Source organism: Panthera onca, chromosome B1 (assembly GCF_046562875.1).
Source record: "Panthera onca isolate mPanOnc1 chromosome B1, mPanOnc1 haplotype 2, whole genome shotgun sequence".
Classification (NCBI taxonomy): Eukaryota; Metazoa; Chordata; class Mammalia; order Carnivora; family Felidae; genus Panthera; species Panthera onca.
In genome coordinates this window covers 82465508-82537596 of record NC_138342.1, presented here as the reverse complement: position 1 = coordinate 82537596, position 72089 = coordinate 82465508, and the positions used below count along the sequence as shown (strand labels likewise).

General features: G+C 36.4%; 1 protein-coding gene across 3 annotated transcripts; it reads left to right on the top strand.

The window, feature by feature from the left end:
- The first annotated feature begins 14814 nt into the window (after positions 1–14814).
- Positions 14815–60526, top strand: EIF4E (eukaryotic translation initiation factor 4E). Of its 3 annotated transcripts, XM_060654583.3 has the most exons (8): positions 14815–14833; positions 16572–16618; positions 40468–40574; positions 51244–51339; positions 54517–54580; positions 55279–55392; positions 56733–56872; positions 59429–60526. In XM_060654583.3, the coding sequence occupies exons 2-8, from the start codon at positions 16601–16603 to the stop codon at positions 59541–59543; spliced, it is 654 nt and encodes a 217-aa protein (XP_060510566.1). In that variant the 5' UTR covers positions 14815–14833; positions 16572–16600; the 3' UTR covers positions 59544–60526. The 3 variants fall into 3 exon arrangements, with proteins under 3 accessions (XP_060510566.1, XP_060510567.1, XP_060510565.1); XM_060654584.3 differs by lacking the exon at positions 14815–14833 and having other exon boundaries at positions 15712–16618; XM_060654582.3 differs by lacking the exons at positions 14815–14833; positions 16572–16618 and adding an exon at positions 17235–17306.
- Positions 60527–72089: the final 11563 nt, after the last annotated feature.

The window sequence follows — 72089 nt, the reverse complement described above, 5'->3', positions numbered from 1 at the left end:
AGTTGGTGGAGCATGCAACTCTTGATCTTGGGGTTGTAAGTACAAGCCCCACGTTGGGTGTAGAGACTGCTTAAAAATAAAATCTTTAAAAAAGAAAAAAGAAGGGCACCTGAGTGGCTCAGTCAGTTAAGCGTCTGACTCGATTTCGGCTCAGGTTGTGATCTCACAGTTTGTCAGTTCAAGTCCCGCATGGGGCTCTGCACTGACAGTGTGGAGCCTGCTTGGGATCCTCTCTTTCTCTCTCTCTCTCTCTCTCTCTCTCTCTCTCTCTGTCTCTTCCCCTCTCCTCTCTTTCTCTCTTTCTCAAAATAAATAAAATAAGCATTAAAAATTTTTTTTAAAAAGAAAAAAAATCACCAAGACTGATTTAAGTAAGAGCCATGCAAAGATAGTCCCTCATCTTATACAACCGTAACGTTCATAGTTTAAAGCACATTTTTTATCAATATTATTCACAATCTCTTGATAAATTACTCGTTTATTAATTACTAGTATTAAAGCTAGAAATTCCATTTGGCGGGTTCTGACAAAGTTCCTTAACATTAATTTCTTGAAAATTTTCTTGAAGCTGGCAAACAGCCATCATTTTAAATCAGAAAAGATTACTAACCGTTATTACTTACATATGACCAACAATATATAAAAGGATTTTTAGAGGTTCAGTCTTTAGGAATGATGCTCAAGGACTGTGGGGGAGGGTTGGAGAGAAGTGTGATCTAGGAGGAATACAAAAGGGGTTGTAACAATATCTACAACACTTAAAAGTTTTTTTTATTAAGCAATCTCTATGCCCAATGTAGGGCTTGAACTCACGACCTCAAGACCAAGAGTCACACGCTCTACTAACTGAGCCACCAGGTGCCCCTATGACACTTTATTTTAAAAATAAAACATCTGGTTAATGTTGGAAGATGCTGGTTATTAAGAACCCAACTCGAAGTTGGTGAGTCCCAGATATTATTTTTAGCTATTCAAATATCACGGTGCTTGTTAATTTTATGTGTCAACTTGACTGGCCTGAGGGATGCCCCAATAACTGGTAAGTCATTTTTTTCTGTGTGTATCTGTGAGGCTGTTTCTGGAAGAGACTAGTGGTTGACTGGTTGACTGAGTAAGATTGCCCTCGCCAGTGTGGTTGGGCATCATCCAATCCACTGAGGATCTGAATAGAACAAAAAGATGGAGGAAGGGTGATTTTTTTCTCTACTTTCTCTATCTTCTGTCCTTGGACCTCAGTGTTCCTGGCTCTCCAGCCTTTGTACTTGCACTAGGGCTTACACCATTGGCTCTCCTGGTTCTCAGACCTTAAGACTCAGAGTAATCATACCACTGGCTTTCCTGATTCTCCAGCCTGCAGACAATAGATTGTGAGTCTTCCTGGCCTCCATAATTGCATAAGCCAATTTCTTTTCCTATAAGTCTTGTATATAGGATATGTATACATACACATATACATATCCCATAGTAGGATATTATTCTGTTTTGTTTTGTTTCTCTGGAGAACCCTAATATAGTCATGTAAGGTCACTTAGTGGGAAGGTCTTGTCCTAGCAGCCAGAGCTAGGATTGAGTCATGGGGTTTGGAGACTATGGGGTCAGTTTGTTTAAATGATGAATTTTTATCTAGTCTCAATCCAAAAAAATAGCAGCAACATTATAAGTAATATAAAGTATAATTTCAGGATTTTAGCATTTCCAAATATAGAAATGAGTAAGCCACCTGTATAAGTATAATAAGAAGACACATTATTATCCTAAAAAGCAATAATAATCCTGTGGTTCAGGAGATATGAATTCTTTATATAGCGATTTAGAAAAAAAATGTGGTCACAGTTTAAGTTGCCAGATATATCACATTGTAATCTAATATTTTTCACCCTTTGATTTACATATTTAGCTTAATACATTTCCTCAGGGTTTTATGACAAATTATGCCATTATATATTTTCCAATTTATTCATTAATTATGATTCAATCATGAACTTCTCCAGGCCTATTCAAATGCTGGTACGTATTTGAAAAAAAAAAAAATATATTTCATTTAAAATGTACTAAATATAGGTGTTCTACTTATATGTCAAATTACACCTGCTCAAAATTTTAAATTATTATCTATGTATATAGATTGTTGCTTGTTGTACATTCTGGGCAGCACATTCTGACACAGAGCTAGGGGCAATGAGCCGTTCATTAAAGGCAAATCTTGGTGGGTCACCATTGTATTGACAGTAGTTTATCCCCTGTGCTGCTCAGATCCACTACTTTTTCTTTTAAGCAACTTTTTTTCTAATTGAAATGTAGTTGACACACAACATTACATTCATTTCAGGTGTACAGACCCACTTCTTCACATATGTTTTGGAACACCTTCTCCCAGATCCCAGTGGTCCTGTTTTCCAAGGGAAATTTGGAAGTAGAAGGTAAGTGGAAGGAATCACAGATACCACCACAGCAGCTGACGTCAGGGCTGTAGCTAAGCCTCACTGTCTCCCTTCCTCACTATCCACTTAAGATTCACCTCACCCTCAGAGAGCACCTGTGGTGGTCTCAGTAGTTTGCCCTATGGCTTGGCCCAGGTCCTTATCCAAGGGGTCTGATTCCCAGGGTACCATGCCCTTCTTTGTCCACATGCCTTCAAAATTAGTCAAGACAGCACTAGGAGGCACCCATGTGGATCTCCTGGGCACCAAGCATCTCCTCCCTGCCTCCACTGCTTAATAGCAGTTCTGCCTCTTCCTGATTGGCAGGGTCAATGACTTCTGACAGAATGATGAGTCCTCTTTTTGTCTGCCAAGTTGCAGCTTGATGGTGGCAGGAGCTAGAGCAGCCTCGGTGAGTAAATTCATCTTTTGGTGGCCGTGTACAGCCTCCATTCACTGTCACCTGGGTATTCTGTTCATGCACCCATTGTGCAAGCACTGAGGTGCTGATGACGGAGGCTGGCTAACATCAAGTGGCCAAGCCATTTTGTTTTCTTGGTTGTTTAGAGTCTCTTCCATGGTGGATGCTCTTTGGGGGACATTAACATGTGACACAGGGACCCTAATACTTGTATTCACAAATGCTTATGTACATGTTCCCCAGATCTACTTGGCTCTAATCTTCTGATATTTCTTTTTTCAGGCCCCTATCTATCAGGCTGAGCCATTGACCACTGACATGGGTTTTTAGACATTCTAACCCTGGGCCACTTATCTTTCCACACAAAGTGGAGGATCCAGTACCAATGTGCTCATTGGAGGAATTTCATTCACCAGTGACTTTTATTTTTAAATTTTTATTTTATAGTTCTTTTAATATTTATTTTTGAGAGAGAGAGGGAATGCTCGAGTAGGGGAGGGGCTGAGAGAGAGGGAGACAGAGGATCTGAAGCTGGCTCTGTGCTAACACCAGAGAGTCTGATGTGAGGCTCAAACTCAGAATCAGTGAGATCATGACCTGAGCCAAAGTGGAATGCTTCATCGATGGACACTTGGGCTGCTTCCATATCTTAGCTATCGTAAATAATGCTGCTGTAAACATGGGGATGCATGTATCCCTTTAAACTGGTGTTTTTGTATTCTTTCTTTTCTTTTTTCTTTTTTTTTAAGTGGGCTCCACGCCCAACATGGTGCTTGAACTCACAACCCTGAGATCAAGAGCTATATGCTCTACCAACTGAACCGGTGTTTTTGTACTCTTTAGGTAAATATTCCAGGAGTGTGATTGCTGGATCATAGGATAATTCTATTTTTAACTTTTTTAGTAACCTACATACTGTCTTCCACAGTGGCTGCACCAGTTTGCATTCCCACCAACAGTGCAAGAGGGTTCCTCTTTTTCCACATCCTCACCAACATCTGTTGTTTCCTGTGTTTTTCTATTTTAGCCATTCCAACAGGTGTGAGGTAATATCTCACTGTAATTTTGATGTGCATTTACCTGGTGATAGGTAATGATGAGCATCTTTTCATGTGTCTATTGGCCATCTGTATGTCTTTGGAGAAATGTTTATTCATGTCTTCTTCCCATTGTTTAATTGGATTATTTGTTTTTTAGGTGTTGAATTGTACCAGTTTTTTATATATTTTGGATATTAACCCTTTATCGAATATGTCATTTGCAAATATCTTCTCCCATTCCATAGGTTGCCTTTTAGTTTTGTGGATGGTTTTCCCTGCTGTGCAGAAGCTTTTTATTCTGATGTCGTCCCAAAAGTTTATTTTTGCTTTTGTTCCCCTTGCTTTTGGGGGACCTATTTGGGAAAAAAGTTGCTACAGCTGATGTCAGAGAAATTACTGCCTGTGCTCTCTTCTAGAATTTTTATGGATTCAGGTCTCACATTTAGGCCTTTAATCCATTTTGAATTTATTTTTGTGTTTGGTGTAAGGAAGTAGTACAGTTTCATTCTTTTGCCTGTTGCTGTCCAGTTTTCCCAACATCATTTGTTGAAGAAACTGTCTTTTGCCCATTAGATATTCTCTCCAGCTTTGTTGAAGATTACTTGACCATATAATTGTGGGTTCATTTTTGGATTTTCTATTCTGTTCTATTGACCTATGTGTGTCTATTTTTGTGCCAGTACCCAACTGTTTTGATTACTATAGTTTTATAATACGACTCGAAGTCAGGAATTGTGATACCTCCAGTTTTGTTTTTTCCTCAAGATTGCTTTGTCTATTTAGTTCTTTTGTGGTTCCATACAAATTATAGCATTGTTTATTCTAGTTCTGTGAAAAATGCTGTCAGTATTTTTATTGCATTAAATGTGTAGATTGTTTCGGGTAGGATAGACATTTTAACAGTATTTGTTCTTCCAATCTATGAGCATGGAATGTCTTTTCATTTCTTTGTGTCATCTTCAATTTCTTCCATCAGTGTTTTATAGTTTCCAGAGTACAGGTCTTTCACCTGTTTGGTTAGGTTTATTCCTAGGTATCTTACTATTTTTGGCATTCACCAGTGTTTTCTAAGGCCACACCCATGTGGGGCTGCAGTGAACTTCTATTTTCAGCTTGCACCCACTTATTGAGTGGACCCAGCCATGATTCAAATTTGAGCTTTCCTCCTCCATCAGGTGATCTTGAGTAATTCTCCATATAGCCACAGTGTAAGGTGAAGGAGATGTGCTAATGCAAACTACTTGGGCCCTCTGGTTCTATGTATGCTAGATCCCAGGTGTACAACTTTCATCTCATTATGAATCATTGCTAGGCTACCTAACCTTGTGACTTGGTGGAATAGATCTGACAGAACTCAGCTCATCATGGGTAGTTGCAGCCATATGGTCACTTGATGTCCCATGGGCAAGTACTCCCCTTGTATCAGGGATTAATCATGCCAGAAATTGTTTTTCAAAAGGAGTAAAATTCTCTGCTGCAAAAGTCGTGGCCTTTCTCTGAAACCCCAGAAGCTTACATTGTGATTATCCTACTGCAGCTTGCCAAAAATTCCACATGGCATCTTTTACCACCATTGATACCTCTAACATCATAGTTCTTCTGGTTCAGTGGCCCAAAGAGTGGGGCTGTTTGCACCATAATCTGGTCCTGCTCTAGAACTCTCTCCTCTGGGCTCTACTTAAAGGTAGCAGCCTTTATCGCTTCATCCCAGGAGTAGAATATGTTGCTTTCAGAATCTGAAGAAGCATGTATCTGATGTTATGCTTCCTTTTTCATTGGAGATAGTGTGAGATGCAATAATTAGTCCTTTAGTTTGGATGAGATATCCTGGCGTGACTCTGACCATTAGACCCCTAAAAATTATGTTGATGTGTCAGGCTCCTGAATCTTAGTAGAGTTTATCTTCTACCATCTGGTGCATATATGTCCTATCAAAATCTCCAATGTGCTAACCCATTTGCTCATGCAGTTTGATTAGAATGATGTCACTGATACAGCAGGTAAACGTGAGGTTCTGCAGGATGTCCATTGAAGCTTCATGGAACTACATTATGTCAGAGGCATATAATATACTGTATAATAACATAGCCTGAGGGCAAAATTATAAACATATATGTCCTGTCCATGTAAATGCAGTCTTTCTAATCCACATTTTGGATAAGGATGGAAAAGGAATTTCACCAAATTAGTGGATATATATGATGTGCCGTGGCCATATTAATCTGCTATAACAAAGATATTATGTTTGGTACAGCAGCAGCAATTGGGGCTTCCACTTAGTTGAGTTTCAAAGGTCTAATGTGATTTTGGGGGGAACTATCTAGCTTTTATATGAGCAAGACTTGCAGATTAAATCAAGATATAGTGGGGGGGTCACCATCCATGCATCTTTTTGAGTTTTAGGAGTGGTATTATCATTGTTCCCAGAAATATACTGCTTTTGGTTTATTATCTTAACTGGAGTCAGTGGGGAAAGAGGAGCAGTTTCAGAGGTCTTCACTTGGCCTTTACCATTATGAAATCTTTTCTCCCAAGGGCCAAAATTCCAACTACCAAGTATGACTATTCCAGTTACACATTCAGAGAATGGTAAAATAACTACCAGGTGGCTTTCTTGATACAGTGGATTTACTGTGAGCTAGACCCTAACCAGGATTCCACTTATTACTTGAATTCCATATGCTCTGATTCTAAGAAAGGAGCCAAGATGATTTTTCAGGGCTCTGGATATCAATGCAAAGTCAGACATGAGTCTAACAACATTAGAAATATTTAGGTATTACCTTTTCCAAGGTGTACAATTACCCAAGTGGCCATAGATCCATTTGAGGAAGGACTGGGAAAATCATTTCCCCATTACTGGCCATCGTTCCTTTCTCTTGGGCATCCACCTTCTTCAGTCAATGGATTTGGCGTCTGAAAACTGGCACAGGCCCAGGAATTGGGCAAAAGATTGAGATGAGTATATTTATCTTGGTAAGCACTGAGAAATGTACAGAATTGTTAAATCATATTGTACAACTGAAACTAATATAATACTGTATGTTAATCATAATTGGATTAAAAAATTGTGATGTTTTATTGATACAACTGCCTTTGGCTTTCCTTTTATCCATCATAATTTTTTGACTGTACAAATCAAATAGTGCCCTTGTTGCCTGCCCATCAGTTTTACACCTAGACACTTCATGTCTTATTAACGGTTTCCATAATTCTGAGGGACAGGCCCCATTGGCTGCTATACACTTTTTTTTAAAGAAATTAGGTCTTTTTTTTTTTTTTTTTTGGTTTATTTATTTTGACAGAGACAGAGAGAGAGACAGAGAGACAGAGAGAGCACAAGCAGAGGAGGGGCAGAGAGAAGGGGAGTCAGAATCTCAAGCAGGGTCCACACCATCAGTGCACAGCCCAATGTGGGGCTTGAACTCACAAACCACCAGACCATGACCTGAGTTGAGATCAAGAGTCGGACGCTTAACCGACTGTGCCACCCAGGCACCCCCACACACTCTTCAATTATCACAAATATTCTTGTCAATCCTATTGATTCAAAGATCATCTAGATGAAGAACTTACAGTTGTTTATTACACTGTTTCAACATTTTGTAGATTTAAAGATTTTCTCCCTCTCTGTACCCCTCCCCCACTCGTACTCTCTATCTCTCAAAAAATAAAATAAACATTAAAAAAAATTTAAAGAGTTTCTAAAATAAAAGGTAGGGTAGAAACCAGTGATAAAAATTATTAACAATATATTCTCTTAATTCTTTTTAGCACTCATTGCTGATGAGTTTGTGTGACCTGTCATGTCAACCTAACACTTTTGGAGAGCAATGTGAATTCCAATATGTATAAAGAGTGAACATTTTCTTTATCTTATATAAATTGTTTAATTCCATTGCTGAAAATTCATCCTGAAAGAATCATCTAAAATATGAAAAAAAATTCTCATGAATGTATGTATTATTCATAATAGTATTATTCATAATAGGAGGAAAGTGGAAATAACCTGAAATATAACTGTGGGGAATTGGGCAAGAGAATTGTAATATACCTACTCAGTGGAATATTCTGAAGCCACTAATGTTACCAGTGTTGTGATGCACTAGGGATGACACAGTATTACTTATGCAGTATTTCTTCCAGAAATGCACAAACCCAAAAATGTTGTATCCACATAACAATAACCTTATCAGCACCGAGTGTCAAACTGTGGTAAGAAAACAATCCAATAAACCAAGGTAAGGGATATTGTTCAAAACTACTGTCCTTTATTCCTCACAGTGTCAATATCTCAAAAGGCAAAGAAAAACTGAGACATTGTTCCAAATTAAAGAAAACTGAAAGGACATCACAACTCATGTGATGCATGATCCTGGACTGGGAAAAAAAACAAAAACAAAAACAAAACCCAGTTCTATGAAAGTAATTATTGGAACAACTGGCAAAATTCAATATTGATTATATGTTTTAGATAAAAGTATTGAATCAGTATTATATATCTTGATTACATTAATTATATGGCTCTGTAAGAACATGTATGCTGAACTATTTAGAGGTCATTATGTCTGCAACTTGCTCTTGAATGGCTCAGGAATAATGAAAGATTGAGAAACAGAGCAACGTATTAATTACTGGTGAAGTTAGAAAGATTTGTGGGAGTTTACTGTTGCAACGATTCTGTAAATTTGATAATTTTTCAAAATAAAATGTTTAAAAATGTTCTCCAGTCTGTAACCAATGTTCAATTTGCAATGTTTGCAATAAAATATCATGTGAAAAAATGCCCAATTCAAAATTGTATGTGCCCTATAATTGTCAAAGCATAAAATGTTGGCATGTTGGATATACTGGAGTAGTAGAAGAGATTTTCTTAAATTTTTTTTCTTTTATATTGTTTGTTATATTGTACTTAAAATGAAACCACTATGTAAGATTAAATGCATTTCAAAAATCACCAAGGGGAAAAACAATAATAAATAATAAGAATAACAAAATAATTTTTAAAAAGTTCCACTTCTGCTCCAGGGTTCCTTAACTATTTTGAAAAACAGAAGTTTAGTTTATAGATTAAAAGTAATTTAAGCTGTTGTTCCAATCCCAAAGTGAATTTAAAGTCCAGTTCTAAATTAAAAAACAAACAAATAATAATAAAACAAATTTAGCTTTGGTGTGGGTGTGATTTTTTTTTTTTTTAAATGAGCTAAGCACCAGCCTTTTAAATAATGTTATCTTCTATCAGGTATCTGATTTAATCTCCCAAAACAGCAACATAATTCCAAGTTTCTTTGTCAACACTTTAAATACCTTTAGCCCCTAGGCAGGTTCAGAAAATAGCATGAATTTCCTATATTAAACATTCTCTTTTGAGCTTAAAAAACAAAACAAAGAGCTTTATTGTGGTATAGTTGACTTAGAATGTAACATTGCTTCTTAAGATAAAAAAATAAACAAAAGTAATAAGCTAAAATATTTTAAAACTTTCACTCAAATATTTTCAGTCAAGTACTGTTGATTGCTCTGCCTTTCAAGTATTACATTTAGCCATTTCTTTTTGTAATTAACAAAACACAATAATTTCCCCTTGACTTTTTATTTATTTATTTACATTTTTTATTTATTTTTGAGAGAGACAAAGCACAAGTGGGGGAGGGGCAGAGAGAGAGAGAGACAGAGACAGAGACAGAGACAGAGACAGAGACAGAATCCAAAGCAGGCTCCAGGCTCTGAGCTGCTAGCACAGAGCTCCATGCGGGGCTCAAACTCACAAACCGTGAGATCATGACCTGAGCCAAAGTTGGATGCTCAACCGACTAAGCCACCCAGGTGCACCCCGCCCCCCTTGGCTTTTTAATTTTAATAATGGCTATTGACATTTTCCTATATATTTCCAAAAATCTCTTTCAGAATGTAAAAATTAAGCTCTATTAGGATATTAAGACGGTGTTTACCCATCTTGCCATCTTACTTTATTATAAAATGAAATAGTTACCACATTTAACTTTCATCTGAATAAATTCTCTCTACTTATCAGGGGTGGGTAGGAGGAAGCATATAAGCATATAAAGATATAAGAAAGAATATTTAAACAAAGTCAGATTATTTTTTAAGGTGCCATTTCCATAAATTGTCTGGCAATTAAATTAACAGTTTATTTCATAAGTCTGCTCAGAAATGGTATTTTGTCATTTCCCAGAAGTCAGTTTTTACAAGGTAAATATATCCAGTCTGCTAACATGCATATCTGGATTAAATCCTTCCCCCCTTCTTAAAACCTGATAATCTCAGGTACTGGTATGATAAAGTACAGACTCTTGTTTCCTAATTTTTCATTTAAGAGCTCTGAATGCTGTTGGTTAATTTGTACTAAATGCATCCATAGAGCTGGTAAAAGTTCTTCCCAAATAGCATGTCCTTAATAGTAATTTCTCATTTTTTCCAGAGACTAATGGCTCCCTGAGTATTATTAGCATTATATTATAATTTATATTAATAAAACAATAATCATGGTTTTCCATTAGCTACTTGAAACACACAGGATCATATCAGAATTTTTAGTACATCTCATGTTTTTAAGCAACATCCTGAGAACTGGTATCTCTCAAACTTTGAAATTAAAGAGTTTAGATGTAGGTAAATCAAAAATTCCTAATTCGTAGCTGTCTAAAGATGCAGTTGGAATAGAAAGGCACATGGCAAGTCCTGAAGAAGGGTAATTAGCCATCCATACAATTCCTACAGATTGACATTTCCTCAGAGAATCATTACAGTCCAAAGACACAGAGAAAATCCAGCTCACAGGGGTAGTTTTCCACTTGCCAAGCTCAGAGAGCATAAGTATAAAAAACTAAAAAACTAAGTACTGTTTAAAAAAAAAAAAAAAAGGGACTGTGGGATGCCTGGCTGGCCCCGTTGGTACAGCAAGTGATTCTTGATCTTGGGGTCATGGGTTCAAGTCCCATGTTGGATTTAGAGCTTACTTTAAAAATATTTTTTAAAAACTGGACTCTGAGCTGGAGCACCTGGGTGGCTCAGTCAGTTAAGATTCCAACTCTTATTTCAGCTCAGGTCACGATCTCACAGTTCATGAGTTTGGTTCGGAAGTTCAAGCCCTGAGTTGGGCTCTGCACCGACAGCATGGAGCCTACTTGGGATTCTCTCTCTCTCTCTCTCTCTCTCTCTCTCTTTCTCTTCCCCCTTCCCTGACTCTCTCTCTCTCTCAAAAATAAACATTTTTTTTTAAATGGACTCTGAGTGATATAGCTATTATGGATCATGTTTCCATATCAGTCCTGCATACATACAAATCAATATGGGAACATATGTTTCATAGGACTATGAACCTGGAATCAAAGCAAGATGAATTTGTTGTATGGTTGGTGTCCTCAAGAAACCATTTCCAATGAGGAACAATGGACCAGAGATCCATGTTTTTGCACCAGAGCACCAGTCCACAGAACAATGCTAGGGACAGATCACCAAATATAGTCATTTTAGATTTCTCTTTTACAGATGGCAAGCAGGCCATCTGCCACCCATTAATACATTTCTGTCTTTAGACAAATTCAGTGCAGGCATTTATTCACAATGAAAATTCAGTCATGCCTCCCTGGGAGTTCCACTTAAATCTCTGAATTTTGAGTGTTTACAATCCTGTAGGTTATTTCTAAATACTATGGATCTTATCCCATATGTTTAATTTTTTCCCCAATTTGTTTTAAAAGGTAAAGTAAATTCATTTGGGAACTACCTTATTTTTGCCCAACATACTGCTTACATGAATTTTTCACATACTCTTTGCAGATGATTTCTTTCTCATTGTTTCAGAAAATGATTTTACTTACTAGGTGGTCCAATCACAATCTAGTCAATATTACACAGTGTTAAGAGTCCTGGAGACCAAACTGTGTTCTTGGAAAAGTTATTTAACCTTAGTTTATCTATCTCAGAACATTGTTTTGAAGATATGAGGTTATTATCATGGCAAGTAAACTGCATAATGTGGTGCTTGGCATGTCATAATTTTTCTATTACATTATTAGTTTTCAGGCTAGAATTTTATGTAGTTTTAAAAATTAGATTTGAATTTTCCCAAATATTTGTTAGCAATCTACCTACAAATCACAAGAAGCTACTCTTTTACCAGTGGAGACAACCTGCAATTAATTAAATAACGTTTAACATGATACTGGGTTTAGAGCTAGGGTAATGACGTAGTCTGAAGAAAAAGAAAGAAAGGTAAGGAGATAAAGAGTAATGAGTATGCTAACTTAGGGTGGTCAAGGAAGTGTTTTGTCAGGAAATGGCTTTAAAACATAGACCTGAGTGAAATGAGGGAAGGAACTAGGTGATGGGCTCAATTCATTAGATGAATGAGTGCTTGTTATGATGCTTGTTAGCTGCATCCTTTTGGTTCTTAGTCACGCTTCTTTATACGGGTACTGAACTATTTATATTTCTATGACTTAGCAGGCCACGCAGATTTTACAGTCCAGGAAGGAAGTGCCTGGGCTTCCCATGTGCTTTAAATATCTGCCAGTGATTACACATTTCCCATGACTGACTTAGTACTTCTTGAGTGGTTTGTCAGTTCTGTAAACGAACTTAGTATCAGAAGTCCTTTGAAGAGGAGCAAGCATTTGGAAGAACCTACCAGAGGAGAGCAGCTATGGTATGGAGGAAAGAATCTTGAGTCAAGAGAATTGGGTTTGAATGCCAGCTCACCACTGACTGTGTGGACTTGTATATGTCCCCTAAATTTACTGCATTTGTTTCTTTATCTCTAAAATGGGGTTGATAACATTTAATTCACCTAATTGTTGTAAAGGTCAAATGAAATAATTGATACGAAAAATACTTGGTTATGCAATAGGAAATCAGTAAATGTTACTTGACTTTGAAAACTCGGAGTATCCTTAAAGATAATGGGCTGTGGTTGTTTCTCTGCATAAAATAATTCTTAAGCATATTACACTAAACTAAAAAGTAGAAATAAGAAATTTATGTAACTATAAAATTGTAGTTAACATTGAATTCTTACCATGTTCTAAGAACTATTCTAAGCATGTTACATGGGTTAATTCAATTATTTCTCACACTGATCAAACAAGATAAGTACTATTATTCTGCACATTTAACTCATGACAAAAATAAGGCACAAAGATGGGGATCCTGGCTAATTCAGTTGGTAGAGCATGCAACTCTCAATCTCAGGTCATGAGTTCAAGCCCCACATTGGGTGTGGAGCCCACTTAAAAAATGAGGCACAAAGAGACTAAATAATCTGCATACTGTCATACAGTAAGTGGTGGAATTGGGATAATAAATTAATAAATGCGATAATTAAAAGATTACTTATCCTGTCCCAAGCCATCACCTAGGTCTTTCCTTTTTAAAAAAAATAAACTTTTTTTATTTTTTAAAGTTTATTTATCTTGAGAGACAGAGAGAGGGAGGGAGAGAGACAGGGGGCGTGCAGAGGGAGAGAGAGAATCCCCATGCTAATGGTGCAGAGCCTAAACCCAGGAACTGGGAGATCATGCCCTGAGCCCAAATACAGGAATTGCGAGATCATGACCTGAGTTGAAATCAAGAGTCAGACGCTTAACCAACTGAACCACCCAGGCATCCCACCTAGGTCTTTCCTAAAGGAACATACCTGTAGAAAGTGACAGTAACAAAAAAAATAGAACTTAAGGCACGATCAAGTTTAAAGAGGGTGAATAAGGTTAAAAAAAAAAAACACCTCACTGTTAATGTTAATTAAAGGTTGCTTTAGATTATATCTAAAGCTAATAAATAGCCAACCCTGTAATATTAAGGATCATTTATTATGCAATTTCATATCTTCTTTCATCTTCTGAAGATCTACTCATTTTAAGAAAAACGGTTGCTTAATATTGATCAGAGACTAAGAAAGACTAAAAAAGGTACCTAATAAGAACAGATTATCTAAAATTCCAAGGCTTTTAGAAAAAAATCCTAGAGAGTGCAGCAATAATATTTTTGAGGGATTGATTGTAACAGATGTGATCAGTTTGAACCATAGTTGAACAATGCCCAGCAAAACAATGACTCTTGTTATCTAGAAACTGAAAATTACAATGACAAAGAGGTAAATAAATGATAAAAACAACCTATGTATTCTATCAAATTATTTAAAATCTTTTACCATGAGTTAAATCTATAAAGGCTAGTAGTAATATGCCAGCTTGAGAAATATATTATGTAGGGAAAAGATCATGACTATACATGCTAAATGATAACCAATCATCCCAGGCTTACAAATAATAATTACCATGATATTATACTGAACCATTATATATTAACTTATTAACTAACTAAATGAAGTAGAATATATTTCAATACCATATCCCATTTCATATATCTTTTTATTGCCCTTTTCCTTAAGAATAAGCATGAATATGGCAGTAAGATGACAAATGGAATTTTCTGTAGATTAACAGAAAAATAAAGTATAACATTTCTTCTCTGCATATTTCAAGCTGGAAAAAACAAAACCACATAAACACATGGATAAAAACTTAACCACCAAATCAGAATCTAATGGAGATGTATTAGGTGGAGACCCATCAATGTGCCATAAAAACACATGCAACAAAGTGTATACAAAAAGGAGAGAAATTAAGCTACAAAGAATAGAAGCATATACAAGTATTATAGAAGTATTAGGTTGACTGACAAAAGTGGGTAGTTTTTTAATCAAGGGAAAAGTTAATAAAACAGAAGCTATCATTAAAAAAAGTTTTAAGAACATCACTGGATTTCAGTCCCATATGGGGACTGAAATTTCCTTAATTCTTTGCTGTTTTCTAGCAGCACTGTGAAAATACATCTATGTTATCTCCTCAAAGAAGATAACCAGACACTACAAGAAGATACCCTGAGATCAACTGTAATTACTTTGGATAGTTTAACAGTAGATCGTCTTTGTAAGTAGAAATTCATTTACCCTGTTTTTGTTTTGTTTTGTTTGTTTTAGAATTCCATCTACTTTTAAGCCTACTAGAACTAAGCTGACTGGAAAAAAGCTTTCATTAATCACCTCTGACATCCAGGGAAACCAAAACATATGAACAGGCAATGGTTTTGAGTTCTTATACAGTCTCAATTATGTGTTAGTCAACTCAAGCAACCATTATGTACTCAATAATAGGTATGACACAGGTCTGGACATCAGCAACACAATAAGCGGGCAGGCACAGGCAGCCTACTTATACTGATCTTTTAGTATTAACATTCTTAAGAAGTATGGAAGATAGTAATGATATGTCTTCCTAACTAGAACTTTATAGTAGTGCTCTACTAGGTTTATCTCTATTTTATTAACATCAAGACTGCAGAATAACACCGTCTTAAGAAATAACAGCGTAGTGTCACAGAGGGAAAGGAAATGTAGGATGCCAATGTGGGGATAAATTTCTAATTGCCAATGATTGTTGTGAATATAGTGATATTTTCCTGAACATTAAAGCTTCTGTTGTAGGTAGCTACAGTAATAAAGAAAAAAGTTGTCTTGAAACTTTAAAATGTCATTGTACACGATAATACGACAAAGTAAACAAAAGAAAAATTTTAAATATTGTTTTAAAAAACATTAAGGGAGAGGCACGAGGTTGCTTATTATTAAGTGCTTACAGAGTCGGATGCATTTTCAAAGCTGGTTACAATCATTACCACAGCACACCCTTGTGAGGTAAGTGTATTATCATCTGTGGTTCATAAATGAAAATGCCAGGCACTGAATCACTTGCCTAAGGAGAATGAGTCAACGTCAAGAGTCATAGTTGACCGACCTAACTTCTGACGGTCAGTCCAGGGCTTAGTCAGCGGGGCCCGGAGTGGCTTCCCTGGCTGGCACCTGGACTTAGGCTATTTCCGTTCACGTTAAAGCAGAATAGTGGAACTGAGAAGACAGAACTTTCCAATAATTTTTTACTTCTACTCAAGATTTAGCCCTGTGCTCTTAATCTCAGGATTTAGGGCAGGAAAAGCTGTCGGGTGCACTCCCCCTCCCCCAACCTGTGGCAACTGGGAACTGTGGACGGTTCTGCCACCCCCTTTCGCAGTGATGGCAATGAGTGACCACCAGCGTTAGCAGAGCCGGGGGACGGGGGAGGGTGGATTGCTTTAAACAACGACTCTCCATCGCCGCCTCTTTCGGAAAGCAAGAGAAAATGGTGGGAAGTCAAACAAAATTTAAATAAACAGACAACTTGTCCTAGGACCTCAACTAAGCAGATGAAACCTCATTGTGCGCGCTGAGCCTGCAGTTCCCAACTTTCGGGGGAAAATGGGAGGACAGGGCAACAAAGGACACGGCATCAGTGTCTGGCAGTAAACGCTACAGCACCTATCCAGGCGGAAGAGCACAGGACTAAAAACCACGCACCGACTCGCTAGGGTCCGCAGCCGAGAACCGCGCACCCAGCTCACCAACCACGTGACAAGTCCTTTTTTTTTTTTTTTTTTTTAAACTTCTTTTCCCTTAAAAAAAAGAGAGGGAGAGTGAGTGAGCGAGAGACTCCACTTCCCAGAAGCCTCTTGTTACCCACGCAGCCGCAGTCTTGCGCAGGCGCCGCCAGGGCCAAACGGACACGTCGGTCACGTGAACACTAGCCGGCCAATCCGGTTTGAATCTCATTTTTTTCTTCTCACCCCCCCCTTCAGGAGCGGTTGTGCGATCAGATCGATCTAAGATGGCGACTGTGGAACCGGTGAGTATTGCCTTTGGCCCCCACCCCCACCGGTCCCCGCGCTCCGTCTCCCTTCGGACTAGGGGACCCCGCGGGACGGCGTTCCCGGCGCGCACGCTGCCTCTTGCTGCCCCCTCCCCCTCTTCTTGGGTCTGACCTCTCCGCGGGCAACTGGGGGCGCCCCGGCGGCTGGCCGCGGCGGCGTGTAGCGCACACGTTCTGGTGGGGGCCCAAGAGCTGGGGGAGAGAGGTGGGGGAGGGGCGGCACGGCGCCTCCTGTGAAGCCGCGAGGTGGTCTACAAGGGTGGAGGGTGATCGGGGCCCTGGGCTAGGTGTGTGGGGCTTGTGTCTTCGGGATAGAAGGGTGCAGGACTCGCTCCGAGCGGGCGCCGGGATCCGCAGGGAGGGTGGGCGGCAAGACGGCCTGGAATGAGATGGAGGAGGGAGCCCCGGAGTAGAATTTCCCTCCCTCTTTCCCTCCCGAGCTCCAGCCTGGGGGTTCGGGTGCCAGACGTGCGCGGGTCTTCCTTAGACCGGTGGGCCAGGGAGCCGGTGGGCGCGCGTTGCCGAAGGGTGGGTTGGGCGGGAGTGGTGCCGCCGCACGCGCGGAGAAGCTTCGACCTCGCCGAGGGGAGCCGAGAGGGGCAAGCGCATGTTACTCCAGCGCGCTCAAGAGTTGCCGGGGTTGGCGGCTGGGGAGGCGAGAAAGGTTTGGGGCGGGAAGGAGAACCTCGTGTAGCGCGGTAAAGCTCTCAGAGTAGGATGAAGGGAGGTGGTGGTGAGAAACGGGGATCACATTGTCCTCTCCCCTCCATGCTTGATACTGGGCTGTCATGGAGGAGGGAAGGGGGAGGAGCGAGGCCTACTGATCGCTGCTGCTGGTCTAGTTGCCGGCCGGACCTGCTGCGTTTCACACGCGCCTGTCTTCCATTCATTCATCCTTTTCGCTCTGCGCACGTCTCCAAGAATGCGGATGGGTCTTGATCCGTCTGTCCTAACGAGCCTTTGTCGTCTGAAAGATTTCTAAGGCACAGTTTATTGGAAATAGGAACTTAACTTTAAAAATTGGTTTTCCATACTTTTTTTTTAACCCGTTCTACCGGCTTTCCTTTCAGCTTAGGCACCATCTTAAACTTAGTTGAAGCAAGCCGATCCCAGTACTTTGGTAGTTACCGCCCAAAGAAGAGAGGATATCTTTGTCGTAGTTTGGTTTGCCGGCACTGGCTCATTTACAGGCCTGGGTTGCTGTTTTAGGAATGTCACATCTAAGTGAAATTGTTTTAGAGGCATAATATGGAGTATTTTAACAACTAGAAGACCTGTGACACTCGAACCAGTTCTAGACCTTGGTTGCCAGATATTTGTGTGTATCTTTAATGGTAGTTTGTGATTTTTGATAATGACTTACCAGTTTGCTTTGACTTTTTACAGACTTTCATAGCTAGGTCAAAAATTAGCCATGGAAAGGCTTATAGAATACAAAAAGACTTATTTTTCATTACATTGATGTAAACTATCCTTAGCTTGTTGTCAGAATTTAAGGCAGTTCTTCTGTTTGGTTACTTGTTTTTTATTGGTACCAGTTTTCATTTATGTTTCTGAAAATTAGGTTGGCTGCAAAACTGTGTCTTAATTTTCTGATACAGTTAACTGACTTTGGAACATTCATGTTCCAAATAAAGGTATAGGATGAATATGAAAATACTCCCTTTTAACAAGTTTCCATATTCGCTTTTTACTGGATCTGCTTTCCTACCTACGGTAGTAGCATCATTAAAAAACATTACAGCTGATAATAGGAACAAGGCTAACATATCTGAGCTGTTAAATAATGTATTCTATGAAGTTTATCAGTAACATTTAAGTCTTTTGGATTTTGCAGAGCTATGCAGTTTTGTTTCAACAGCACAGAACAGAACTACAGAGTGTTGAAGGACTATTTTGAGTCAGTAAATATTTATAGCCTCTGTTATGTTTAGGAGGTTATACCAAATGTTCTTTAGGATACAGAGTTATACAAAATGTGATTCTATACCTTGTTCAGTGTAAACTCTTAAGGAACTTAATTCCCAGTGATGTGGTCAATGATAACAGTATAGTATTCATTCTGGTGCTGACCCAGGGAAATTTAGATACTGCATTTAAATTTGGGGAGTAGGGAACCTAAAAACCTAAAGTGTGTGAAAAGTGGAGAAAGCCAGTAGTAGTTTGAGGATGTTTGTAAAGTAGACTGATATATTCATTTTTAGTGAGAATGGCAAATTTTTAGTACTTTATTTTTTGTTAAAAATTTTTTTTAATGTTTATTTTTGAGAAAGAGACCATGGGGCGAGGGGGAGAGGGGCAGAGAGAGGGAGACACAGAATCTGAAGTAGGCTCCAGGCTCTGAGCTGTCAGAACAGAGACCAACGCAGAGCTTGAACCCACAAACCGCGAGATCATGACCTGAGTTGAAGTCAGTTGCTTAACCGACTGAGCTACCCAGGCACCCCAAATTTTTAGTACTTCTAATGCACCCTTTTCACAGGTTAGTCTCTTAGAATTCTTTGACAATTTTGAATAGTGGGTGGTTTTTTTTTTTTTAAAGCAGCCTATTAGTATCGATTACGATTGAGGTATTCCTGCTGAAGCCTCCAGAAACCGTATTTGTTCACTGCTACTTTAACTAGCTTGTGAGTTTCGTTATTGCTTTTCATTTGGGCATAATCATAAGCACTTAAAGAGCTATGGGCTTTTCTTGGTTGTCCCACCTTTCATAGGCATTTGGGGAATTTTTATCTGTGGAAATTAACACAAAATATCAGTCATTTTCAGTTTGCTATTACTTGATTTTAATCAAGTGTGTGTAAGAGATCTTTTACATTAAGATGTAGCTTACAAATATTAAATTTGTTGAGAAGGTTGATAGGGCAAATTAATGGAAGCATTTTACCTCTTTACAGGTAATATGGCAAAATTTTGAACATTGGGATCAATAGTGCATTCCTCTTATTCTGTTGGCACTTGAATTGTGACTAGGTCAAAATTAGACTCAATATTAGTCATGAACATGGCAAGCAATTTCCCCGGGCCATTTTGCTTCCAGTGGGTCATGTTTCTTTGTAGCTTTATCTTCATTCTGCATTCTTAATTATTGGGCTGTTTTTTGACTTGTTCTTTTTAAGGTAAGAGGTTGTTTTGTTTTTGTTTTAGTTGAAAGGGTATATAGTTTTACATGGTTTTTACATTTTTTAGATTTTTAAAACTACATTAATTTCATTAGTGGAATTAGCTTGAACAGCTAATCCAATGTTTCCATTTTATCCTTCAGAAACATGTATTGTACTGCGAAGAGTTTATTAAAAGTAAATAAGGCTTACACATGTATTGACAAATATGTTGTATATAATTCAGTGTTTTTGGTTAATCAGAGACTGATTGACAAGCAGACCTTGCAAATTAATATACTTTTAAAAAATGTTCATTTTTGAGAGAGTGCTTGATTGTGAGGGAGAGGCCGAGAGAAGAGACAGAAGCAGGTTCCAGGCCCTCAGTGCAGACAGAGCCCCATGTGGGGCTTGAGCTCATGAATTATGACCTCAGCCAAAGTTGGTCACTTAACCAACTGAGCTGCCCAGGTACCCCCCATACATATTTTTGCCTTAATCAAAAAACCCACTACATGTATCAAAGTTCATTCATGAACCAAATAAATTTGGTTCTGTTCATGTTTCAAATTTCACTTTATTTTATACTTTGAATTAATACTGTGCATAATTATTTGACTTAGAGAAATCCAATTTAGAAGGCAGACATAGTCTATATACTGAAGTTGCAGAGAATACAATGTTAAATGAATTAGGTAAGCCTAATCCAATTTGGACAGCAAATTCTAGGCAAAATTTAAAAATACGTAGTTTAACTAAGGTAAAGAATGTACAAGTACCTGGATGTAACAAGGACCTTGTGAAGTGGTTATTCTAGCAATGGTAATTTCTACTTTTCGTTCTCTGCTACTACTACTGGAAATTTCCTAGCCCTTCTGGTACCTGTGAGTTTTTCCATCTTTGTAATAGAGGCTTTCTGGAGAAATGGAAATGAGCATGGGTTATAGTCTAATTTTAATATCTGTGTGACCTTGACTGGGATTTCTAAGTCTAGTTGAAAGAATGGGAATACGAAGATATCTTCCAATGATTTTGATTTTCAAGTGCAGTATTCAGAGGTTATGAAGTTATGTCAAGTTCATAATGTCAGTTATGAAGAACTGGATAAAGTTAATATTCCATGAATGTGTTGCATGCAAGTGTATCCATGCATAATGTATATACTCACCTTTTTCTTTGTGTGCTAAGAAATTCACATAGCTCCCTTTTGATTAGCAATCCTTGGCCAATAGCAAGAGATGCAAAGCTTATGATCTACAACCCTCAGATACTCTTCCTACTCCTATCTCTATCGTAAAAATCACTAGTGTTCCTTCAAAAGTTCTATTTGTCTGGAGAAAAAAGAAAGGATCACTTTTGACTTTCAGGTATGTGGGAATGTGGTTGGAAAATAAGTTTTTTTTCCCAGTTGGAACGTTTGATACATTATTCCATAGAAACAGTGGGAAGCTGTAATTTAGTCACATTGTTCAGTAAATTTCTGTGGAATTAGGACAAACGTGACTAACGTTGAATTTCCAGGGATACGGATTTAGAGTTCTAAGCAACTGACCATAAAAATGACCTATAAACACAACCTATTTGTGTGATTTTTAATGCAGGCAGATTTTTATTTCTTAATAATAGCTAACATACAGCACTAATATATATCAGGCACCACACTATGTGCTTTGCATATATTAATTCATTTAATCCTACAGCAACCCTATGAGCTAGATATTATTCTTAATTCAGATGAGGAAACCAAGGCACAAAGACATTGGGTAACTTTGTGTGACTAACTTGGTGAAGATCACACAGCTAATAAATGGTGGGGTGGAGTTCAAACTAAAGCAGCCGGATTCCAGAGTATGCATTCTTAACCATGACACTGTCTCTCCGTGTTATGTCTTTTCCTTATTTGACCTGGGAAAATTAATTTGAGAAACTTACTAGATATTTTGCTGCAGCTGTAAAAGAAGATGTGCGGATATTTTAGGCCCTTTCCTGCAGTGTTTGGTAACTGATGACCGAAGTACAGAATCATAAGGAAATAGCACTGTGGTTTCTGAATGCAAGGACTAAACAAGTAGTTATACATAAGGTTATATTTTAGTAACTGGTCCAGAACATTTTGGATAGATTTCTGAAGAAAGCAAATGGACATTTCCCTCCTCCCCCTTTTCATTTGATTTCTGGATCTTGTCAATTCAAATGATTTGCCAGTTAAAATATTTTGCTAGTGAAAACAGTATTAGTAAGTTTTTAAAAATTTGTGAATATGGAATTTACTCTTCTTTTGTACTGTTAGTAATTTTGGTGAATGGTCTGGCCAAGAGTTAAGCGGTTGTTATGAAAAACTTTGAGTGTATGTTGCTAGTCTTAAAAGCTAAATTGTTTGAGGAAGGTAGTAGGAAGACCATAAGATTTCTCTGAAACTCACGGCTTTGCAGTAATTGTTAAAGACTTCATTTTATTAAAAAGTTTTTTTTTTAATTTTTTTTTTAACGTTTATTTTTGAGACAGAGAGAGACAGAGCATGAACAGGGGAGGGTCAGAGAGAGGGAGACACAGAATCTGAAACAGGCTCCAGGCTCTGAGCTGTCAGCACAGAGCCCAACGCGGGGCTCGAACTCACGGACCGCGAGATCATGACCTGAGCCGAAGTCGGCCGCTTACCGACTGAGCCACCCAGGCGCCCCAAAAAACTTTTTTTTTTTAAATGTTTATTCATTTTTGAGAGAGCATGAATGGGGGGAGGGACAAAGAGAGGGAGACAGAATCCAAAGCAGGCTCCAGGCTCTGAGCTATCAGCGCAGAGCCCGATGTGGGGCTCAAACTCACGGACTGAGAGATCATGATCCAAGCCCAAGTCCGATGCTTAACCTACTGAGCCACCCAGGTGCCCCTATTTTAATTTTTTTTTTAAAGAGAGCAGGGGAGGTATGGGGGGGGGGGGGGAGAATCTCAAACAGGCTCCACACTGAATGTGGACTGGGGACTTTATCTCACAACCTTGAGATCAGGACCTGAGCCAAAATCCAGAGTCGGACAGACGGACACTCCATCAATTGAGCCACCCAGGTGCCCCTGCAGTAATTGTTAGAGCTAAAACATGTATTTGCATGTTTTTAGCTATTTTAAACTGGTTACTGTAAAGTGCTATACAGAAATTAAGTATAATCTTTCTGTGCTCTTATTATAGTGACAGTCAATAAGATTTTTATATTTATGTGAATTAATGTTAGTATTGCTATGAAGAATTTTTGTGAGGTTTTACATGGTCATCTTAGGGCAGCACCTTATGCAGCCACAAAGTCTGATAACTTCCAACTATTAACTAAGGGAAGAAAATTTGATATTTTAATGGAAAGATGAAATGTACATCTTTTTCTTGTAGTTTTTTTCCTAATGCTCTCAATATTTTGGGATAAATAATAGGTGGGAAATTCATATTTCAAGTAATATTTGTTTGTTTTTCTGCCAAGGTCACATAGTTCCTAAGTGAGGGAACTTGAACTCAAACCCAGGTCCTGGCCCCAAGCTGTATTACTTTCCTGTTCAAAAAAAGAAACAAATTCAACCGAGACTAGAAAGTCCCAACTCTTTACCTTCAGTAAAACTCCTACCTTAAGCATAAAATAGCTGCATAGATCATCCTTATGCACAAATAAATGTAAAATCCTGTTTTTGAAACGATGTACCAGATGATTCATGGGCTATGGCATGGAGTAATGTGGTTTGGTTTTGTTTTTCATTTGAATTGGTACATTGTATTTTTAAATAACATTTAGGATTGTAAAATCTCTTTTGGATGTTGGTTTATAGATAATTGCATTTAGTTTTATTTTTTTACAACTTTTTTCTTGAATTAGTAATACATGCTCATGGTCCAAAATTCAGATGGGTCCCTTTAGCAGTGAAGCCTATGACCTCATTGTCAGAATAATGTTTTTAAATGCCTTAAAGAAAATATGTAGAATTATAGGGGAAACTGATTATATTGAATTACAGTAAGGATTAAGTGAGTTAAAATGAAACATTAAGGATGATGCCTGGCACAAGCTAAGTCCTGTCTTTTTTATTGCAGAAAACCTATCTTCTACCTAATTTCTCCAGCCACCTAGTTTCCCTTCCCAAAGCATTCACACTGTTGGTCGGTTTTTATTTTATTTATTTTTTTAACTTAATTTTTTTTTTTTTTACATTTTATTTATTTTTGAGAGAGAGAGAGAGACTGAGCACAAGTGGGGGAGGGGCAGAGAAAGAGAGACACGCACATACACAGAATCCGAAGCAGGCTCCAGGCTCTGAGCTATCAGCACAGAGCCCGACGTAGGGCTCAAACTCACAAACCATGAGATCAAGACCTGAGCTGAAGTCGGACACTTAACCGACTGAGCCCCCCACGGGCCCCAATCAGTTTTTATTTTTTGAGGATTCTTCTAGATATGGGCTGTCCAAGAGAACTTTCCATGATGTTGGAAATGTTCTTTCTCTCTGAGCTGTTCAGTACGGTAGCTACTAGCCCCACATGCCTGTTGAGCACTTGAAATGTGACTAATTCAACCAAGGAAGTGAATTTTATGTTATGTTATTTTTTAAATGTTTATTGAGAGAGAGAGAGATAGCATGAGCCAGGGGAGGTGCAGAGAGAGGGTGGGGAAGAGCATCCCAAGCAGGCTATGCAGTGTCAGCATAGAGCCCGATGTGGGCTAGATTCCATGAACTGTGAGATCATGACCTGAGCCAAAAGCAAGAGTTAGACGCTTGACCTACTGAGCCACCCAGACACCCCTAAACCAAGGAAGTGAATTTTAAACTTCATTCAACTTTAAATGTAATTTTAATTACTTGAAATTTAATTTCATATATAGCTAGTGGCTACCAAATTGGACAGTATAGCTCTAGTCTAGATACACCTGATGTATACATACACATATGCATATTGTAATTGGGTTAACTTTGTAAGGTTCAACTGGATATGACTAGTTTGGTTAAAGAGATTATTTAATTTTTATCCTAGGGAAACTTCTGTCTGTATTTAAACTTTCAAAGGCAATTATTTGCTCTTGTATAGATAATTAAAATTGTCCCGTAGCCTTTTTTTGCTGTTTAAAAAAATGTGTGTGAGTAGACAGTACTTTATGTTCAAAATTCACATTTTGTACAAAAGAGTATATGATGAAGTCTGTTTTCTCTAGTTGATCCCATCCAGGTGAATCACCTCTAGAGGCAGCCAGCATTGTCATTCCCTGACTTTCCGTAGAGATTTGTGTGTGTGTGTGTGTGTGTATATATATATATATATATATATATATGTATGTAAGTAAACAGGATGTATATATATATATATTTTAAATAACAGTAGTCAACTATATACACTATTCTGGCACATTATGTTTTTCACTTAATAACTGGTGTTTTAGAGTGTTGTATATCAGCACATAAAGCTTTCACTTTTTTTTTTCTGATGGTGTGTATTGCATAATTTGGTCTTAAACATAGTTATTTCTTTATTGATCAATATTTGGGTTGTTTCCAGCAATTTGTGAAATTTCCAACAGTCCGTGGTGAATAGCCTTTTATCTGTATCATTTCCATGCATGAGATAGTATAGTTGCAAGGTAAATGTTTTGGCAATAAATTGAAATTTTAAAAACTCTACTGGTTAGGGGTGCCTGGATGGCTCAATCAGTAGAGTGTTTGACTTCTGCTCAGGTCATGATCTCAACGGTTTGTGGGTTCAAGCCCTGTGTCTGTGCTGACAGCTCAGAGCCTGGAGCCTGCTTCGGATTCTGTGTCTCCCTCCCTCTCTGCCCCTCCCCGCCGCTCTTGCTTTGCCTTTCTGTCTCAAAAATAAATGAACATTAAAAAAAACAAAACTGGTTAGATAAAACAGTTTGTGACTATAGTTGGGATATATATATATATATATATATATATATATATATATATATACACACATACATATATATTTAGAGATACCCTCCCTTTCTATTTGTGAACGGTTTATTTGTAGAAAAGAAAAGATACACATCTGTATAAGTTTTAGAGTAATAAACTGAAGACCTATATACTCATCACCTAAGGCATCATCATGTCTTTATGATGGCTTCAGCTTCCTGGAATCTCTACAAAAGCCTCTCTTGGGGAAACCAGTGGTCCAGGCAGAGAACTCTCAGTTAGGAGAGTGGTTGTATGTTGTTTTAAAAGTAGATTAAAGGTGAACTCCTGGTGTGAAATTTGTAGCTGTTCTAAGGAGCAGTGCACAAAGGAGGGAAAAGGAGCTTTGTTAACACATGGTTAAGGTGAGTTAAGTATAGATAAAAGTCTGGGCCAGACAAACCATGGCAATCAGTGTTTTGTTTGTTGTTTTTTTTTTAAGGGTAGAATAATAAGCATTTTTATCATTATAGCCATCAAATGAAGAATGTAGCCTGAATTGCATTGCTCCAATCTGGATGTTGCTCTCTATATCTGGTGCACACCTGTCTTTGACTATGCTCGTGACTCCTCTCATCTGACTTCCTTGGTGTGCCTCTCCATTTGCTATGTTCCTTGTTGTCTTATTTGGATTCTTATTTCATTTTGGTAGATCAAATCTCCACTAATTTTTTGAGAAAAGATACATGAGAAAGATTTTTGAGACCTTGCATACTAAGCAATATCATGTCTGTAGTTTTTTTGTTCAGAATTTTAGTCATTCCAGGTCATCTGTTGTGACTGTTAAGTCAGAAATTATTCTGATGACTACTTTTTTTTCTTTTTTCTTTTGTTTTGTACGTGTGTGTCTGTGACCATTTCCCCTACTTTTTTTTTTTGTCCCCATTTCACAATGACATGCTTTATTAGCATGAGTGTTTTCATCCATTGTGCTAGGTACGCATTGTACTTTTTTAATGTGGCAACTCCTGTCCATCACTTCAAATTTATCTGTGATTCTCCTCTTCCCAGTTTCTCTTTGAAACAGTTATTCATTCAGATATTGGATCTCCTAGCCTGGTTCTCTGACTTTTTTTTTTTTTTTTTTTTTTCAGTTTAAATCCTGCTTTCATTTTCTCTTTGTATTTTCTGGGAAGTTTATTTTCCAACATTTTCTGTGTCATAATTTTAATTTCTAGATGTTCTTTCTGGTTTTTTGAATGTTCACTTTTATAGCTTCCTGTAATTGTGATGCAACATTTTAACCTTTTGAGGATATAATAGGTATGTATTTTTAAAGACATTTTCTTTTCTCTGCCTGCTTCCTCCAAGTTGCTTAATTTTCTTTTTTGTTTTTGAACTCATGGCAGCAGTCCTAGTAAGGTAGAGGGAGGGAATTGAGAGATCTAGTTATTTTTCAAATAGCTTTCACCAAATAGTTTTCATCTAGCTGTGTACGTTGATAAGTAATCACTTGTCCATTCTGTGTTCCAGTTCTTTTCTTTTTTTCCTTGCACTTTCTATAGTTGTGGACTTAGAAAAAAATCTGTCATCATTTTAGTGAGATTTTGAGAAGGAACAAAATTCAAATCCTATAGATGGATTACTGAATAGTGACAGATCACTGGAATAGACTGAACAGTCTAGAAGTAGATTCAAGTATATATTTGGTTGTAGTAAATTTGGAACATTTAGATCTGGGGGGGGGGGTGGGGAATAAAAGTCATCTGTAATGGCAACTAGGATTTCTTTGGTATTGTTTTGGTTTACTTGTTTGTGGATTCTTTTCTTCTCACTACATCTCTTTGTACCTCTTTCTTCCTTTTTTAAAAAAAAATGTTGATTTACTTTTGAGAGAGTGCATACATGAGAGGGGCAGAGAGAGGGGTAGCCTGAGGATTCCAAGGGGGCTTTGCACAGACAGCAGCAACCCCAATGCTGGCTTGAACCCACAAACTGCGAGATCATAACCTGAGCTGACGTTGGACACTCAACCGAGCCACCCAGGAGCCCCTTTTCTTTTCCTTTTAAACAGAGTATTTTTAGAGCAGTTTTTAGGTTCACCACAAAATTGAGAAGAAGGTATAGAGAGTTCTGGTGTATCTCCTGCTTCCATATGCACAGCCTCCCCCACTATCAACATCCCACACCAGAGCAGCACATTTGTTACACCAGATGACCTGTGTGGACACATCATTGTCCCCTCAAGTCTTTAGTTTACATTAGGGTTCACTCTTGGTGTTATACAATTGTTGGGTTTAGAAAAATACATAATGACATGTATTTATCATTATAGTGTCACAGAGAAGTAGTTTCACTGACTACTCTGTTCTTTGCTTTTTCAACCCTCCCTCCTAATACCTGGCAACCACTAATCTTTTTACTGCCTCCATAGTTTTTTTGCCTTTTCCAGAATGTCCTATAGTTGGAATCATATCTTTTCAGATTGGCTTCTTTCACTTAGTAATGTACATTTATGGTTCCTCCATGTCTTTTCACAGCTTTTGATAGCCCATTTTTTGTGTGTGCAGAACCAATATTGCATTGTCTGGATGTACCACAGTTTATTTAAGACCTCTTAAATTAAAAAGTGTGTCCCCTCCACCAATAAAGTGCTCCTTGTTTATACGCTTCTGTAATCTACCTTTTCCTACATTTACATTAGCATTTTAAAATCATTTTCTCAGCATCACTTTTAGTGCCTACGTCGTAAACACCATGATGTATCTGTTACCTTTTGGTTGTATCTTTTGTTTTATGTTGTCTCTACTTTTTATTTGCTAACATAAGAATATATAAAACTGTTAGTGTTCTGATACTTTGAAGAAATCTTTTAGACGTATAAAGAATATAGCTCTTTTTATATTTGAAAGCTTGATAGTTCACAAGCTCAGTAAGTGGAAGGATATACTCTATAAACCTGGGGACATTTGAAAACTGTCCCTATAGTTTTCTAATTTTTTGAAAGAAATATAAGTTGATTTCTTTTGGAAGATAATTTAAATATTAAGTCTAGTTTTCTTACTAAAATTATAGTTGGTGTGCCTGGATGGCTCAGTTGGTAGAGCATGTGAGTGTTGATCTCAGGGTTATGAGTTCGAGCTCCCTATTGGCAGTAGAGCTTACCTTAAAAAAAAAAGCTATAATTATATCACATATATATGTATATATACGTATATACGTATATATGTATATGTAATATAATATTAATCTTTAACTTTTAACATTATAGAATTTTTTTTAAGTTTATTTATTCATTTTGACCAACTGAGCCACCCAGGCGCCCCTAACATTAATAGAACTTTTAAAAAACATGTAGAATTTAGAAAGAATTCAGCTGCTGGTTTAACTGTGCCATGTAAAGATTGATTTTTTTAAGTTTATTTATTGTTATTTTTTTAATGTTTATTTTTGAGGGCAGGGGGTGGGATAGAGGTTCCAAGCGGACTCTGTGCTGATAGCTGATAGCTGATAGGTGAGGCTCAGACTTATGAACCATGAGATCATGACCTGAGCCAAAATCAGTGCTCAACTGACTGAGCCACCCAGGCACTCCAAAGTTTATTTATTTATTTTGAGAGAGAATGGAAATCCCAAGCAGGCTTCGTGCTGTCAGTGTGGAGCCTGACATGGGGCTTGAACCCAGGAACCATGAGATCATGACCTGAACTAAAACCAAGAGTTGTGCACTTAACTGATGAAACACACAGGTGCCCCAAGATTGATTTTTAAACTAACATTCAGTGTCATTACGTTTTGTTATAGTTTTAAAAGCAATAAACTTAAAAAGAAGCAGCAGTTAAATTCTTTAAAACGTTTGCCTTTCAGATTGTAATTTTAAGCTTTAAAGAATAATTGAAATAGAAATTATCATGCTACTGGAACCAGTGTAATTTTGTGCAGTGAAAATGCTTGTCCTAACATCATTTTAATGTTATTTGAAGTACTTTTAATTTTGTGTAATGTTTAACTTCTATAAATTTCCTTAGTTATTGTAAAGTAGGAGTCTCTGGTAGCCTTTGGTTTAAATAGCACTGACATTTAAATTTTATCATTAGCCTGTTGTCATTCTAGATCACACATGTTTATTTATGTCTCTATCATCATGCTTTCGTTTCTGAATTTGAGATCTTGTCCTAAGCAACATAAGATGTGCAGAGTAATTTGGGTGTCAGGTTATCTTAAATGAAACAAGGTGCCTACAACTCTTTCTAGTGAAGAGTTAAGACATGTGCATCCCGGGCGCCTGGGTGGCTCAGTCGGTTAAGCGTCCGACTTTGGCTCGGGTCATGATCTCGCGGTTCGTGAGTTCGAGCCCCGCGTCGGGCTCTGTACTGATAGCTCAGAGCCTGGAGCCTGCTTCCGATTCTGTGTCTCCCTCTCTCTCTTACCCTCCCCTGTTCATGCTCTGTCTCTGTCTCAAAAATAAACGTTTAAAAAAAAAAAAAAAAAGACATATGCATCCAAGTTTTGAAATTGTATTCCAGAAGATGAGAAATTCAAGTGTGGCCTGTAGGGATTTTTTTTTTTTTTAATATGCGTAAAATGTGATTAAGTATACCTTGCTGTCTATTCAGAGATAGCCTTTTTTTTTTTTTTTTTAAGCTGTAGAGCAGCAAACTTAATCAACTCTGTTCACTGAAAAGTTTAGTGCTAGTCATTAATTTTAGTGAGGTAACTAGGTTATTGTTACTCAAATAGATTGAACACCTATTAAATTTTGCAGCACTTTTAGATACGACACAATTTGTACAAATCATTACAGCTCTTCCCGTCTATACCTCTGCTTCAAGTATTTTTTGTTGTGTAGATGTCATTTTACATCAATTGAGAAGAATATTAAAATAAGTAATGTCTTTTGAATTGGAATTGATATATGGGCTTTCACAGTCCTTTACACGGAAAAATTTTCTCCCATTTGAGCAGTGCTTTAAACTTAAAAGGTTTGTATTTTGCTAAATCTGCATATGTTGTTTTTCTGCTTCAGCTTTTTATTTTAGAGCACAAAGATCACTATTTTGATCCTTTATTATGACAAGGAAGAAGATCTGCAAAATCCACAGCCTCCATTTTTGTGATGTGGGATGCTGGATTAGCTGGTATCACTTTAACAACCAAAACAATTGATTTAAACTATTTGTGATACTTTTCAGTGTTTACACCAAGTTATATACCTTACAAGGCAAGTGGTAAAGCCACTTGTTCTTGTGTATTTGTTAATTAATTATAGTAATTTACTTATGGGAGAGTGCTCGGGGAGTTGTATTGTTTGCAAGAGACCTAGGAACTGAATGTTTGGAGACGAGAAGGAAGAGTAGAATATCTTGAAGTCTGTTTACATATCATACTTGTAGGAAATGATTTTCTCCTTCCAGTTATTTATATCCATAAAGAGAGGATTTTATTTATACTTGCCTGTATTTCTGAGGTATTTGACCACATAGGCAATTCGTATGCTGTCTTGTATAACAATATAAACCACTGTGATTAATCATTGGCATTTTCTTGCTTTTTATCCTAGTGGGATTTTGTGTGTGTTGGGAGTGTGAGGTGCACCATTTATGCCTTTTTTTTTCTAGCTTATTGGCAGTGGCATGCGCTTGCAAGATAGTGAAGGTGTTGAGCCTGAGGCTGTGGCACAAAGTATAGTGTGTGTGTGTGTGTGTGTGTGTGTGTGTGTGTGTGTGTGTGTGTAGTATATAGTGTATAGTATATATATAGTATATACTATATCTAGTATAGTACATACAGCACAGGGGTATGCTGCCTGGAAGGAGTACCTTAGTACCATATGTAATTTATTCTCCAACTCTGGGGCACTTTTGAGAGTGAACGAAGGTTCTAATAGCTGAAACAACAAACAGGTAAAACCAAGACATACAGTATTCCTATCCATGAACCCTGACAGTCTTGAATTCAATGTAGAGTACAACTAGTCCATAGTAACTTCTCAGCACTTAAATTTGAAAAGCAGAGAGAACAGTAGTTTCACAGTATTGTGAAGATTAAATATATTGACTGAGTTTATATAAATGTTGAAATAACGTATATAAAAATATGTAGCACATTATTTGATAGTAACTGCTTTGTAAGTGTTACCTATGATGAAGTGTGAGGATGGGTGTTACCACTTTAAAAGTCATAAAACACCATCCTTTTCTGTTCTTATTTGCTTACTCTTCTCATTATTTCATATCTTTAATGTATGTAGTGCCTTCAGTTTACTGAAATGTGGAGTAATTTGTAGAGATAATTGCAGTTATCTTTGCCATAATAGCATTTATATTTCTGTTAATTCTGCAACTGGTCTTTTCTAATTCTGCTAAGAAAAGTAGTGAAGCAAGGAAGGGAGAATATGAGAAAGTGGTACTGAAAATGGGTTACCAATAATATCATTATCCATTATTTGTTGTTCTGTTGAATTTGCCTGCAATTATACAACTGTGAATGGCAGAGCTGGGATTCTAATCTGGGTGACATGGCTCAAGAGTATGTGACCTAAACCAGTGCTTCTCATACTCTAGCAGAACATGAGTTTGTTTTCTATTTTGTTTTTAAACAGTTTTAATGTAATGTTTTTGTAAATCATGGAAATAGGATAAAAGTGAAAAAAATGCACAAAAATATAAGCCTGAATTTGCTATTTTTAGTGTGACCAGGTACAAAAATACTGTCAGATTTCTATGAAGTATTCTAAGTGTTTATGTTCCATATTATTTATTTATTTTGAGAGAGCGCACACATGCACGTGCTGGAGGTGGTAGGAGGGGCAGAAAGAAAATTCCAGGCAGGCTCCACACTGTCAGCACAGAGCCCCATGTGGGCTTGGATCTCACAAACTGAGATCATACCTGAGCCAAAACCAAGAGTCCGATACTTAACCGACTGAGCCACCCAGGCGCCCCTACTTTCTATTTCTATACCTAACCTCATTGTAGACTACAACCAGCAGAAGTCTGTGGACCACACTTTGTTTTAAAACCTAACTTATTAGTGCCAAGGGAACTATTGATTTTTGCTTACTTCAAATTAAGGTTTAGGGGATGCCCCAAAGGTGTGGGGGGTTGGGAGACTCTGGAAGTTCTCAGTAGTAATATTTGTTCATTGAAGTAATGGAAGACACTAATTGGGTGTCCTGAGGGTAAGGCTCATTGTTACTTCTAAGGAGAGATAGTTTGTGTGTTTGGGTTGAGTTAATGAAAAATCTTGAATGTTCATAACCATGAAAAAGCACACCATGGTTTTGGAATTAAAGCAGTGTAGAATTGAACATGGCTAGAAGGAAGAATCTAAACTGTAGTCAGATTAGAGAGATAATACTATATCTATGGAGTAGCTTTATAATATTAGGATTGACCCACAAAGTTAATATTGTGTGTGGTACATGTGCTGGTTTTTGCAGAATGTTACTATGTTCTACCATGCTGTAGCAACATTCAAAAGTTGCTGGAGATTTCTTTGTGGCTAATTATTAGACTTGTCCCACCCTTGCTCTACTCCCCCCCCCCCCCCCCCCAACTTTCTTCTCTTGCTATGACACCTATTGAGCCCTGGGACCACTGAATTATAAGACAGCTTGTTTATTTGAATCTCATTAACTCAGCAAATCCAAAAACAGTTTTAATATTTTGCACTTAAACTCGTTGTCTTTTCTATTCCCTTACTTGTCATCAGTATTTAATCATTTTGATCTGTCAGTGAATGGCTTCCATTGCTCACAAGATGAAAGGTACACTTTTAGCCTGACCTTTGAGGCCTTTCACAATCTCCCTTCAGCCCACTGTTCTAGTGTGTGTTTGGTTTCATGAACTCTTTAAGTCTCATTGGTTCTTTACCATCTTCTAGTTAAGCACTGCACTATCTCATGGCTTTGTGCTCTCCATTCTCACCACCTGAAATGTCTTATACAATAGTTTTTCAAGTATAGTTTGTCTTTTAAGTTAAAAATGTATTTGATTACTTGAAACAAAATTAACAACACAGGAAACAACAGGTGTTGGCGAGGATGTGGAGTAAGGGGAACCCTCTTACACTGTTGATGGGAATACAAACTGGTGCAGCCGCTCTGGAAAACTGTATGGAAGTTCCTCAGAAAGTTAAAAATAGAACTACCTAGGGGCTCCTGGGTGGCTCAGTCAGCTCAGGTCATGATCTCACAGTTGACGAGTTCGAGTCCTGCAATGGGCTGTGCTGACAGCTCAGAGCCTGGAGCCTGCTTTGGATTTTGTGCCTCCCTCTCTCTCTGCCCCTCCCCAGCTCATACTCTCTCTCAATAATAAATAAAACATTAAAAAAATTTCTTTAAAAAAAAAAAATAGAACTACCCTACAATCCAGCAATTGTAGTACTAGGTATTTACCCAAAGGATACAGAAATACTAATTTGAAGGGATACATGCACCCCAATGTTAATAGCAGTATCAACAATAGCCAAATTATGGAAACAACCAAGCGTCCATTGGTGAATGGATGAAGCTGTGGTGTGTGTGTGTGTGTGTGTGTGTGTGTGTGTGTATACACACACTGGATAATTAGCCATAAAAAATGAAAGAAATCTTGCCGTTTGCAATGGCATGGATGGAGCTAGAGAGTATTATGCTAAGCTGAGTAAGTGAAGTCAGAGAAAAACATGATTTACTCATATGTGGAATTTAAGAAACAAAATAGGGGTTTAAAAAAAGAGGCAGACCAAGAAACAGGCTCTAAACTATAGAGAACAAACTGATCATTACTGGAGGGGAGGTCTGTGGAGGGAAGGGTTTAAGGAGGGCATTGGGCTGTGATGAACACCCAGTGTTGTATGTTAAGTGTTGAATCACTAAATTCTATACCTGAAACTACTGCTACACTGTATGTTAATTGGAATTTAAATAACAACTTGGAAAGAATGTATTTCATTACTTTGAGAGTAGCTATAATCTGTTAAATTAGCCTTTTGTGTTTTTGCATAATTTTAAAATTTAGAAATACTGGTAAAGCATGGGTATTTAAGATGTAATTTCCAATGAAATTTGCTTACAGAGGAGACTATCAAGCTGAGAGAGTAGATATAGGAATGTTGTGGAACTTTGCGGTGAAGAATTTTGTTTTTAAATTGAATGTAAATTTGAAACTATCTTATTATTTGCTCTATATGTAAAGCAACAATAAAAATGACAGGTTATAAAATAATGTTTTTTAGTTCTTCTACAATCATACAATAATTTTGGTTCCTTGCTGATTTGATGATCTTCCACATTTAAAAATAACTGATTGAATCAGTTGTTAAACATACCATGAAAACCCCTGCTATGGAGCTTTCAGAGAGAATTTTGTGAAATTGCTGTTAACAAATACCACATAGCCCTCCTGTACCTATTTCATGGTAATCTTAAGTCTCAGAAACCTTGGTAGTTAATAACTTTACAAATAGTTTTAAGAGGAGATAAAATTTTAAGATAATTTTATTTTCAAATTCAGTTTATATTAGAAGTACTTAGCAAATTAGGACAAATAATGGATAATTTGGAGATTTGTTACAGGCTTATGCTTAAGAGTGGAACGAAAGTGGTTTTTTTGTTTCAGTCCCTTAGAAAAATAAATTGTATTTCTTTGTTCTGGTTTGGCATATGGTGGTAATTATAAATCATTTTTTGATCAAAGAGTTTAATATAGTATGGCCATCATTCTGGACATCGTTTCTCATTGTATATGTTGCCATAGATTCAGGAGGTTGTTTAGAAATTGGACTTTCCCTGTAGAATGGACTACCCCCACTGAATTAGCCTGAAAGTTTTAAATAGCCTACATTGATATTATTTTTCTAATGTTTTATCTCAGTTAAAAAAAATTCCGATTCTGTGAATCAAACTTAAGAGGTTTTATAACAACAAAATAATAAGTTGAAAGAAATTAGCAGGAAATGATTTTAATGAGGCATGCCTCAATAGTCCCAAGTTTTTTTTTTTTTTTTTCCTTTGCAGTAATTTACAACATAACTGCAAGAAACTTAGAAGGTGAGTGTTTGATAGTAAGCTTTTTGGTTTAAATTTCTGCTGATTAAGAATGGATTGGTGAGGGGCTCCTGGGTGGCTCAGTCAGTTAAGCCTCTAACTCTTGAATTTGGTTCAGGTCATGATCTCACAGTTCCTGAGACTGAGCCCCGTGTCTGGCTGTGTGCTGGCATCACGGAGCCCTCTGGGATTCTCTTTCCTGCTCTCTCAGCCCCTCTCCTGCTTGTGTGTGCCTGTTCCTCTCTTTCTCTCAAAATAAACATTAAAAAAAAAAGAATGGACTGCTAAGAAAAGTAGATGGTCATAACAAAATATGACCTAAATGAGAAAATGTATGCCAAGAAAATATGCCTTTTTTTCTTTTTTTTTGAAAATGTGCCCTGTATAATGTTAATGTTTTCATAGGTAATTTCTATCATGAAGTGGTTTCTAAATCTTAGTAGATTTGGTTTGTGCCATATGAATATTTTCATAGAGTATTTTGTATTCCATCTTGAAAATAATTGGCTATTAAAACCATTTTTGCTTTATTAGAAGAGTTTGAGAAATCCTTAAGTTAAAATTTTAAACAGAAGACTATTAAACTGCACACAGTAACTTAAAAGACTAAATAAAAGAAACATCAATACTGCTTACGTTATGAAAAAGAGGTTTTAACTACTGAAAAGATGAATGTCTATGGTTAATATTTTTTTTAGAGTATTTGTCTTAACACCTAGCATATTTCTATATTAAAAGTGAATACTGAAAGATTTTAAATTATACTTATTCATATATCCACAGACACATTTTTTAAAGTTGAGTGTTTTGGTTATAAGAAAAATCTAAAATTATATATTCTTAGTATAAAGACTAAAACATCAATTAAGGTAGGACTTTTAAATTTTAAAAGAAACTTTTTTTAAATTCTAGGAACTGAATATACTTTTTCCTGTTATTAATTGCTTTCAATTTCTATGTGTCCAGAGACTTTTTATACCATCTGAGTCTTTCATCATTCCCCTAATTGTGAAAAGAGTTGAGTAACCAAAAAGAAAGGAAAATACTGAGTTAGGTGACATTTTGGACCTCATGAAACTTGTAATTACTCATACTATAATTAATTATTTTTTAGTGTGCTGCTGACATAAACTGTTTAAATAAATGTTCTGAAAGTATGGTTGTATTGAGGATTTGGAACTTATGAGTAAATTTTACTTGTCTTTTAGATAAGAGAATTTACTGAACTTTTGGAGGAAGAATATACTGCATACCCAACCTCACAAATCCATATATATACTCTGTCCTTTGCTAGGACCAATCACTAATATTTTAAACTCGCTAAAACATCATTATTATTGTTCCTTTAAACTATTTGTAAGTTTCTTACATATTTACCCACTGATTTACCTTTTGCAGGGCTTTTCATTCCTTTTTTGCATTTTCATGTTCCTAGTGGGATCTTATTCTTCCTCTAGCCTGAAGACTTTTCCTTTGGTGTTCCCCTTATGTTGGACCTGTGTGTATGTGGGGTGGTGGTGGGGTGGGGTGGGGTGGGGTGGGTTGTGAAGGATATTTTTCCTAGGCATTGAATTCTAGGTTGACAGTTTTTCTTTCAGCATGGAGATATTCTGTTGTCTTATGGCTTCCATAGTTGCTGTTGGAAAGTTAGGGGGGTGTGTGTGTGTGTGTGTGTGTGTGTGTGTGTGTGTGTGTGTGTGTGTTTCCCTCCTAACTGCTTTTATTTTTATTAAAAAAATTTTTTTTAGTATTTATTTTTGAGAGAGAGAGAAGGAGCATGAGTAGAGGAGGGGCAGACACACACACACACACACACACACACACACACACACACACACACACAGAATTCGAAGCAGCCTTCAGGCTCTGAGCTGTCAACACAGAGCCTAATGTAGGACTTTCGAACTCACGAACTGTGAGATCATGACCTGAGCCGAAGTCAGGTGCTTAACCAACTGAAACACCCATCCGCCCCCAACACCGATTTCCTAACTGCTTTTAATACGGCTTCTTTATATTTAGTTTTCAGTAGTTTGAATCTGATGTCCCCAGATACAGTTTTGTTTGTGTTTTGCTGCTTGGAATTCCTTCAGGTTTTTGAGTCTGTGACTTGAGTTTCAGATGAGATACTATATATTTTGGTCATTATTTATGTATTGCTTCTGTCCCATTTTCTCATCTTGTCTTTGAACTTAATAAACCTCTTCGACAGTGTTTTTTTCTTCAAATTTTTATTTAAATTTTAGTTAACGTACAGTGTAATACTGGTTTCAGCAGTAGTATTCAGGGATTCATCACTTACATACAACTCCCAGTGCTCATCATAACAAATGCCCTCCTTAGTACTCATCCCCCATCTAGCCCATCCTCCATCTACCTCCTTCCAACTCCTCAGTTCTCTATCATCAAGAGTCTCTTATGGTTTGTTTCCCTCTCTTTTTTCTCCCTCCTCCCATTTGTTCACCTGTTTTGTTTCTTAAATTTCACATATGAATGAAATCATATGGTGTTTGTCTTTCTTTCACTTATTTCTCTTGGTATAATACACTAGCTCCATCCACGTTGTTGCAAATGGCAAGATTTCATTTTTTTTTTTTACAGCTGAGTAATATTCCATTTTTGTGTGTGTGTGTGTGTGTGTGTGTGTATGTGTATGTATTTACCACATCATCTTTATCCATCGGTTGATGGGCATTTGGGCTCTCTTCATAGTTAGGCTGTCATTGATACCAGTGTTTCTTAGCATCTTTTTTCCCCCTGTCTCTATTTGAATATCTTCTGTTGACTTATCTTTGATTTCACCAGTCTTATTCTGCTGAGTTGAATTTCTTGTTAATCAAATTAAGAGAGCTCTTAATTTCAGACATTGTACTTGGCAGTTCCATAATCTCCATTTGGTTCCTTTAAAATAGATTTGTTCCCTTTTTTTTTAAGTTTATTTATTTTGAGAGAGAGAGCACACACAAGGCGGGGAGGAACAGAGAGAGAGGGAAAGAGAATTCTAAGCAGGTTCCACACTGACAGCACAGAGCCCAGTGTAGAACTCAAAATCAGGAACCATGAGATCATGACCTGAGCCTAAACCGAGTCAGATGCTTAACTGACTAAGCCACCTAGGCACTCTCAGTTTCATTTTCAAATACTCTGTTTTTTTCATCTTTCTATCTTTTCTTCTATTTTACTGTAACAATCTTGATTATTAAGACTTTGCTATTTTCCCATAGAGACACAGGATTATGTTCTCTCCTGAAGAGTGTAGAGTTTGGTTCTTTTAGGCACTTAATTTATAGGTAGATTACCTTGATATTGTCAAAGGTTGGTTTTAGGTTTTGTTAGATATGTTTCACCTGATTCCTAGGGCATGGCCTTTCTAGGATTTCATCAGAAAGCTGAGGATTTCACCCACCCACTCTGGCTTGGTCTGAACCCAGTCTTATGTTATTCGCCTCTGAAGTCTTGGCTCAGCTGTTCCTGTACTCTGAATGTCACAGTTTAAACTAGCCAAGGACCTGTGAGGGCTTTTTACATAGATTTTTTGAGGCTCACACCTCTGCAGCCCATTTTTCTCTAGTACTTTGTCCCCCAAAGCCCACCTGCCTTGTTAGTCCCTAACTGTTCCCTGTTTATTCATGGAGACTGCCTGTCTGGAGACTGTCATTAATTTTAAGCTAGTGGGGTAAGGAATAGTTTTTGGTAATTATACGAAGATGTAAATTGACTGTGATGGAAAAATGCAGTAAAAAAAGGTGATTTTTAAAGCATTGACTATGTAAATTTTAGGGTCTTAATTGCTTTGTAAACATTTAAATTTATTACTTAAGTGATCACACCAATAAATTCCTATTGAGTATAGCACTTTGCTCATTGGCATTATAATTATGAGCAAAATCAAGACCTAGCTCCTGCTGTGAGCAATTTCTTAGGCCAGTAGAAATTAATTCCTGGACATGTCATGTTATTAAGAAAAATGTGTTTTGTCAGTTGAATATTTACCACCTACCTGCTAGATCTTTTAGATCCTACATAACTGATTTACATAATCTTGTTAATGTGAACATAATATCTCGAGGGTTTTGCTGGTTTAAATTTGACTCCTAGACTCTTGTTGTGGTGCCCTTTTTGAACAAAATCAGCTTTTCTTTTAGCTTCTGGTGCCTTTCCTTGGAATTCTGTTTTGTTGACCATAATTTATAACAGGGTGAAGAGCTACATGGGCTGTGAACACAGATCATCCACAAGCTCCTTTTTTCCCTGACATTTTTAGATGACAATATTAATTATGTCTAACCAAGAAGAAGATTTAGTTCAAGCCAGTGTCGAGCTTTTTTGCCTAGGGCTAGTTGAAAATGACAGAAGTTGCAGAACTTTTAGGTTACTATATAACAGTATGACATGAAGGAAAGACCTATATAGTATTGACTTGGTCACTTTATAAAGCTGTTATACTCTCCAACATTAGTTGTATTCCCCCCATTCTCCAAATCATACATAGTACTTTAATGGTATGTTAAGAAAGACAGCTGATTTCCTTAATTTTGTTGCATGGTGTCTAACAGTCTTTCTGATACTAAAATGCGTAAGTGAAAGATAACTGTATACAATATTGTTACTGTATTTTTAAACTTGAGAAACCCTTTGCTCTTAGTGCAGAGATGGCTAGAATGGGAGAGTCTGGTGCTTTTCTTAGAGCTTGGTCTGTGGTCTATTTTATGAAATGCTTCTGTAATTCTTTCTCCTTAGGGAATATTGGCAATATTAGTTCAAGTTGATTTAGAGTATTGCTATCATAGTTAAGACATTTAAAATAATGTTTTATTATTTTCCATTAGGAAACCACCCCTACTCCTAATCCCCCGCCTTCAGAAGAAGAGAAAACAGAATCTAATCAGGAGGTTGCTAACCCAGAACACTATATTAAACATCCTTTACAGAACAGGTAAGCCTTCTGACATACAAGTTTTTCTGACTTAGGCAGTAAGGTAAATGGTGAATGACTGGGTGAGACTAGTTTTAAATATATTAGGTTGAGGATTCCATTTTCATTTGGATAACCTGTTTCTAGTAAGCAGTGTTATGTGTGAGTCTTGAGCTCAGAAAGAACTGGTTGAGACATTGGGTTTGAAGTTCACCAGTAATTGGTGGTGAGTGAAACTAGTAGTACATGAATTCTCTTTAAAGTGAACTTGACTCAAGACAGAGGCTTGGGATACCAGCATGTAAGGGATTTTTTGGAGGGAGAATGCCTATGAAGGGTTTAGACATATAAACTGTATAAACTAGAGTGGTGGTCAGAGAAGCAAAGAAAATGGTTTGTTTTAAGGACAGGTATGTGGTCAATAGTGTATGTGCCACAAAAAGGTCACATACCCATTGGATTGAGTAATAAACATTTCAAAATGACCATTGGATTGAATGGCAAATTCTTTGCTAATGTAGGAGAAAATTTAGTAGAATGTAGATGATGGAAAAAGATTGGAGTAGTTTGCATAGTGAATAGAAAGTATACAAATGTGTTATAGAGAAGATAAGCAACTTAAAGTTGGGGTGTGAAGGAGAAAAAGCTCTAAGGGATGTGGAGTCTGGTGGGTGGTTTTTTTTTTTTTTTTTTTTTTAAAGTAGGCTCCACAACCATTGTGGAGCCCAATGTGGAGTTGGAACTCACAACCCTGAGATCAAGACCTGAGCTGAGATCAAGAGTCGGACACTTAACTGAGCTACCCAGGCACTCCGGTTAGTTTGTATTTAAGCCAAGTTAGAAGAAAAGAGGAGAGGTTAAGATGAGTTAAGCTTTGGGGCACCTGGGTGGCTCAGTTGGTAGAGCATGTGATTCTTGATCTCAGGGGTTGTGAGCCCCATGTTGGGTGCAGAGCCTACTAAAAAAAAAAAAAAAATGAATTGAGTTTCATAGTTACAGTTGACTATAGCTCATTAACACCATCCCACCACTTACCAGTATGTTTGTATTTTTATGGTTTATATGATGAAAATTAAAATGAATGTACTGAGAGCTGATGGTGAGAAGAAAAAGGCAAGAATCTGGAGGAAAGTAAATTGGAATTAATTTCTGGGGATATATAAGTGTTCAAGTTTCTTTCATTCTCCTACCCCAAGACTTTTAAAGATCCTATAAGCCTATGTATGTTTCACAGCATACTTTGTTTTATTGGATTTTGCAGATACTGCATTTTTTTTTTTTTCAAATTGAAGGTTTGTGGCCATCCTGCATTGAACAAGTCTGTTGGTGCTATTTTTCCAACAGCATTTGCTCATTTTGTGTCTCTCACATTTTGGCAGTTCTCACAATATCTCAAACTTTTTCACTGTGTTTGTTAGGGTGATCTGTAATCAGTGATCTTTGATTTGTTACTATTGTAGTTGTGTTGGGGCACCATGAACTATGCCCATATAAAATGGCAAACTTAATAAATGTTGTCTGTGTTCTGACTGCTTTCCTGACCAGTTGTTCCCCCATCTCTCTCCCTCTCCTCTGTTCTCCCTATTCCCTGAGGCACAATATTGAAATTAGGTCAATAAGTAACCCTACAGTGGCCTCTAAGTGCTCAGGTGAAAGGAAGAGTCCCACACATCTCACTTTAATTCAAGAGCTAGAAATGATTAAGCTGAGTGAGGAAGGCATGTTGAAAGCCAAGAGAGGCCAAAAACTAAACCTGTTGTTCAACAGCCAAGTTGTGAATGCAAAGGAAAAGTTCTTGAAGGAAATTAGTGCTACTCCAGCAAGCACATGAATGATAAGAAAGTGAAACAGACTTACTGTTGAAATGGAGAAAGTTTGAGTGATCTGGATAGAAGATCAAACCAACCTTAACATTCCCCTAAGCCAAAACCTAATCCAGCGCAAGGCCCTAATTCTCTTCAATTCTGTGATGGCTGAAAAAGGTGAGGCAGCTGCAGAAGAAAAGGTTAAAGCTAACACAGGTTTGGTTTGTGAGGCTTAAGGAAAGAAGCCATCTCCATAACATAAAAGGGCAAGATGAAGCAACAAGTGCTGATGTAGATGCTGCAGCAAGTATCCAGAAGATTTAGCTAAGATCATTATGAAGCTGGCTTCGCTAAACAATAGATTTTCAGTGTAGATGAAACAGCCTTTTAGTGGAAGAAGATTTAGTCCATCTAGATGGACTTCCATAGCTAGAGAGGAGAAGTCAGTGCCTGGCTTCAAAGCTTCAAAAGACAGGCTGACTTTCCTGTTAGAGTCTAATACAACTGGTGGCTTTAGGTTGAAGCCAGTGCTCATTTACCATCCTGAAAATCCTAGGGCCCTAAAGAATAATGCTATATCTACTCTCCTGTGCTTTATAAATGGAGCAATAAAGTGGATAACAGCACTTCTGTTTACAACATGGTTTACTGAATATTTTAAGCCCAGTGTTGAAACTTGCTCAGAGCAAAAAGATTCCTTTCAAAATACTACTCATTGAAAATGATTCTGGTCACCCAAGAGTTCTGGTTGGGATGTACAAGGTTCATGTTATTTTCATGCCTGCTAATACAACATCCATTTTGCAGCTTGAGTAATTTTGACTTCCAAGTCTTACTATTTAAGAAATACATTTTGTAAGACTATAGCTGCCATAGATAGTCATTCCTCTGGATGATCTGGGCAAAGTACATTGAAAATCTTCTGGAAAGGATTCACTGTTGTTTTTTGTTTTTTAATGTTTATTTTTGAGAGAGGGAGAGAGTGCGTGGGTGGAGGAAAGGCAGGGAGAGAGGGGGACAGAGGATCTAAAGCAGGCTCTGCAGAGAGCCAGATGAGGGGCTCCAACTCAGACTGTGAGATCATGACCTGAACCCAAATCAAAGTCAGATGCTTAATCAACTGGGCCACTCAGGTGCCCCTGGAAAGGATTCACCATTCTGAGATGCCATTACAAACATGGTGATTCATGGGTAGAGCTCAAAATGTCAACATGAACAGGCATTTGGAAGAAGTTGATTCCAGTCCTCCTGGATGACTTTGAAGGGTTCAAGACTTTGGTGGAAGAAGTAACTACAAATGTGGTAGAAATAGCAAGAGAACTAGAATTAGAATTGGAGCCTGAAGGTGTGACTGAATTCCTGTAATCTCATCATAAAACTGAATGGGTAAGGAGTTGCTTATTATGGATAAGCACAGAAAATAGTTTCTTGAGATGGTACCTACTCCTGGTGAAGATGCTGTGCAGATTGTTGAAATGACAACAGAAGATGTAGAATATTACATAAACTTAGTTGGATAAAGCAGCAGCAGAGTTTGAGAGGATTGACTCCAATTTTGAAAGAAGCTCTGTGGGTAAAATACCAAACAGCATTGCATGCTATGGAGAAATCGTTTGTCCAAGGAAGAATCAATCAGTGTTGACAGCAAATTTTCATTGTTGTCTTACTTTAAGAAATTACCACAGCCACCCCATCCTTCAGTAACCACCCACTGGTCAGGCAGCAGCCAGCAACATCAAGGCAAGACCTTCCATGAGCAAAAAGGTGACCCACTAAAAGCTTGGATAATGGTTAGCATTTTAAGTTTATTTATTTTGAGAGAGAAGTCCTCAAGCAGGGCTCAGACTCATGAACTGTGAGATCATGACCTGAGCCAAAATTAAGAGTCGGATGCTTAACTGATTGAGCCATCCAGGCACCCCCAGCAATAAAATATTTTTAAATTGAAACATACACATTTTTAAATACATAATCCTATTGTATCCTTACTATACTACAGTATAGTATAAACATAACTTTTATGTGCAGTGGGAAACCAGAAACTTCAATTGACATTATTGCAATATCTGCTTTATTATGGTGGTCTGTAACTGAATCTGCAGTATCTCTTATCGTTTCTCATTATCTTGGTAGACTCACTGAAATAAAAGTCCAAATGTGTTTTATGTAGTTTTTTCATAGGAGACCTGTAGTTCAGCATATCCTGTAGCAAGGAAGAAATTAATGCTCTGGACAGTGAAGATTGTCAGCTAGTGAGTGAGTTATCAAAGATCAGATAGTCCATAGAGGTATAATCTATCCTCAAGAAAGCATTATACCAAAGTTGAACTATTGATTAGCAGCAATTTCATATAATTCAACCTAACAGCACCAAACCCCTTAAGGTATTTTTTCATCTTTTTAGTATTATCTTATAAAAAAGCCACTCTGTATGCCTTCTGTGCTAAGCCCAGTTTTTAGTGTTGTCGTTGGGGAGAGTAATCAAGACATAATCCCTCACAGTTTGAATAAAATCTGAGGAGTCCTGAAAAGTGTCATACGGGGGCCCCTGGGTGGCTCAGTTGGTTAAGCGACTGACTTCAGCTCAGGTCATGCTCTCATGGTTTTGGTTTTGGGGTTCCAGCCCCACATTGGGCTCTGTGCTGACAGCTCAGAGCCTGGAACCTGCTTCAGATTCTGTGCCTCCCTCTCTCTCTGTCCCCCCCCCCCCCCACTCTCTCAAAAAGTAAGTAAACATAAAAAAAAATTTTTTTTTTTAAAAGCATCATCAGTAGGGGTGCCTGGGTGGCTCAGTCAGTTGAGCGTCCAGCTTCGGCTCAGGTCCTGATATCATTCATGGTTTGCGAGTTTGAGCCCTGCGTCGGGCTGTGTGCTGACAGCCTGGAGCCTGCTTTGGATTCTGTGTCTCCCTTTCTTTCTGCCCCTCCCCCGCTCATGCTCGCTCGCTCGCTCTCTCTCTCTCTCTCAAAAATAAATAAACATTAAAAAAAAATTTTTTTTTAAGTGTCATCAGTAGACAAACTAATTAATCCTAAAATGGGCTGTGAGGATTTCAGTTTCTCTATGATTGCACTTCTTGTGTAAAATAGCATCATTTAGAAAAATATTCCAGGATGCTTTATGTTCACAGTTTGGTAGTTTCCTCATTATTTACTTAATCTATAATAATTATAAGAAAGCAAATCATCAGAGTACAAGTATATAAAGTAAATGTTCTCTGATTTTCCTCAGATATTCTCTTCTCCATTTTACTTTTCTTCACTCTGTGGAGTAGTCAGTGCTAAATTTGGTTTGTAGTTTTCCAGAGCTTTTCTTTTTTCTTGTTTTAAAATTTTTAATGTTTATTTACTTTTGAGAGACAGGGAGACAGAGCACAAGCAGGGGAGGGACAGGGACAGAGAGAGAGGGAGACACAGAGTCGGAAGCAGGCTCCAGGCTCTGAGCTGTCAGCACAGAGCCTGATGCGGGGCTCGACCTCATGGAGCGCGAGATCATGACCTGAGCCCAAAGTCAGACGCTCAACCGACTGAGCCACCCAGGCACCCCTCCAGAGCTTTTCAATGTACATATCTTTTTTTTTTATACAGGTGACCTTTTTTGTTTGTGCAGATTTGGGCTCATTATTTTAAACTACTGCCTTATAGTAAATGAATATATAGTCATATTAAGCTTATATTAATGAGTGTATAGATTTTTTTTTGTTTTCTATTTACAGTGTTGTAGTGTACACATTCCTATATGTTTTTGTGCACTTGTGTGAATATATTTATAGAAGTTTCAGATTTCTTAGGTTAAAGACTAACTTTTGTAGATAATTGCCAAATTATCCTCCTTTTATCAGTTTAGGCTCTTAGCAGTTTGAGAGTTCCTGGTTTCTACATCTTTGCCAATTGGTGCCATCAGTCTTTTCAGGACCAGATGAACTGGTCCTATTCTGATTTATAAAACCAATGTCTTGTCATTTTGTTTGCATTTCTTTTATTGAAGTTCCAAAGCAGTTTCATATTTATTGATCATTTTTGTTTTTATCTGTGGACAGTCTGCTCATTTCTTTTGTCTGTTGAGGTGGAGGGGTGGTATCTTTTAAAGTTTAATTCCAAGCACTATAATTAGGGATGCTAACTCATCCAGGTGGGGCATTAGGTTGAAAATGAATTACCAAATCATTTGTCTTATAGCATTGTCTGTGGAATTATGTTTTTTACACGTCTTTTTTTTTTTGGTGGGGGAGGGAGGGGCAGAGGGAGAGAAAATCTCAAACAGACCTCCATGCCCAATGCTGGGGGGAGCGTTGGCAGGTGGGAGACTTGATCTCATGATTTCATGACTGTGAGCCAAAATCAAGAGTTGGATGATGCTTAACTCAGGCACCCCACAGGTTTTTGATATTTATGTAGTCCAATATCACCTTTCCTCCATGGCTCTGGGTTTCATGTCTGACGTCTTAGGGATAACTTTACCCACATAATTATCCCCCCCCTTTTTTTGAAAGTTTATTTATTTGTTTTGAGAGAGAATGTGCACGCAAGTGGGGGAGGGGTAGAGTGAGAGGGAGAGAGAGAGAGAGAGAGAGAGAGAGAGAGAGAGAGAGAGAGAGAGAATCCCAAGCAGGCTCCATGCTGAACACACAGGGCTCTTCTCACAGCCGAGAAAGATCATGACCTGCACTGAAACCAAGAGTCAGTCTTAACCAACTGAGCCACACAGGCACCCCTACCCACATAATTATTCTATTAAATAACTGCATGGTAGTCTCTTTTATATATGTATATGTTATTTAAGTCAGCAGTTCTCAAACTTTTTGGTCTCATGGACTTTTTATACTCCTAAAAGTTATTGAAAGGGCTCCTGGGTGGGCTCAGTAGGTTAAGCGCCAGACTTCGGCTCAGGTCATGATCTCACGGTTCGTGGGTTTGAGCCCCTTGTCGGGCTCTGTGCTAACAGCTCAGAGCTTGGAGCCTGCTTTGGTTTTGTCTCTCCCTCTCTCTCTCTCTCTGCCCCTCCCCTGCTTGCTTTCTGTCTCTGTGTCTCTTTCAAACATAAACATTAAAAAAATTTTTTTTAAGTTATTGAAGACTTCACAAAGCTTTGGTTATATAGATTTTTATCTATTTCCATTTATTATGTTAGAAAAAGCCGAGAATGTGTAAAATTAAATACTCATTTAGAAAATCCATTGTATTAACATAAGTATTTATATTTTATTTATTTTGAGAGAGAGAGAGAGAGAGGGAGAAAGGGGCAGAGACAGAGGAAGAGAGAAAATCTCAAGCAGTCTCCACACTGTCATTGCAGAGCCCTGTGCCGGGCTCAAACTCATGAACTGTGAGATCGTGATCTGAGCTGAAGTTGGATGCTTAACCGACTGAGCTACTCAGGCACCCCAACATAAATATTTTATATGAAAAAATATTTTAAAAATATAATGGGAAGTATAGCATCTTTGCGTTTTTATAAATCCCTTCAAGTGCCTGACTTAATAGAAGTTAGTTGTATTTTTATAGCCGCTTCTGCATTCAGTCTATGGAGGAGATAAGTTGTTTTATATTAAGTATGAGAAAATGTGAAGTCACACAAATTCATGGTTGGAAAATGGAAGAGGGTTTTTAATAGCCTTTTAAGCTAATGATAGCTATTCTTCTTTGATACTAGGTTTCTTATAGGTCACCTGTAATGTAAAATCTGAAACCATATCCAAGAACCTTTCTTTCTTTCTTTCTTTCTTTTTTTTTTTCCCCCCAGTATTTTATTTGTTTTTGAGAGACAGAGTATGAGTCAGGGAAGTGCAGAGAGAGAGGGAGACAATCTGAAGCAGGCTCTAGGGTCTGAGCTGTCCGCACAGAGCCTAACATGGGCTTGAACTCTTGAGCGGTTAAGATCATGACCTGAGCCAAAGTTGTACGCTTAACTGACTGAGCCACCCAGGTGCCCCTCCAAGAACTTTTCCTACTCTGTTATGTTAAAAAAAATCTATTGGCTTGTCTTGCATTTGGAATGGATCTTTTACTCATGCATGATTTTGCAACATCACTGGTCATTTGGAAAACAGTGAGTTATACAGATCTTCTGGATATTGATACTTTTCATTATATATTATCAAAACAGTAATATTTGTATCACTAGTACTAAACTTTAGTAAGTTTGTCAAGCTCAACAGGGGCACATGCAGGATATCCAAAATTCTGATTTTTCTCCTGAAAGCCCACAGTAAAGCATCAGGCTCACTACTTCATTTTCGAGAAATAACCATGGTTTATCTGTCAGTCATGGTTAAAGTGGTGTGCCATGAAAAAAGTGGCTAATTCATTTCACAGTTCAGTTTTTTAAGCATTGTTCTTTGGTGTGCAGAAGTGTTTTTTTGTCGTTTTTGATTTTTTTGCAGAGTATGAAAAAGACTGTATACAGATTGAAATTTAATGAAACCAATAATTACTGCTTCACCAGTTGTATTCTTAGCTAAAACATTGTTGTTACTGTGAGAGGTGGTGATAATAAAGGGTATAGTGACTACTAATACAGTTCGGTCCCACTGTATGAAACTTTGTAAGACACCAGCAGATTCACTGCACCATTGCTTTTGTACCATTAGTATAGATGTTAACACAGTGAAAAGTAAAAGAATGCCTTAGCATTATTATGAAAATAGTTTTTACTTATCACATCTTCTGATAAGGGTCTGGGGGTCCCCTAAGTGTCTTGCAAACCACATTTTGATAACTGTGATTTAAATGATCCCTTGTTGAAGGCACGTAAGATGTTTCCAAATTTTCCAGTATTAAGAACATTCTTGTACAACATTTTTGCCTAGTCATCTAATTATTAGGATAAATTTTTGCATGTTTAATGGCTGAGTGCAGTAAAAAAGACAATTTTGGTATCATGTTTAATTGAGATATAATTGACCTATTATATTAGTTTCAGGTGTAGCACATAACTCAGTATTTATGCATATTGTGAAATGATCACTATAGAAAGTTTACTTAACATCTGCCATGATAGAGTTACAAAGTTTTTTTCCTTGTGATGAGAACTTTTATTGTTTCTTAGCAACTTTCATAAACATAATACATTGTTACTAACTGTAGTCACCATGTTGTATGTTACATAGTTAGGAGTTATTTATTTTATAACTGGAAGTTTGTTACCTTTTGACTGCTTTCACCCTTTTTCACCCTACCCCTACTTCTAGCAACCAGTCTGTTCTCTGTGTCTATGAGGTTGGTTTTTTTGTTTTTTAAGATTCCACATATAAATGAGATCATATGGTATTTGTCTTATTTCTTTGTTTCACTTAGTTAGCATAATGCCCTCAAGGTCTATTCAGTGTTGCAAATGACAAGATTTCTTCCTTTTTTTTTTTTTTTGGGGGGGGTGGGCGAATAAATCTCCGTTGCGTACATACAACACTTATTTTATCCATTCATTCTTTGATCGATGCTGACGTTGTTTGCACATCTTGACTTTGTAAGTAATGCTGCATGAACATGAGAGTGCATATATTTTTTTTGAGTTAGTGTTTTCATTTTATTCCGATAAATACCCAGAAGTAGAATTGCTAGACGATATGGTAGTTCAATTTTTAATTTTTTGAGGAAAGATTGAATTAGTTTTGGAAGACCAAAGTATAGTACTTGACCTTACATTTATGTTTAATAATTTTTATGCCTTTCCTTTTTTCTTTTTTATCTTCCTTGATAGTGGGTTGGCAAATTGAGATTATCAAGTGGATGTTGAAATGCATCTCATTTTTATGTCTGATTATCCAAACATTAATCATGGAGTTATGAAATATATATATATGTATCAGTTTGGAAACCTATCTTTTGGTAACATTTTTGTCAATGAGAAAATAAAATTCTCCTTTTGAGTTACCTTAGGTATAGTAATTCAGACAACATAATTGTACTAAAGATGTTATCTTGGGATATTTAATTATAACTTTGATATGACAGGAGTTTATCTTCCAGGTATTAGAATAAAACTTTTAACAGGTATATACAGATATGGAGAAACTAGTATACATTATTTCAGAATGTATCTATGGTAGCATTACTCAATGAATCTCTTTATTTTGTTATTTTCCTATTGGTGTGTTTGAGTAAACAGAATTTATTAATAGTTTCCCTTCTTTTTTAGAAGTCCCATTATCCCTTCTTGGCTAATACCTTTTCATTTCTCTAAAGATCCAGCCTTCTTGTCCCTACTTTCCTTTCTGGTTAAGTACTTCCACTCTTTTTTCTTGAGTAACTGCTTGATATCTTGGTTATAGCACTTAGCACACTGTAATTGTCTCTCTACTACATTTCTGTGAATTACTCTGCGGGATGAGCCCCAATGGGTCTGTAAAGTATAGCAGAGAATCTGTTATGAAGTAGGTATAAAATACATACTTTAAAAATGAAAGAAAACTCATTTTTTGCCAGTGTAACCTACCATTTAAAATTATTCTTAAAACAAATTTTTAATTGTGTTAGAATACACATACCATAAAATTTACCATCTTAACCGTTTTCATCTTACATAACTAAAACTCTGTACTCATTAAACAGTTGTGCATTCCCTTTCCTTCTAGCCCCTGCCATTCTACTTTCTGCCTCTGTGAGTTTCATTACTTTAGGTACCTAATTCAAGTAGAATCATAATGTTTTGTCTTTTTTGATTGACTTATTTCACTTAATGTCCTCAAGGTTCATTCTCAGAATCTCCTTTTTAAGTCTGATAAGTATTCTACTGTATGTTTGTTTATACCACATTTTGTTTATCTGTTCATCTGTTAGTGAACACTTGGGTTGCTTCCGCCCTTTGGCTATTGTGAAGAATGCTGCTAGGAATGTGAGTGTAATAAAACTACCATTTTTTTTTTAACACTGACTTTTTACTTGTAGATGGGCACTCTGGTTTTTTAAAAATGATAAAAGCAAAACTTGGCAAGCAAACCTTCGGCTGATCTCTAAGTTTGATACTGTTGAAGACTTTTGGGCGTAAGTAACCATTTTAGAATGTTTATTTTATGAACTGTGTAATTTTTCATTTTAAATCACTCATAAAATGAAGGGACGGTGAATAGTTAATAAATACTCATCTGTAGACCTACCTTTTTGTTTTTCCATCTCCTCACAACTGTTTGATTATTTCTCATCATTTAGAAAGCTTCAGTCTCATCATCCTTTAGCCCTGTGTATATTCTTTATTCCTTGTCCCAAAAGATTCTCCTCTTGAAAGTCCTTTATTGCTTCTAGAACTTTGACAGTTTGTTGGAACATGTCCTTTTCTTGGTTGCCTAGATACATCTGTCCTATACTCCAGAGCTTTGTTAGGTTCCCATTTGTGCAAATTCTTTTTGGTATAACATCTGGGATTTCCTGTAGTAAGGATTCTGAGATTTAAAAAACTGAAGTCCTCAAAATTCATGTTTGTCCAAGTGTCTTTGATGTTAGTTGATCAACTTCAAGAAGAATAGTTGAAATACCTTTGAGATTTTGTTTCAGATTTAGCAAAAAGTTCAGATTTGGGGGTCAAACCTTTGCTTGACTCAGTATAAAATTGTAAAGTCTTTTCAAGACGTTTTATAATATTGATTCTTTAAAACAAAGTTAATTTAGTATGTAATTTTATTTGGAAAGTAATTTCCATTTCAAAGATAAAACTTGTTTAAAAAGATTTTTAAGAGCTGTAAATTAACTAGCTGTTACCTAAAAATTCTAATTTGTACATCTGGTGCATTTTTAGATCATGTATCTGTATTGAATCAATGAGCAGCTCTTCTGTATTAACATAACCGTATGCCTGAGTATATTTTGCCCACACTAAGAACAGATTGTCAGAAGATTCATATATGTATACTTCCTCCAGGACAGAAACAATATTCTTCTGTATCTTTCCAGTGCTTTGCCCATAATAGACATTTAGTATACGTTTGAATCACTGAGGAAAAAAAGCATAGAATAATTAGAGAAAACTGTAAAATTGTGAAGTAGGCAAGTAGGCACTTTAAGAGTGGTCACTTCATATTGCAATCATTGACTGTTTTTTTTAAGTAATGAAACTATATTTAAATCCCCAGTTATTCATAAATCTGGTTGTCTAGTTAAACTAAGGTTATTTTGCCCTTCATCAAAACATCAGATGATTTTTTTTCCCTTAATTGTATTTGAGTCTTCTAAACCAAGTCTCCTATGGAGGAGGAAGAGCAAGAGTCTTGAACCATTTCCCCCACGGAATCAGAGCTGCGTTTATTTAGTTTGGTTAGCTTTCACCATTGTACATAATGAGGTTTCTAAGTGGGCCTCTAATTTAGAATATGGCTGCACACTTTAGTTATGTGTAAGCAATGTCACTGCATAGTGGACTTTTATAGTGTAATTTAGACATATGAAGGAATCCTTTAGCTTTCTGTGAATATCTAAGCACTTCTTAATTTCTCATTTTTTTCTGGCATATGTAGTGGTAAACAACTGTCGAGCCCTTTGGGATTTATGCAGTTTTGTCTATAGTGTTCTGATTCTGTTTAGATTGTGTCATTACAAATTTTCATTACTGTAAACTTGCTAAGAGACCTTAGAGCATCATGAAGGAGAAAGGAGGCACATAAAGAAGCATTGGTCATATCTACCTTGAATGCCATTGAAGACAGCTACTCCACCCTGTCCATTAATTTTATAAAGTAGTGGTCCTAATTTTGTAGTTACTGCTAGTATCCAGGCCTCTGTTGTTGCCTAGAGGGAGCTGCCAGTGATAATGTAGTTTGGGAAGAGTGACCGTTAAGTAGAGTAACTCGACAGACCTTATTCAGCCTTATGCTCCCTCCTACCAAATTGAATTTATATATTACCCTGTGGAATATGATTCAAAGGATGCCAGAATCTTTCTTAAGACTACTTGAAGTATTTCTAGACTTGTTTAAAATAGCATCAAGAGAATCTGACTAAAGATAATAGCATTGTCCATGGTCTGCAGATGTAGTAAAGATCATATTTCTGCATCTAATATTGGAGACAGGCAAAGCATTCTTACTCTGCTGCCAATTTTATAACAATTTTGCTATAAGAAACTTTAGAAGATCAAATGATTTAGCCTTCTACCTTCAGGCTAGTGAGTATCTAAGTCATCTCAAGTGTTACTGTTACATTGATATTTTGAGAGAGAGAGAGAGAGAGAGTACATTTATTTATTTATTTATTTTGAGAGAGAGTGCCAATAGGGAAGGGGCAGAGAGAGAAGAAGAGAGAATCCCAAGCAGGCTCTGTGCTGTCAGTGCAGAGTCAGATGCGGGGCTTGAGCTCATGATCCGTGAAATCATAACCTGAGTTGAAACCAAGAGTCAGGCTTAAGCGACTGAGCCACTCAGGTGCCCCTCTACCCTATGTTTAAGGGATTAAAATCACAAGGAGTAGGTCCTGGAACTGTTGTTTTGTTTTGAAAGCTTCCCAAATGATTGCTATGCTGACTGACTAGTAATGATTGTGATATTTGAGACCCATTGGTCTGTTCTACTCTTGGATACCTTCATGGATATTAGTGTTATTTTATTTCAGTCATGCAGTCCTGAGAGTTGGGAAGTGTATCTTGCTTTCTCTTGGTTTGTCTTATGTGCTGAAAAAAAAATTTTTTTACATTTATTTTTGAGAGAGAGAGACAGAACACAACTGGGGGAGGGGCAGAGAGAGAAGGAGACAGAGAATCTGAGCTTTCAGCACAGAGCCGGACACAGGGCTCGAACTCATAAACTGTGAGATCATGACCTGAGCCGACGTTGGACGCTTCACCGACTGAGCCACCCAGGCATCCTCTTATGTGTTTAAAACTACTTGTTAATAGCGCCATAAATTCTTTCACGTACTTAAAGCCACTTCATCCCACCTAGTCTCTGATTCGCATACATACATATGTATGCATTGAGTTAACTAATACATCAAAATATACTTTTGTCAAAATAAAATCATTAAAAATATTGCCTTGAAAATCATCAAATGCTGATTCTTGAACTGACCATTATTAAGGTATCTCTTTGGTCCAGTTCAGAAATTGACTCAATAGAAAAACGAGTAAACATAAACTTTTATCTTTTGATTTTTATCATATTCTCTAAATGTATGTGTGAGCACCTAAACTCTGCATTACATATTTTATGTTTATAATTGTCCTTTTGTTTTACCTAGTCTGTACAACCACATCCAGTTGTCTAGTAATTTAATGCCTGGCTGTGACTACTCACTTTTTAAGGTATGTTTAATTGGTGATTTCATATATTTTAAGACTGGACCATTCAGTTATTCATTAAGAACTCTTGTCAGAAACTTAGGAATAGTTAATGCTCTGAGGTTTGGAGAATAATTAAATTAGTTTTACTAGACTTTAGCATTAACCAATTTTGGCTTATTGCTATAAATAATTGAAATTGAGAGTCTGACTCTGGGTACACACTGTCGTTGATTTTTGCAGAGCGCTTTGATATCCAGTCTAGTCTCTTTATATATTTGAGTAGACCAAAGTAAGTCCAGAGTTTGTCAAGTATTCTTAACTTGGGGTGCATTGGTCCTTGGGATATTTATAAGTGGGTTCTGTCAAGTGGTGGGGGGGTGGAGGGGCATTCATTAACTCTCAAATTGCATAATTTTTACATACATTTTTTAGGCATAGAAATGTATGTAATTTTTCAAAGTTATCTGTTACTCAGTGTTTAAGAACCTCCAAATTAAATGAAATCCAAGGTTTGATAGCTAGAAGTATCTAAGTCAAGTCTCTAATTCTCCAATCTCATGCTTCTGGCTTTAATTCTTGTGTGCTTTTCCCCCCACTACGTCAATAAGTTTTATGGAGAATAAAGTAAAAAGTTGACAGAGTTGTTGCTTGCTCTTTCTAGTGATCTCTTCAGTTAAAGTAACAATTTTGTCTGATATTGTTATCTACTAACCTTTTAGGATGGTATTGAGCCTATGTGGGAAGATGAGAAAAACAAACGAGGAGGACGATGGTTAATTACATTGAACAAACAGCAGAGACGAAGTGATCTGGATCGCTTTTGGCTAGAGACAGTAAGGTTTTAAAATTATAAAGTAGTTTTGGCATATTAAAACTTACTTTGCATTGCATTTTACATTGATTACTTAATTGAAAAGATAAGAATGCCCACCCTATAAAATCTAAGCCGGCAATTAATTTTGTTCTATCATGTGAATACTGTATATTTTACATACTGGCACAGTGAAACCGTGTACCACATTACAGATCAGATAGAAAGTGATAGGCAGTTGACTCTCACCTTCCACAGTAAGCTCATCCTGGTCATTTCATTAACTTCAAAATTATAGAGCCTCACATTTTATATGATGTAAGTTTTTACAACCCTGTTAGAGTATTACTTTGTATACTAAATTTTTTATATCAGTGAAGCAAACAGTGAAATTGTAGCTTGGTATTATTCATCTTCTATGTTATGATATAATCTGGAAATTTGGCTTTATAAGATGTAAATTAAATAAGAAATAATTGACATTTTGTATAGTGGGAAGTCCTAAACCCCAAGCTGTCGGGAATAAGGATGATAGTCTCTTGTGTATTTTCAGCATTCGGCACAGTGTCTTGCTTATAGTTAGCACTTATTAATTAAGCAGTTAGTGAATATTTGAATGAATAGGAGTTTTTTTTTTTTGGTAAATGGAGAGACTTAATTTTGCTTTTGGGGGAGATTATCAGTAAATACCATTTTAGAATTCCACATTAAAGTTTTGTAAGATGACAAAAGTTCTGGAGATGGATGGTTGTGATAGTTGTGAATATACTTACACCACTGAACCGTTCCCTTAAAAATGGTTAAAGCGGTTTAATGTCACGTGTCATCTATACTCAAAAAAATTTTTTTAATGGTTAAAATGGTAAATTTTTAAAAATTCTTTATTAAATGGTAAATTTTATATATATTCGCCACAATAAAAAAAAATTAAAAAATGGCTCTGAAAAACCGCAAGAACAAGAGGCAGTTAATCTAACCATGAGTAACTATTTGGTTATTTTTAATATAATGACAACTCTTCAGTCATTCTATTAATATTTGTTTGCTGGCAAGTATAAGCAGCAGCAGAGCAAATGAATATTAAGATAATTTGCCTTTTATATGTCCCCTGATATCAATTGCCCCATTTGCTGAAAAAGTTAAAGCAACTGTTAGTGTTCTTGTTATTAAATAAAGAAACATGTGAATTCTTAAAAAGTCAGGACAAAGAACTATAAACATAAATATAATTTAGACATTCAAGAAGACAACTTGATTTAGAAACTTTCTTAGTTTTGTGTGTATACACATACATAAGGGACATTTGCAGTTTAATAAGCAGTATATAATCTATTTAATTTGGGATTAATTTTTTTTTTTAAGCTGCTGTGCCTTATTGGAGAATCTTTTGATGACTACAGTGATGATGTATGTGGAGCTGTTGTTAATGTTAGAGCTAAAGGTGATAAGATAGCAATATGGACTACTGAATGTGAAAACAGAGAGGCTGTTACACATATAGGGTAAGTTTTGCTGTTTGTACACTTCCTTTAAAATATTAAGATAACTAAAAGCAGAAGTACTGTTATTTATAGCTTTAAAAATACTTGGATTCGTAGATCATTATTTTCCTTGTGTTTTCATAAACACTTTAATAATCTTGAACTACTCTAGTGGTTTTTAGTGTCTTGTTCATATTTTTTTTTAATTTCTGTAAAATTCTTTTTCCTAGCAATGGAGTATATAATCACCAGAACCCTGAATTCTGGTGTGTGGCATTTTGTTCATTTATCAAATGAGAATATTAAGTCTTTTTTCTATTTTAAAACCATAACATAACATGAATACGTAACACCCATAATAGTTCAGTGAGCATTGACAAGTGGTATATGTGTATACTGTGCATGTTTTGTAATCACTGTACATAACATTTTCAGTGAAATTTAAGTGATAGTATCTTAATTTTGTCCATATTTAAAACCCACATGTATATGTTTTGACACTTTTTTTGGTAAATACTATTCCTTGCAAAAATTGCCTGTTGTTTTCCCCCCAAAATGTTGTCAGTGTTAACTGGGAATTTCTTTTCACTACATTTAAATTAGTAAAATTTGACTTTAAATTTTGTATTAAAATTATGTATTGGTCATAGGTCACAGAATGTTCGGTTTACCCTTTGTGATTTCTTTTTTTTTCAAACATTATGAATTCTCCTATGAACATAATTCCTTTCTTTATTAAAAAAAAGCATGGGGATTTTCCAGGTTTCATTTCTACAGAGGTTTTTGGTAAAAGAAGTTGACTGTTAATTTGTCATCATGTTCTTTTTTTTTTTTTAATATTTATTTTGAGAGAAAGCATGAGCAGGGGAGGGGAGAGAGAGGGAGAAAGAGAATCTCAAGCAGGCTTTGCCCTGTCCTGTCAGCACAGAGCCCCACGCATGGCTCGATCCCACGAACTGTGAGATCATGACCTGAGCCGAAATCAAGAGTCAGATGCTTAACTGACTGAGCCACCCAGTGCCCCAATTTGTCATCATATTCTTAATCTTTCTGTCAGCATCAAAACTTAATAGTTGTGGGGATTTCATGTTGGAAATCAATTAAAAAAATGAGCATGAATTTCTTTCCTGTGAAAATCTTGTATTTGTGTCAATATTAAAAATTATTGAAATCTTTGTAAAACATTTGACTTCAGTTTTTCAAGGGAATATTATTAATTTATTTATTTTGAGTGAGACCAAGAACACGAGCAGGGAAGGGTCAGGGAGAGAGGGAGAATCCCAAGCAGGCTCCACGTGGTCAGTGTGCAGAGTGAGACTGGGGGCTCAAACTCAGGAGCTGTGAGATCATGATGACCTGAGCCGAAATCAAGTCAGTCCTTCACTTAACCTCGTGAGCCACTCAGCTGCCCTGGGAAGATTTTTTTTTTTTTTTTTTTTTTTTTTTTTTAAATTCTTCCAAGTTATATGGCTCAGTGCAGTGCTCTGGCTTTCTGGCATTTTTAATGATTATGTATAATGGAAAAGAATACATTGTTTCATAATACCTCTGATAATATTTATAATTTTAGTTATCATGAAATTATTTTTCGAACCTTTATTTGAAGGAAGGTAGAATCTTCTGGAAGGTGGAGTATGAATAAAACTGCCCTAGTATCCTATTGGAGAATTTAGCTCCATGAAAATATATATCCCTTTTATTTTATTTTGATGCTTATTTTTGAAGTTTTGCTATTTTTTTCTTTAGAATAAATATCTATATTCCTAAATTTACGTGTCATGCTCTCTATGATCTGTCCCCAATTTTACCTTGTCAGCCTTTTTGCTCGTATTTTCTTCCTTAAGGACTGTCACCACACAGCCTTATTTTTGTTCCCCAGCCTTCAGATGTGTTTCATTTTCTCAGCATTTTACTTTTAACCTCGTGACTTTTAAAGGGGAACTTTCTCTAATTTCAAAGATAAGATTAGATCATCTTTGTTAGTATCACAACCCCTATACTTACTCACTTTTGGCACTCATCATAGTTTATTCTTAAAATAGAGTCACATGTTACTTGGAAAGTAGGTTGCAGAGTTAGTATATAAGGCAGAAATCATGTATGTAAATTACCCTCAAAATGCCATAAAGTAATAAGTATGATAAATGTAATTTGCAGTATCATACAATATTTATTATGTGTTATATGAAAAATATAATTGTAGCATTTTAGAGAGAATTAAAGTAGACCTATGTAGGCATTAATTTTATATAAATTATGCATGTGATACAGCTCTACCCTATGTATGTGGGATTATTTGTTTATAAATAATCAAATACTATAAACACCCAGGAACTGTCCATACTTTGCTTATTATTGATTAATAATTACAATGCCTGATAACATAATAGAATCTCAAATATTGTTTAAGTGATTAGCCAAGATTGTTGTGGAAATGAAGAGTATATTTTGTTGAAAGGAAAAGTGTATGCAATGTCCTGTTTCACTCTCTAGATATTTTTTATATATAAAGAATAATCTGAATTTGGTGTGCGTGAATAAAAATTAACAGCTCCTTTTTTCTTTTGCTTCTTCTAGGAGGGTATACAAGGAAAGGTTAGGACTTCCTCCAAAGATAGTGATTGGTTATCAGTCCCATGCAGACACAGCTACTAAGAGCGGCTCCACCACTAAAAATAGGTTTGTTGTTTAAGAAGACACCTTCTGAGTATTCTCATAGGAGACTGCGTCAAGCAATCGAGATTTGGGAGCTGAACCAAAGCCTCTTCCAAAGCAGAGTGGACTGCATTTAAATTTGATTTCCATCTAAATGTTGCTAAGATATAAGAGAAGTCTCATTCGCCTTTGTCTTGTACTTCTGTGTTCACTTTTTTTTTTTTTTTTTTTTTTGGCTAGAGTGTCCATTATCCCAATCAAAGAATTACAGTACACATCATCCCCAGAATCCATGAATGTGTTCCTGGCCCACTCTGTAATAGCTTAGTAGAATTACCATTATAAACACATTTTACCCATCCACAATATTCAAAAAAGAACTTGCATTTCTATACCTTAAAGGAAAAAATTCTGTTTATGTTCCATTGTATGCAGGAGCATATTTTGCTGGTTTGAAAGAGTATGATGCATACAGTTTTCTAGCAATTTTCTTTGTTTCTTTTTACAGCATTGTCTTTGCTGTACTCTTGCTGATGGCTGCTAGATTTTAATTTATTTGTTTCCCTACTTGATAACATTAGTGATTCTGATTTCAGTTTTTCATTTGTTTTGCTTTTGTTTTTTTCCTCATGTAACATTGGTGAAGGATCCAGGAATATGACACAAAGGTGGAATAAACATTAATTTTGTGCATTCTTTGGTAATTTTTTTGTTTTTTTGTAACTACAAAGCTTTGCTACAAATTTATGCATTTCATTCAAATCAGTGATCTATGTTTGTGTGATTTCCTAAACATAATTGTGGATTATAAAAAAAAAATGTAACATCATAATTACATTCCTAATTAGAATTAGTATGTCTGTTTTTGTATCTTTATGCTGTATTTTAACACTTTGTATTACTTAGGTTGTTTTGCTTTGGTTAAAAATGGCTCAAGTAGAAAAGCGGTCCCATTCATATTAAGACAGTGTACAAAACTGTAAATAAAATGTGTACAGTGAATTGTCTTTTAGACAACTAGATTTGTCCTTTTATTTCTCCATCTCTATAGAAGGAATTTGTATTTCTTATTGCCAGGCAGTCTCTATTGTGTCTTATAGTGTCTTCCACGTGAACAGCATAAGTTTGGAGCACTAGTTTATTATGTTTATTATAATTTTTAATAAATTGAATAGGTAGCATCATATATATGGAATTAAATTGATGTGACTATCTTTGTTTTTTTATAAAGGAAGGCATAGTCCTTCAGTCATAGGTAAATAATGTACTCTTAATGTATTAAAACACAAGAGAATTGTTATCTTGGTGCATTACCATTTGATTGGTAGGAATGGTAGTTGTAAAACTTGGTTGCTGAATTGAGATGTTCTTTTGTAAGTGTCAAAATGATAGCATAGGGAAAGAGTACAGGTGGTGGGGGCATATACATTAAGAATTTTGTTAGTGTTGCTGTCTAAATAGAATGGAATAAACAGGTACGAAGACTTATATTTATATTGGTAAATTGGTGTAGTATGGTTTTATGTAAATTTGAAACGTGATCTACTCTTTGTAGGCATTTGAAAGCACATTTGAAAAATTTTGTATATAGTTGTGTATTTCAGATGCAGTAAAATGAAATGGCTATTGTAGACAAAAGAATAAGCTAAACTTCGAGATAGAATGAAAATGATTAGATGAGAGGAAAATTTGTGTTTAAATAGTCATTATGATTAATCATTTAAGAACTGAAAAGTTTGACAAAACTCATAAAGTAAACATGAAATTAATAGTATTGACTTCATTGAAGAATTTTAAAACTTCAGTTTAAAGGGTGCCACAGGCTACCATCTGAGTACTCTCAATACCACAGACACCTCTTGTTCAGTATTCTAGAAACACTGAATCTCTTGTGTTTATAATCTCATTAGACTATAGCTAATATCTGCTGCTTAAGCTTGGGTGCTTGGTTAAGTGATTTATTGTCTGTGTTGATACGTGTAGTTGTGAGCACTTCAAGAGCTTGCTTATAAGTGATGGTGGTGTGTTGGCAATGGGTGGGATTGGAGTAGTATATTTATTAGAAATTAATGCTCTAGTTCCTTAATTCTAAGATGCAGTCCATTTGAAGAAGCATCAGCTTTCAGGAGTGGAGGAGGAATAATGCATTAAATGTACACATTTCTGAATTTAAAAAAAAACCTGGTTTATAACAAGCGTTTGATTATCCTTATCATTACCATTTTAGAATCATAATCAGTTTTATTTTAAGTCTTTTCCCAGTGGGTGGGGAGGATGATAAATTACTGAGTCACTTTTGGCAGATGCCACATAAGTATTACAGTGACTTGCAACTTTTCATAATTTCATTAGCGTCTTTTCTAAATATAAGATTAGACTATATGATTTTTCTAACTTTTTGTCCCTGTCCAACAGGATATTATAAATATATATATTTTCATAATAGAGAATTAAAATCTTTTAACAGAAGAATTGTAATTAATTGTAGGGTGTGACATATTTAACCAATTTAATTGTTAATCCAATTCTACAGAAGGATTTGAGACATACTGTATAAGAATTAAGTAATTACAATACTTATGTAATACTTACTTTGTGCCAGACAGTGTTCTAAGCACTTTACATGCACTTTAACCTGCACAGTAATTATTTGATGTAGGTGCTGTTATCCCTATTTTATAGATGAAACAGAAGCAGTGAGGATGTAAGTCACTGTACAGCTTGTAAATTGCAAAGTGTGGATTTCATTCCAGAGACCCTGTAAATCACATCATACTCTTAATAGTGTAGAGCCTATCTTAAAGTCTATGGTAAATCACATCAGATTGTAGTCATTTTATAGGCCAGGCATTTTACTTACATTTTATTTCCTTTGGTAATGAAAACGTAAAATAGTCCCCCTAGGCTCACTCTGTTAGCAATCAACTAAATTAATCATCTGCAGGAGTTTTGAGAATGTGGAGAAAAAGATACAGGAGTTCACAGATACTGTTCAGTTGTATCAGTTAAGTGGATATTTTCGTATACAACTTTTAAGTGTCTATATCCTGTTATCTTCTAAAATAAATGGTAAAATAAAGCAAAATTTTCAAGTTGATAGGAGTAAAGGTTCTTAAATACCATAGTTTGCATTTAAAAGGATAATTTTCTAAGGCAGTGTGATAATGCGATGTTTTACATTTTAAAATTAAAACAAGTTAATGACAAGTCTCTGTGCTACTTTTTATCTCTAATTGTTACGGAGTGTCTTCATTATTTAGGAGGGGGAAAAACAACTGAGTTTTCTCACTCAAGAGTCAGATTCTAGACAAATGCAAGATTTTAGATCAGATTGACATTAAAAAACAAAACACTGGGTCATTGCAATCCAGTGTCTCTCTGGACCAGTTAGAAATTGAGATGTATAGAAATTTCTACAGCAATTTGATATTGCTGTTGCATTGAAGTTTATCATTTTTCTAGTAATTTTTGAAAACGTGTTTTACAAAAATGTTTTTGACAGCAATTTAGGCGTTAAAACTGGTCCTTCACATATAATTTGAGAAACACTACTTTTAGGTGGTTTTCCTCAGGAGCCAAGGCCAGCTCATTTGCCCATCCTTCCCTAAAACAACTAGGTTTGTTATTCATCTCCTCACAACTATTGGACTTGGTGTCAAAATTTCATTTCTAAACTGTAGCATCTTTAAATAATACTGTGTGGTATCCTGCTTACTATGAATTCCAAAGTAGACATTAGGCAGCCTACCTAGCTACCTTGGGTAGTTTATACTTCAGTGTTCCTGTTGCTATTCCATTGCCAGAAGCAAGAAATGAAATTGCAGGCATGCAATCACATGTGGTACTAGGTTTTTATTTTTAATTGAGAGGAACCAATTTTCACATTTTAATCTTGTCCTGTTTCTTTTAATTCAGAACTTGTAATTCCTCATAGTTTTGCACAGAGGTTCTGTTCCTACGTTTTCCTATCCACCCCCCCCCCCCACCCCCCCCAGATATGTATTGAGTCGTTACATTTGTTGTGTTCTAGGTGAGGGGCCTAACAGAAAACAGAATGAACTAGACTCTGCTTCAAACTTTTAAAAGCAGACATGTCTTAAAAATAAACAGATCTCTCCATAAGGTTCTACAGTTTTTGTTATTGAAATAGAACTCCTAGGGTCTCTGTTACTAGGGATTAGTAGTCTGGAGGTACATAGAAGGTGAGGTGGTTTAACCATGAGTGAACATCACACTAGGTAGGACTAAACCCTCGCAGGCAAAGAACAGCTTTTGCAAGACTTAATTTTTATATTACTGAAATCTATATGATTGTCCAAGAAAAATTTGGTTCTTTTTTGGTTATGTGATTGTACTTTTTAATAATTACAACTTTCATTTAACATACTGAGTATTGTGAAACATTTTAAATGTGATTGTGTCTACATTGGCATGGTTGTATAGATCCTCTAGCCACCTCCCCAAAATACCTAAAGTGTTTTTTCCTTTCACATTTGACCAAACATAATGCATCCTTATTGTATTTTGACTACAGAAAGGTAGAAAGTGAAAATTTCCTTTCTTGTTCAAACCCACTCTTTTTTCAAGGTACCTCTCAAATTTCTAGTAAATGTCTAAATTTCTGTGCACACACCAGATACATGTGTGTGCACATGTGTGTAACTTTGGACACATTTTGGTAGCATTTTCTCATTTAATAATTTTGGACATTTTTACCTTGAATTGCACATATAGAACATTGTTTTTATTCTTTGTCTAGTGATCCATTGTGTGAATGTATGCCTTATTGGAGGACTGCCTGCCTGCTTTCCTTCCTTGTAATTTTTGCCTTTATAGTCCCCACTGTAAATTGTCTTATCTTTGTATACTGTGTTTTTTTGCTGTGTGTAAAGAAAACAGTTTTCTGTTCTTTAGCTAAGTGGCACTTACTCTTCTTTCCCTCTTCCACACCAGACTGTTTGAAACTACATACATGAATTATCATCAGTTTTGTAATTGTGTCCTGTAGTGCTTCTTTGCAAGTTTTCAGTTTTGGTCCTCATGATATCTTTCTGATTCGTTTTTAATTGCATTACTTTCTTCTAATGAGCCAACATTCTTATAATTACAAGTAGTTTTTCCCAAAGACAAGCAATAAGCTAGTAATTCTATTTTAGACCTGTAAACGTTGAAAGAGCTTGAATCAAATACATTGATCTTGGACCCTGTTTTATTTTTAAGCAGTGTAATGAATTTAACTCCATAGTTTTTAAAATGAGAGCATTTCCCAAACACATCTATATATTTTTATAACCTTTTTCCCTTGGCATTTGGTTTTGTTTTTAAGGGCTTTTTTTTTTTTTTCCTTTATATTTGTTTTCAATCTTTGACTCTGTTTTAAGTAAATGGTTTCCGTGAAATGCCTGTGTGTTTTGTTTTGGTACAGGATACACTATAAAATACATGAGGCATAAGATATTGTTCCAACTTGACCCTGCTCTGCGTTGTCTCATGTCAAGGCATTAAGTGTATTACATACACATTTGGGGCTTTTTCTGTGTTCTGGCACTGCCTTTCAGATAATGACTATGGTTAAATACTGCAGTGCCCTGCGCTTTTTCAAGCATAAGGAATTTGTAATTGAGCCAGAATGACCTTTAAGGGAATCACGAGTTTTCATTTCACATGCTTTTTCTTCTTTCAGGAAACCACTAATTATTGACCTCCTCCTCATGCTTTTTTTAAAGTGCTGCTCTTTATAAAGTTTCTGTCTATAAATATTAATACGTTCCATTTCTTCTTAGGTTATCCATTCTGTCACTTTATTTGTGACCGTGACTTCCAAGTATTTGTCCTTAGGCATAACCTTCCTCTTGTGCTTCAGATCTGTGTCTCCCTGCCTACTGGACCTCTTATGTTGGGGTCAGCAAACTACAACTCATAGGCTATATTTGGTCTGCATTCTGTTTTGTAAATAAAGTTTTATTAAAACATAGCCTCATCCATTTGTTGATGTATGTCTGTGGCTGTTTTTGTGCTACAATGGCGGAGTTGGCTAGTTGTGACAGACTGTAGCCTGCGAAGTCTAAGATATTTACTGAATTAGAGATTTCTAATCTTAATTGAAAAAGATTTTTTTTTTTTAAGTTTGATCCTTACCCTTACCCTAAATGTTTTGTGGTGATGATGTTACTGGCAGAAACCAAATATCTTATCCTCTTTCAATTTCCTTTTCACCTCTAGCAAACCTCTAGCTCCATCCCCACTTGATCAAAGCTTTATTATCAACACAATTAAATGTGATTTGCGTTGCTACTTACTTTCTTTCACCTTCCACTCACACAATTTCTGAGTCTACTGCTGTTTTCTCCTAATTGTCCCTTTGGGTTTTTATACTAAAAGACATCCCAACTGACCTCCCTACTTTTTGTCCATGGCTTCAAACACTTACTGTTTTATCTGCATATTAAGACTTACTGCTCTTTTGAAAGCAAAGTAACCAGAGTTTTCTCCAACTGGAAAATGCTGGAGCTTATGTACTCACTATCAAAGTGATAGTTGGTGTTTTTAATTGTAAAAATGATTGCAAAGTGGTTTTGAATTAGAAAGCTTGTACTCTGTGGGACTATCTTACTAATATACTTACTGTATTATCTAAAGCAGCACGTGTGTGCATTTGTTTGTTCCTTGTTTTATTACAGGAAGTAGAAGAATGAAGAAAGGAGGGAAATGGAAGAAAAAATTAAGCCAAAAGTAAAGTTAGCAATGTAAAGTGCATTCATCCCATAAAGTCAATCTAGTGACCAAATAAAGGGGAGAAGCAAGTAACTCGGAGGTGCTAATATGCTTGGGCAACTCCCATATGTGGCCACAAATTGTGCTGTAAGTAATTTAACAGGCTATGCCAAAGGAAGACAGGAGCAAGTACATACTCCATAAAATGATTAAAGGAAAAAAACAGCTACCTGCTCCAGAAAAGCACACACATGCTTTGGAGTCTGACAGCCTGAGTTCAGATTCTAGTTCTGCCATCTATTAGATACCTAAAACTAGTCAAGTTTGTTGAGCTCTTGAAGTCCATTTTCTCAAATCTGTGATACAAGTGATCCCTGTATCAGAGGGCGGTTGTAAGACAGTTGTGTGATCAGTGTATAGTGCAGTGCCTGGTTCGTTGTGAATGTGGAAGGAATGAATAGTAACCTTCTTCCGTGGGTCTTCATAAAAGAATACCTGTAGTGTACATAATGTAGCGACTGACATACCATAGTAATTCTTTTATGGGATTTGTTTGTCAATGTAAGCTGATGAAGTGATGCAAATTGTAGTTCCATAAATGTAATTGGGTAGGGGCCTCAACCACATTTGAGAGCCAAGTTTATATAACCCAGCCCAAGACATAAGAGTCTCAGGGTGTAAAGTAATGGTTCTTAATGTAACGGTTTTTGATGAAGCAAAGTTATGTGTTACCATCCCAGAGTAGCTATACATACATATCAAATCGTATGTAGTATTTGGGAGTCCTGTTGACCTGAAGCCACTCCATGGATTAATTAGCCTGAGTGTCCTTGTATCTCCAAATTAAGGGCTCTTGATTTAGGAAGATGGTATTGGGTGCATAAATCATTAAGTCAGTAGTTCTTAATTTTTTTTTTTTAAGTTTTATTTATTTGAGAGCGCAAGCAGGAAAGGGGCAGATGGGGAGAGCATCTCAAGCAGGCTCCTTACTGCCAGTGTAGACCCGATGTGGGGCTCCAACCCATGAAACTGTGAGATCATAATCTGAGTTGAAATTAAGAGTCTGACACTTAACTGACTGAGCCACCCAGGCACCCCAAGTCAGTGGTTCATAAATCCGTCAGACATAGCACCCCATGTGTAAAAGAAAATGTATCCTTGTACGTTCTAATCCTGAAGTGAAATTGCTGGGTAACATAACTTGCTTATCTAACCCTTTTAAAAAAAAAATTAATAAATACCCTAACCAGAGAATAAAAAAAGTAATAATAGAATAATTAGGGAAATTAGAGGGAAGTAATTTAAAAAAAAATTATTTTAGTCCAAATGGAACTACATAATGAAGTCTGATAATTGAACTTCTACCTAGTATCAGTGGGAATGTAACAATTCTAAATGTAAGCTATTAAGTTACTCTGAAATGAACAATGGTTAGGACAGTTCTGGACTAAAACTATCTTTTTTCAATTTACATGTAGTTTTGGAAAATTCTGAGTATATAAAAATTGTGCAAAAATTGGTTAAATGTCAATGTCTGGCAGGATATTTGAATGTTGTTTGGGATACTAGCTCTTAGGTTTGTAGATCTCTTCTGTGTATTGCTTATCCGTAAAGCCAGCCTTACTCTACCTGTAATTGCTATAACCAAAGTATCTCATAAACTTCCACTAGGATGCTAGTGCTCAGTGGTAATGTGCCCATTGATAGCTAGTCCTTTAGATTGTTTGCATTGTACACATGAATTGGCAGGTCATTCTGATTCATTATGCCTGGAGTCAGACCTATGATTCTGCATTTCTAAGAAATCCCCACATGATTCAGACAATTATTGCGATCCATGGGCCACACTTTAAGGCATAATGCTCTATATCTGTATTGTCCAAAAGGGTAGCTTGGACATTTCTATTATTGAAGAAAGTTCTGTTAGGGAGTTGTGGTGAATACTGTTTCTCAAGTCATCTTTTAATAGGTTTTAAATACCAATGAGTTTTACTTCTGGACATTTATCTGAAGAACTAGTTAATGTGTGTGATCATATGCTTTAGGAGCCGTGTTTGGAATAAGATTGTCATTCTTTTTGTGAAAGTTGAACTTGGTAAAGACATGTACCACAATGGAATGTCCCCAAATCTGCAGAGATGGATCTAGATTCTACGGAATTTGTATATTTGGGATATACAAATATCCCAAAACAAAAGTTTCACTAAGCTGTACTCAACTTTACCATAGGGATCCATTCTGAGATTTTTCTGTGCTAGTCTGTTTCTTTTTTTATGCTGGTATTGATCTTCATCTAGTTAGTCAAAATCTGCAGTTTGAAAAAATACCATAGGAAATATCCCTGGTAATGTGAGCCTATTAAGATCATAAAGCAGTTTATACCATTTGGCCATATCAGCCATGAAAAAGTATCTGTAAAGCCTTCATTGTTTACACTTGGTTAGTTTAACTTTTTTTTTTTTTTTAATTTCGTGTAAGTAATCTCTACACCCTGTGTGGGGCTTGACTTCACAACCCTGAGATCAAGAGTCTTTTCGACTGAGCCAGCCAGGCGCCACTAGTTTAACATTTTTTTTTTTTTTAATTGAAGTAAAGTTGGTATATAACAATTCGAAGTGTATGACATAATTTGATATTTGTATACACTACAAAGTGATCAGTCAGCAGAATTCAGTCTAGTTACCATCCGTCACCATACAGTTGGCTCCCTTCACTTATTTTGCCCACCCCCCAATCCCCTTCATTTCTGATAACTATCAATCCGTTCTCTGTACCTATGAGTTTTGTTTGTTCATTTGTTTCACATTCTACATATAAACAAAATCATACATTATTTGTTTTTCTCTGTCTGGCTTATTTCACTTAGCATAATATGTTTAAGGCTCATCCATGCCACAAATGGCAAGATGACTTTTTTTTTTTTATGCCTGAGTAGTATTCCATTGTGTATATATACACCACATCTTGATTCATTCATGCATTGATGGACATGTAGGTTGTTTTCATATCTTGAAATATCTTGACTATTGTAAATAATGCTGCAATGAACATAATGGGGTACATGTGTCTTTTTGAATATATATATAAATATACCCAGAAATGGAACAGGTGGATCATATGGTACTTCTGTTTTTAATTTATTGAGGAACCTGCATACTGTTTCTGTGCCAATTTATATTCCCACCAACAGCACATGAGGGATCTTTTCTCTACATCCTCACCAATACTTGTTATTTCTTGTCCTTTTGGTACTAGCCATTCTGGCTGATGTGAGGTGACATCTCATTCTGGTTTTGATTTACATTTCCCTGATAATGATGTTGAACATCTTTTCGTGTGTCTGTTGGCTATCTATATGTCTTCCTTGGAAAAACGTCTGTTTAGGTTCTCTGCCCATTTTTTACTGGGATTCTTTTTTTTTTCCTATTGAGTTGTTTGATTTTTTAAAATTTTATTTTAATGTTTATTTATTTTTGAGAGAGAAAGAGCATGAGCGGGATAGGGGCAGAGAGAGAGAGGCAGACACAGAATCTGAAGCAGGCTCCAGGCTCTCAGCTGTCAGCACAGATCCCAACTTGGGGCCTGAACTCACGAACCGTGAGATCATGACCTGAGCTGAAGTTGGACACTTAACCAACTGAAGGCACCCAGGTGCCCCAGTTTGAGTTCTTTTAATTAGACTTTAACATAAATACAAAATATATTCCTAGGTAACTAAATGAGTGGGCACTCAAAAGTCTTAATCAGTTAAATAGTTACCACATTGTAAGAAGTGATAGTGCTGGTTTTAGATAGGTATTCTGTAGATTTTTTGGGGGGGAGGGGAGGAAGTGGGGAAAGCAATAATTACATTGCAAACTACTTGCCTATTTAAGGTCATAGTGACAGTAAACCCATGTGATCTGCATTAACATGAATACTTATCTTTGTATAGCAAAAGAGCCTATATTCATCTTATCCAAGTATGGTATTAATATGCAAAGTTAAAAAAAAGTATAGGAAATATACACATTAATTGTTTCTCCCATTGGAATTCTGATCTATTAAAGATGTTTCTTACTACTCAGTTTCCCACAAGTATTAATGAGCAGGCTTAGTATTTAGCCATTCAACAAATATTGAGTACCTATTATATACTAGCCATTGCTAAGTGTTGAATAGACAGTGGAGAATAAGTGAGACATAGTAACCCTTGATGATGAATATAGTCTGTAAGTTTATATAATGTAAATGAAAATACATTTATTCAATGGTTACTGTATGCCAAGGTTGTTTATACTAACAACAAAGCAGAACAAAAATCTCTCAGCTAATAAATCCTGTTTTAGATTTGTAGATGTGTTCATTTTCCCTTTGTGTTTGTAACAGTTTTTGCCTTACACAGTTCAGTGCAGTTATTTGATGTTAACAGATGACATTTTGTTGTTAATTGTACGCTTTATCATACAAACAAATGGCTAATATTTCTCCTTTGCAGTAGATAGCACTGAACCCTGAACCCCTCCTCTAACTCCCTGAAGTCCATGTGGTTTTACTGTAGGTTAGAATCTTAAATAGGTAGTTTTATTCCTGGGCAATAATTAGTTATCTGTGTGTGAACTCCAGAAAATATTTTTTTAACTTTTAATTTTGGTATAGTTTCAAAGTTACAGAAAAATTGGAACAATACAAAATTTCTATATACCCTTCACCCAGATTTATCAAATGTTAGCATTTTATAACATTTACTTTATTCTAAATTTTTTTCTGGACCATTTGAGAATAAGCTGATAACCTCTTTTGCCCTAGATACTTCAGTATGTTTCTTAAAATATATGCTGCATATTTTCTAGAAGCCAAGACATTCTCTTACATAAGCATAATACAGTGATCAAAATCAGGAAATTAGCATTAATACAGTGGTAAAATTGATAGATTTTATTCGATTATTATCTGTCCCAATAATTTCCTTGATAACAAATCAACAGTTCCATTTCTGTGGTGCATTCAGTTGTGCTATCCCTTTAGTCTCCTTTAATCTGCAACAGGTCCTCAGCCCTTTGGTTTAATGACATTAACATTTTTGAAGAGAACATGGCAGCTACTTTGTAGTATATTTCTCAGTTTTGGTTTGAATATGTTTCCTTATGATTAGAATCAGGCTATGAACTTTTGGCAAATATATAACCTAAGTTATGTGGTTTTCTCAGGGCATCCTGCGAGGAACACATGATGACAATTTGTTCCATTACTGATGTTAATTTTGATCACTTGATTAAGATGATATCTATGGTTTTGTCCACTGTAAACTTACTGATTTTCTCTTTGTAGTTAATAATAGTATCTTGTAGGGGAACTTCCTGTTTCTCCACAAATTTTGCCCGCAAAATTTTAGTACTCAGTGATGTTGTTGCCTTCAGTTAGGACTGACAAATGGTGATTTTTCTACTTCCATCAGTCTTCTGTATTTATTACTTGGCTTCCCATTGTTAGAGCTTTCCTTTATTATTTAAGTGCAGACTCATGGTTTCTATTCAATTGATAATAATCTTTTACCATCATTATTAGTTTGGTGTTCATATTGTCCCAGATTTGGCCAGTGGGTGCTCCTCCAAGCCGGCTCCTTGTCATTTTGACACATTCATATTATTCTTTGAGTGGAATTTACTTTTGGGTACAAAGAATGTCCCAGGTTTATCTTGATTCATCTTGTACTTTCTTTGCTTCAGTTCTGAAATTGGTGATTTCTCCATGGAGCCCTGATCCCTTTAATGGAGAATGTCATTTATAGCCAATAGATTGGCTATAGATTTATAGCCAAGATCTAGCAGTTGGTATACTCATTGCTACCAAGGTGTCATTGCTTAAAAGTTCTCACGGTTGACAGAGC

Coding starts and splice junctions, on each gene's coding strand:
- EIF4E (XM_060654582.3), top strand. CDS start 17,250: ATGTTACTCCAGCGCGCTCAAGAGTTGCCGGGGTTGGCGGCTGGGGAG. Junction 54,581..55,278: donor GTGACTACTCACTTTTTAAG/GTATGTTTAATT, acceptor CTAACCTTTTAG/GATGGTATTGAGCCTATGTG. Junction 56,873..59,428: donor GAGGCTGTTACACATATAGG/GTAAGTTTTGCT, acceptor TGCTTCTTCTAG/GAGGGTATACAAGGAAAGGT.